Genomic DNA, 72,089 nt, shown 5'->3' on the forward strand with positions numbered 1-72,089 from the left:
TGTATTGTAAACAAATATTTTGGCAGATCATACTGAATGATATGTTTTGTTATAATTCCCTGATTGATTGAATAGATTAACTTGCTTTGGCCTAGGGATGGACATTTGAATTGTAAACAAATATTTGGGAATGGCACTGAATGATATGTTTTGCTTTGCTGTGAATGATATGTTTTAATTTCCTGCTTGATTGGATCACAATGTATAATGCTTCTATTTGTTCCAGGATCTATGGCCATTTAATTTAGATTTTTTGTTACGCCATGGAACCTGAAAAGGGGTGGAATGTATTGGGAATCAAGATGGGCTCTTAGCACTTATTCAACCAAGTGCCCTTGAAGAGTTTGGCCTTTGTTTCCTTGATTAAATTAGGTGTCTTTGATGGCCTCCTTGCCTCAAGGGAAAGCCTAGTTTATATGGGTTTGAATGACATGTTTGTGACTTCAGAGGCTTTTAAACCATGTGGGTTTAAGTCACATTTTTGTGACGACTATATGTCATGTGGGTGAGTTGCATGTGTGACTCACCTTTGACCCTGAACAAGATATATAAACCCAGGAGTTGGCTTTCTTTTTTCTGAGCTCTGAGCTGTAGCAGTAGGGATACATGACTGAGCCAGCCGTTGTTGAGCTCCTGGCTGAACTCAGATGTTGGTAAATATGAATTGTATTTGGTCTGTTTATAAATGTATGTTTGTAATTTGTTTGTGTTTACACTGAAGTTCAGGTGCTGGCTTTTTCCCCTGAACTAAGTGAATGATATTTGTATGCTGGATTAAATTGAGATGGTTAACCCCTCAATGTTGCTTTCCTTAGTAAAACAGATCAAAAGAACCTGGCCTTGCAGTGTTCTGTGAGCTGGTTGTTGTTGGTTTTACACCCCCACAGCAGTTGCTGGACAGATTGTTGAAACACATTGATACATAGAATATGAACACCCTTATGGACAACATGAAATTCACTTGTCCTGAAAGATGAACAGCTCTTATTGAGAGAGAACTTAGCAGGTATTACCTCTAAATAGCAACTCTGAGTGAAACAAGTCTGTCAAATGAAGGCCAACTCAGCAAAGTTGGAGCCAGATACATATTTTTCTGGACTGGCTGCAGTGAAAGGGAGTACTATGAAGCTGGTGCAGGTTTTGTAATAAAAACTAATCTATTCAATAAGTGTGAAAAAGAAGTGAATGACAATGTGATTGTCATTTGTAGGAAAGCACCATGCCATCATCATTAGTGTGTATGCTCTTACCATAATGAACCCGATAAGGTCAAATAAAAATTCTATGAAGACCTAGAGACTTTCATTATCAATGTGCCAAAAGAAAATGAGCTTATAATTCTGGATGACCTTAATAAAAGAGTAGGCATAGACTAACAGATATGTCAGGGATTCCTTGGGAGGAATAGTCAGAAACAATAACAGCGGTGGTAACTTACTACCGAAGACCTGTACATTTCATGACCTTCTCATTACCAACGCTGTCTTCCATTTACCTAAATACAATAAAACTTCATGGATTGTATTATTGCAACAAAAACTGTCATTTAATAGAATATGTCTTTGTAAGGAGAAGAGACAGAAAGGATGTGAGAATGACTAAGGTGATGTGTGGCACAGAGTGCTGGACTGGTCATAGACTTATCCTCTGCAAGTGAAATATTCATATGTGACAAAGAAAGATGATTGCAAGAAGACTTTATGTCAATAAATTAGAGCACTTCTTCCAGTGGAACAGTTTGTTACTAACTTGGAGGGAAAGTTGAGCCAACACATGGTTGGCAATAGTTGAGCAGAAAAGGAGTGGGCAACTTTCAGAGACTTGGTGTATATCATTGCATTTGTTCATCTCAGCCAGAACACTCACAAATATCGAGATTGTTTTGATGAAATTGATGGGAATATTCAGAAGCTGATAAATGAAAAATGAGAATTCCACAGAGTTTAACCAGCAGGATAGTATATCCATCTCTAAGAAGGCAGTGTTTAACTCCATCTAAAGTAAAGTACAAGTGAAGCTTAGACGGATGGCTCAGTAAGAAGGAAGATGAAATTCAGTTTTATGCTGATTATAATAATCAAAGCACTTTTATGATGCCTTGAAGACTATTTGTGGGCCAAAGATCTATGGTACATCTCAACTACTCAGTGCTGATGGAGCCGCATTTATTAGTGCTAAGGATATGATCCTAGAGAGATAGGCTGAATACTTCCATAGTGTTGACCATTCACCTCAGGTTAAAGTACATCCCTCTCTAGCCAAACTTCCAAATGAAGAAGAATTTGAATGCCATTTGAATCCTCTCATGTGGCAAGGCACCTGATACTCATTCTATTCCATCTGAGATCTATAAGAGGGAACTCCATGGCTCATACAAAAGCTGACCAAAGTTTTCTGGGTTATATAGCAAAGAGCAGTTTATCCTTCAGGTGTTCAATGATACCTCTGTTGTCTGTCTTTATAAAGATAAATGAAGTAGATTGTCCTGTGACAATCACAAGGGCATCTCTCTTAGTCATTGCCAGCTAAACTTTTGCCAGAGTCCTCTGTAATAGGCTGATCCTTCATCTGGAAAATGGTTATCTACCTGAGAGCCAGTGTGGCTTCAGAAAGGGCTAAAGAATGGTCAGAATGGTTTTTGATACATGACAAGTCCAGGAGAAATGCCAGAAGTAGAACACAAGTCTATACACAATGTTTATCAATCTGACTAAGGTTTTTGGTGCTGCCAGTTGTGAGGGCTTGTGGAAACTTATGGCAGATTTGGGTACCCAGAGAAATTCATCATTGTTGTATTTCGGTTTGATGATGGCATGCTTGCCTGGGTTCTAGATAATGGACAATGATTTCCCACTTGCCCAGTCACCAATGGAGTGAAGCAAGGTTATGTGTTTTCCCCATGCTTTTCAGCTTGATATTTTCAGTAATGTTGTCAGATGCCTTCAACAAGGACAAAAACAACATCAAGGTCAGTTACAGCACTGAGAGTAAATTATTTAACATGAAAAGATTACAACCCAAGACTTAAAGTGGAGGGAGAATTGCTGCATGATTTTTTGTTCACAGATGATTGTGCACTCAATGCAGCCTCTGAAGCTGAAATGCAACCAAGTATGGATCAATTCTCTGCTGCTTGTACTAAGTTTGGCCTAACAATCAACACCAAGAAAACACAGGTTCTCCACTTCCAGCACCACAGCATTTATATGTGCAACCATCAATTATGGAGAAATTTTGAATGCTGTGGATAAGTTCACTTACCTTGGCATTATACTTTCAGGGATGTTCACCTAGAGTAGATGATGAAGTTGATACACGCATTGCCTGAGCTAGCTCAGTGTTTAGGAGTCTCCAAAAGAAAGTAAAGGGAGTTTGAAAGAAGTGTGGGAGAGAAGAGGTATTAAACTTCTTATCAAACTGAAGGTCTACAGAGCTATTGTGCTGACCACATTATTGTATACCCGGGAAACCTGTGTAGTATACCAGCAATGTGCCAACAAACTGAATTGCTTCCATTTGAACTGTGTGTGGAAGATTCTGAAGATCACCTGGCAAGATAAGGTACTAGAAACTGTGGTCCTTTCCAGAGCTAACCTGCCAGCCATTCAAACTCTACTGCAGAGAGTGCCACTCTGATTGGCTGGCCAATTGTTTTAATGCTAACTGTACATTTGCCTAAAAAGAATACTTTACAGAGAAGTTAACACAAGGCAAGTGCTCACATGGAAGTCAGAAGGGATAGAAAGACACTCTCAAGTGCTCGCTAAAGAGCAATGGAACTGATCGCGTGTCATGGGAGACACTGGCAAAGGACCCCCCAGCACAGATGGCCTGTATCAAAGAAGGTGCTGTGCTATATGAGCAAGGCAGAATTGCAATAAAAGAAATGTGAAATGAGCAAATTTAGAGACATCTTCACTGCAAATGTTCATGTGGACTATCTGTATCTGACCTGTGGTAGAGCCTCCCAAGTTCACATTGGCCTGATCAGCCACAGTTGGACACACTGTACCTTGACTCCAACGTAGTGATGTCATTTTGGTCCTCTTCGAGAACTAAAGACAAGAAACAACTACTCCGTATTAGATCAAAGGACAAGCATGAGACACAGTTCGGGCCCTCAAAGAATTAACCAACAGGAAAAAGGGTAAATGATTGCCCATATTGTTGTATCAACACTTCTCTAGGGAGTACACATAGCACAGGCCCCCAGCCTACGTTTCAGGATGAGAGAAATACACTTTAGTGGCAAGGTATCTTAACTGAAAAAATGACAGCCATAGGCTTCTAAGTGGTGGCAAATTAGTGTTACAAAGGGGAGCAGGCCAGTTATTAGTAAGTGATTTTTATGGGACTGGCAAGTAGAGATATTGCATCTTCTCTACCCCAATATAAGTGATGGAGACAGATCCCTAGTCCACCATGATCATACTGGCTCTGGGGAGTTCACTTACCCAGCCTTCTTTTGGGTCTCTCCTTCCAGCAGCTTCCTTAGTTTGCCTTAACGATAATATAGCCTTCAAAAATTGGAAGAAACCATTGAAATTCTCATCAACTAGTTATTGTTGGGCAAGAAATTCTGAGAATCGGAATTTGTGATAGAGGAAAGCCAGGCATGGTTTGGCATACTCGCCAGCTATTAAGAGAACAGATTTCAAGGGGTTCATTAAAATGAAAGGTAGAATATTGTGGCCAAAAATTCAAAAGAAGACTTCAGCCAAAAGGTAGTAGGAAACTTTCAAGTATGAAATTCTTAAAACTAAAAAAAAAAATCTGAGGAGGAAAAAATCGAGGGCTGCATATTTTAATACAGAAGGAACTCATTGACCAACTCTTATTTACCCACCCAAAAATGTATAGAAGATGATTACAAAGACAGTTAATAGAGACCAAATATGAGGTGTGGTGGAAGAAGAGAAAAAGGAATACAAGAATGGTATTTTTAAAGTCATATTAGGAATAATAGGAAGTTCATAGATAGGGCAGGGATGCTGAGAAGAGAGAGAGAGAGAGAGAGAGAGAGAGAGAGAGAGAGAGAGAGAGAGAGACAGAGAGAGAGAGAGAGCATTTATTAAATGTTCACTGTGCACTAAGTGCTGGGAATACCAAAAATACAAAACAACTTCCTGGCCATCAACAATGCATTGCAATGAGGGATGACAATGCATCAAAGTGGGGGGGGGGTGCAAAATATGCATTCCTTAGTTTCTTTAGCTATTAAAAGAGTACATACATAGTTGTCCCATATATCTCACAGGGTGTTGTAAGGAATGTACTTTATAAATGACTTTCTTATTATGATTATTCAGGGAAAACCCAAAGTGGTGACTAGGGAATCAGTACCCAACTTTATCTCACCTGTAGATTGAAGCTAAATTAAACATCTTGTATTATCTTTAGAAAAGGTAGAATTAATAGCTCAGGACATATCTCAAAACAGATAATTGAGATTTTTTTTAAAACATCTAAAGATGGGTGGGTAGTATCAAGTCTGGTAAATCTTTTTGGGTATGGAATCCTGTTAATTAAGGGTTCTGACATACTGAAAAAAAAATGAAAACTTAACTCATTCTTCGACTTTATCTCAGCCTAGTTTTTTATGAAATCATTAGATTCCAGGAGTAAGGGTAATAAGATTGTATTTATAAATGATGTTGTGGTTTGATTTGCAATTCAATGAGGAAAATTACAGGGATAGCCCTACTTGTCACACACTTTGATTCCGAAACAAACTTGCTCTTTTAATTCTCATCTGAAAGTCCACCACTCTGAGTCTGAACTAATGGACATTAGTCTGTATTCCTACTATATGAATAAGAGGATTTTGTCTAAATGGAAAGGTAAAAGAAAGCTTGCCCTTTCATCAACACTAAGAGTTTGCATATCAGAAGAAAATATTGAGTAACTCTCCTGTCTTTGTCTTCCTCCATTCTCACATATTCCTGATCATTCACTAACTGATTGTATACAGAAATTGATAAATAAATACTTGTTACTGGTCTTTGAAGGTCTTACATGTCAAGTTTGAATTTAATTACTTCAACAAATATTTATTAAACAGCTGCATGAAGAATATTATGCTAAATCCTGGGGATGATACAAGGATTAGACCAGGGGTGGGGAACCTGCAGCCTCAAGAACACACGTGGCCCTCTAGATCCTCAAGTATAGCCCTCTGTCTGAATCCAAACTTAATAAAAGGATTTGTTCTGTAAAACTTGGTCTTAGTCAAAATGCTGCATCCAAGGACCTAGAAGGCCACATGTGGCCTAGAGGCCACAGGTTCAACCCTGCTGGATTAGACAATGCCTGTCTTCTTTTTTTTTTTTTTGAGGGGGGAAGGTAGGGTAATTGAGATTAAGTGACTTGCCCAAGGTCACACAGCTAGTAAGTGTGTCAAGTGTCTGAGGCCAAATTTGAACTCAGGTCCTCTTGACTCCAGGGCCCATGCTCTACTCACTTCGCCACCTAGCTGCCCTAACAATGCTTGTCTTAAATAATTCTAATAGGGAAATTTGACCAACAGAAAATAAAAAATAGATGAAGTTATAAACAGTGCTATAGAGAAACACCTATGTAGCAGGCATGAGGATAGGGAAAGGGATAAGCTTTTATGTAGCAAAGGTAAAGTTACTTAAACCTGGTCATAGTTAGCAGTAGGGACAGTACTTAAATACACCTTTTTCTGACTCCAAATCCAATGCACCTTTTACAGTACTCTCCAGTCCATCCTATTTATTTTATAGAGGAGAGAGCTGAGGCTCAGAGTGGTTCACTAGGGTAGACAAAGACCAAACAGCTAGTCTGTAGTGGAGTTAGGTCTCCGAACAGGTTGTCCTTTGTCTCTAACACGCTGGGGCAAAAAATAATAGTAATAACCCTTTAACTCTTTTCAGTAAGGTAAGTAGGGGGAAATTTATGTTACCTCAACTCTTTATTTTACTGATATAGTCGAGGAAGGCCCAGGATAAAGGGACTTCCTTTTCACGGTTTTGATTCACGTGGGAGCTGAGATAAGAGTCGAAGCAAGATTCTGTGCCAGTATCTCTTTCATGGCTCTCTCTCATCCTTATCAGTGGTTAAAGAGATTCCACGTACAGTTATTGAATGGAGACATTCCTCTGAGGCAGTTAAAAAGTAGCAATCATGGACATTTGATGCAGTTTTATGACTGTTACTTCCTCTTGTTTTTTCCTCAACCAGTTTTACAGTCATGCAGTCAACGGTAAAATTTGTAAGTGCACATAAATGTTTCTTGTATTGTGAAAATTGCAGCAGAAGAAAAGCAATTATGTGGGGTGTGGGGAGGTGTGCTACATTGGGTAATACTGTTTTGCCAGGTTTCTGCATTTGGGTTTTATTCAAAGTGTTGAACTCAATTTCCATATTACTCAGAAGACATTGATCATCACTCGTCTAAGTAAATACTTAGTTTGATCATCTCAGCAGGCAGTCTCAGTGGTCATATTTCAACTGCTGGTGCAGATAGAAGGAAGCCTTTGATAGGTATTTTGGCTGCTGCTTGTTTTTAGAGACAATACTGCTGCAAGTGTAGGGAGAGCAAACAGCCAGAAGTCTCCATGCTTTTTGTGTTGAGCTATTTGCTAGGAACCACAGAGCTAGAAGGGAAAGCAGAGATCATGTAGTTCTAACTTCCGATTTTATAAATGAGGAAACCCAGGAAGTGACCTGGGCAAGGTCATATTTTTAAGAAGTAGAAGAAATGACATTTGAACTATGTAGTTCTACAACCAGTTTCTGTAGTTCTAAAACTGGTACCTTTTACATGACATTGAACTTCCTTACGGTTACTCAGTATACATGGTATGGCTAAGGCTTTGACCTAGGAATTTTAATACCAACTCAAGAGCTTTTTCTAATCTCTCCTCCCCCATTGTTCTGAAAAGAACAAAGGAACATACAAACAAAATCCACTTTAATGGTGTTTCTGTCTTCCAAGAACGTTTCTTTAAATCTAATTTTCACCCTCACCAAATGCCCCGCCTCAGTGGACTCCACCCCACTCTCCTGTAAGACCAGGTCTTAGTGGCCCATTGAGTGATAGGTTCATTAGAAGCAATTAACAACTACCTGTCAGTTTCTCCTGCTACCATGACACTCATATTTTGTTTCCTTAGGCTTCAGAAATCCACACATTTTCACTGCTGAATCCCCTATGCCTAAAATATCCTGCCTAGTTTTCTGCACTTCCTGCTTTCCTTGTATTTCTTCAAGTCCCAGCTAAAATTCCACCTTCTGTAAGAGTTCTTTTTTCCTGATCCCCCTTTAATTCAAGCTCCTTCTATTGATAATCTCCAGTCTTTTTGTTTATATTGAAATTTGTGCATAGTTGTTTTCATGTTCTCTCCCGCATTAGACTATGAGCTCCTTGAGGAGCTTAACAGGGCAGCTAGGTGGCACAGTGGATAGAGCACCCGACTGTAAAGACATAGTTACATGAACATCAAAGTGTAGAAATAAAAAGTAACATAACAACATGGTCTAGCATAGAATAAAATTGAATTATATAATATGTAACGGGTTTCTAGACCAGGGACACCTTCCATCTCCAGTGAAATCTTACTTGTCCCTGGTGCAAATGGTGGGTGCCACATCCACTAGGAAGCCTTCCACCTAATAGCTCAGGGCATTTTCATTTGTTCTTCCTGTGCTTTGAATGCTCTCTCTTATCACCTCTGGCTTCCCAATGTTCCTTGAAACCCCAGTGAATAACTTAACTTCTGTGAGAAGCCTTTCCAGATTTCCTGTTTAATGCTAGGCTTTCCATCTGGTGATTTATTTCCAAATTTCCCTACATATTTCTTTTTTGTACATTTTTTTATTTGTATGTTGACTCCCAATTAGACTGTGAGATCTTTGAATACCCAGTGCTTAGTATAGTACCACCCGTAGGGTAGGCACTTAAATATCTGTTGACTCACTGACCTAGCAGAAATTGATATCTCTCTTTTTTGAATATTACATAATACTTTTAAAATTAAATGCATTTACTACATTCTGCTTTATATTACAGCTTTCTCTGGACATATTTCATTTCTTTATTAGATTTTAAACTCAATGGTGGCTGAGGCCATGCCTTATTCTTCTTTCTATCACCCCCAGTACACAGAACAGGTCATAAAAATAGCAAGTGTTCATTCTTCATCTTGAATCAGGAGGTGGATAGCATCATACATTTTTGGATATTACCAATTTGGGGAATTTTTTTCACCTTGACTATGAACTTTTGTTAAAAGGGCTTTGTTTTTCTTCCCCCTCCCCATGGGAGTGGGATGGGAGGAAGAGAAAATAAATAGCTGCTAATTAGAAGGGGGAAAATACAGTAAAACAAAACAAAAAAAAAACAAATAGGTACCCAAAAAATTGTTTCTGAATGAGTAAATGAACACATGCAATATATGTGGGACCAAACATTTTTTATAAGCTTTGAGATTTGGGGCACATCTCCTTTGTTGCTCTGTAGCCCTGTGACCTTGTGGAGTTGCAGCTACTACTAACATTACATACCTGAAAGGTCCCTTTTAGCTCATGTCCTGGATTTGCCAATCCCCTTCTGGCCATGTGGCCATGTTGACTTCATTTTTGAGGGTTCACACAGCCTTCTATCTCACAGGTCACAGAATCCCCCTCCACACCCTGTGCTTTTTTCAGGTCCTTATTCTAACTTGCCACTGCACTGGAATTCCCATTCCTCTTTTTCATTTCTAGCTCTGCAAATAGTAAGAAAACCAACACTAGCGTTGTGGCCTTTTCAAAGCATATAAATTTGTCCTATGGCTCCACTACATTTCCTTGCGACTGCTCAAATCAAAGCACTTTTCTCTAGTCCCTACCTTCCTGTCTATGTTATTTCCCTTATTAAAGCATTAGTCTCTATGACAGGGACTATCTTTCTTTTGTATTTATATGCCTAGTACTTAACATAGCACCAGTCTTATAGGAAGCATTTAATAAATGTTTTTTTTTTAATTTCATTCATTCCTCAGAACTTTTACATCTGCTCTAATAGCCACAGATAGGGGATGAACTTTCAGAAAAAATCTTGGTAGGTTTTGTGTATGTGACAATCAGATGAAATCTATGCAGCTTAAGGTAACATAGGCATTTTGACATTTATCTCATCATTTCCAAAGTGTGAATGATCAATTCTAACCTGCCTACACATCCATGAACCTTCCAGTCTCTACAGGTTTAAGCCAGTCTTCCTGGAAACAATTTTCAGGGAGCTTAGGAAAAGAAGCACAAAGTTAATTCTGATGTTGACACATAGTGTTAGATGTTATATGTTCCTCCATGAAAACAGTCAATTGTAAAAGAGAACTGATTTGAACAGGACTTTCTTAATCCTCTGTTACCAACAATTCCATGGAATTAAGACCCTTTTATTGTTCAGGCAAGCTAAAGTGAGACTAAAAAATGGATAGAGAGGTAGGAGTTTAAAGGCAATAATTTAGTCCAGCTTAGAATCCCTTCATTCTTCTATGTCTTAGGTATGAGGCAGATAGATGTCGTTGTGAATAGAGATGTGGACCTCTAATGAAGGAGACTTGAGTTCAAATCCAGCTCCAGACATCAGCTTCAGAGAAGCAACATAACCTCTGTTCACCTGTTTCTTCATCTGTAAAATGGGGATGATAATAGAACCTACTTTCCAGGGTTGTTTTGATAATAAAAGATAGAAATTATAAAGCACTTCATAAACCTTAAGGGGATGTAAATGTTGAGTATTACTATTATTGCTACTCTCATATATGGTGAATTCTGAAATTCTCAAACATATCCAGAATCTAATTTATTTTGGAGTTCCTTCCAATAATGCAGATCCATGTCATCCCATCATATGAAACTCTTGTCTGTGTCCTCTCCAAGATTTTCCATTGGAGAACTGCCCAACATAATGGAAACCTTCCTTGCTTTCTCTCAACAGGAGGATATCAGTGGAACATTTGGTCTGTCCACTTGTCCATCCCTCCCTTTTATGATGTACCTAGCTAATCTTGTCACAATTCATGTATGCTTCATTTATCACATCATTCTGTCCTCTTTTTCTGAGTTCTTCATTAGTTTTATGATTCAACCTTTTTATATCCAATATGCAATTTCCCATTGCCTTCATGGACATATGTATCTTTAGCTCTTCAGCAGCAGTGGTGTTCTAGGTCTCTCTTCAATACAGTAACATTAATAAATTATTTGTATCAAAAATAGAGTATTTTGCAATTATGTGAAGATTGCGGACAGTAAAACAGTTTTGAATTTCCCAAAAGTGACACATCAGACTTTAATTTCTGTCTTTCCAAAACTCTTCTCTTGTCTCCTTTACAAGTTGGTGACTTTTCTGTGGTACCTTCTGTATTTCTATGGTTGCAAAGTAGCATTCAATTGTCCTTCTGATGCTTCACTTTGTTACTACATAACCAGCCCATATCTTTTGCCTGTCTTACATGTCGTTGATAATTTCTTCCCATGTTTAAGTTATCATTGGTAACATGCCACACATACTTATATCTGCCATATGTCTTGCATTAGTCTTTGGAAAATTTTAATTTTTCTAAGATCATTATGTTTTAGAAATTTTAATCATACAAGACCACAGAAATATTTGTGTATGTGTGTTTATGTGCATGCGTGTGTGTACTGCTGATTACAACAATATTGGGGAATTCCTGGGATGAAAACTCCCACCACTAATGCAGATAACACTTGTCTGTTACTTGGAATCTTTAAGAGTTGTCAGAGCCAATGATAAATCAAACAACTTGCCCATGGTCACCTAGAGAGTAATGTATCAGAAACAATACCATGTTTTTCTAATAATTAAATCAATTCCTTCTTTATTTTACCAAGTTGCTTTTCCACCAGAATAAATATTGGTATGAAAGAGGTAGCCTTTTATAATTAATATATATTTATAAAGTAACAACTAATGAAAGGCATTATGAAAGGAGTAGCTAGATGGCCCAGTGGAGAGAGTGTTGGGCCCAGAGTCAGGAAGACTCATCTTCCTAAGTTAAAATCTGACCTCAGGTACTTGCTAGCTGTGCGACCCTAAGCAAGTCATTTAACCTTGTTTACCTCAGTTTTTTCACCTGTAAAATGAGCTAAAGAAGGCAATGGCAAACCACTCCAATATCCCTACCAAGAAAATCCCAAAATGGGGTTATGAAAAGTCAGACATAACTGACAAATGAGTGAAAAACAACAAATCAAGACAAATATCTGAATTTCCATGTTTCTTAGCATGGCAGATAACTACAACACAAAGGAAGGAACAGGATAACAAAAGGCTGATTATATTTATTCTTGTTTTAAGGTATTGCCTGGATGAAGGACAAGCTAAGTATATGGATGAAAATACTCTACTTAACCAAAAGCAGTGTTTCAGATAAATCAAACTCAGAAGTAAAAAAAAAAAAAAAAAGATAAGGCGCCTGAGATCTTCTGAAAAAATTGGCACAGTGCCCATGCACTAAAAAAACCGCACTACATCTTTACTCCTTAAATCCTTATTTAGGGATATATTGACTACCATTTGTTCTACAATTATGGACAATTTTGTTTTTCTTTTTTGCCAGATCATGGAAAATTAGATATAACCTGTGTTGTAGAGGGTAGAGATGCACTATTAGACAGATGTGTGACAAGAACAAAAAAAAGTGGTAGTTGAAAGCTTCACAGTGAACCAGGAAAACTATAAATCCCAAGAATGCTCTTAGAGTACAGTACAATCATGGATCCATGACACCATTGATTTAATTAGCCAATTAAGTGTCAAACCTCTATTGTACTCTAAGCTGAAGAGATACTTGGTGATGATATAAACAAAATAGAGAAGCAGTATTCTCAGTTTAAAGCTTCAAATATAAACTTTTTTGGAAAGATTTACGTAAAAGTTACATTTAAAAATAAACTACACACACGCTACACACACTACAAGTGGTCAGGCTCAGCTATCTGAGAAATTCACTGATTTTGAATATCTCATTTGAAAATAATCCTGGATAAGGATATTGTTGCTTGGTGTATGTGTATATATTGTGTTGGACTGAATAGAGGCTGAATCCCTGCCCCCCCCCCCCCCACACAAACTGACTTGTATAAAACCTGAATCCTGACTATGATTCAACATATTTGACTAGATCTATAGATTCATAGGTTTAGGTATCTTTAGATGAAGAAATTCTCTCTACCAATGTAGAGAGGCAAATATTCTTTCATAGAGTCTTAGAGATTTTATTGTGAAATCGAAAGTTAATGACCTGCCTAGGGACACATAGTCAGTATGTGTTATGGAGGGGGCTTAAAACCGGGTCTTTTAGTTTTTAAGGTCAGCTGTATACTACACCACAATGTCTCTCAGATAGAAAAAAGAACATAAATGGAGAGGGGAGGAGAAGGGAAGGAGAGGGTGAGATGGGGAGGAAGAAAGATAGAGAGAGACTAAGAGATGGAGAGAGAGGGGGGGGGAGAAAGAGAGAGAAATAGAGAGAGAGATTTCTGAAAGAATATATACTATATCCCATAAGTAAGGGTTATACACATATAGCTTATTTTATTTCAGAGAGTTAAAAATTTTGGGATATGCCTATATTTGAATCAAGATATTACAAAATATGTATACCCAGGAGATTGGAAATATCTGTTCGTATACATATAAATTTATGTGAATGTAAATGTGTGTAAATAGCATATTTATCTGGCAGTCTGTGTCATTTAAGGTATCTATATATGAACATCTATGTAACTATCATTTCTCCTGCATGTTTTTTTCCCAGATCATTTTATGATTTACACAACAACCCATGTCAGCTGACATAACAGTATTCTCTTGATAATTTTGCTCTGTGAGTTATTAATCCTAATGACCATCCAAACAATTCCACAGAGTATGGCATTTTGGCTAAATTGGTACTAAAGCCGTTTAGCATAAGCTAATTAAAATTTGGATGTCCTTCATGAATACTCCACATGACTGATGAGCTTAAGCTCCATCATCATTACAAAGTACATTACTTTCATGGATGTGGTTTATAAAGCATTCGATGGCCATTTATTATGTGTTTGTGATAGTTTATGCTGACATATTTGTTCTATTTAAGAGGAACTCACAGTTTTTTAATAATATGAGAGAAACTGGAATTTTAGCTCAATTCTCCACTTTCATCCCAATCCCTACAATCATATCTTCTGTTCACTGTCTCCTCAAACATAACCTGCTTTTGCTACAACTTCTGGCTTCTTCCCAGTTAGTGTCAAGAGATGATCAAACATATAAGAACAGAGGTAGATCCATTACATTTTTATGGAATGTTCAGATGGAGGTTGGTGGGATAGAAAGTTACAAGTACAAATGAGATAAACAGCTCTCCCCCTCAGTTCATGGCAGCAGCAACTCTCTCATGAGGGAGTTTAGGCAAGGGACTCACAGAGATGGGTGTCCCTTTGCTGGTATTCTTATTGTGAACATCATGGCAAATATGAATTCCCAAGCCTAAATTTAGAAAAACAAGAAAAGAGAAAATGTTTTTCTCTCTTCCCACTAGTGTCCCTTTGTTCATACATTTCTAGATGAAAAATTATATATTTGGCTAGTTATGTTTTAGTCTTCAGCCCATGTGCAAATTATCAATATTTTAGGGGGGAAAGGCCAGTAAGAATGTAAGCGTGAGAAAGGCACTCAAAGATCTTCAAATTCATTTCCTTTTCTACTTCTTCCACCACAGCCAATTTTAGAACTGAAGAAATGGGGCCTAGGGGAAACTTGGTTGCACAGTGGCTAGAGCACCAGCCCTGGTGGCAGGAGGATGAGTTCAAATCTGACCTCAGACACTTAGTAGCTGTGTGAATCTTGGAACATTGTTTAACCCTGTTTGCCTTCAAAGGAAAGAGGAGGAGGAGGACAGAGGAGGAGGAGGAAGAGGAGAAGAAGAAGAAGAAGAAGAAGAAGAAGAAGAAGAAGAAGAAGAAGAAGAAGAAGAAGAAGAAGAAGAAGAAGAAGAAGAAGGAGAAGGAGAAGGAGAAGGAGAAGAAGGAGAAGAAGGAGAAGAAGGAGAAGAAGGAGAAGAAGGAGAAGAAGAAGAAGAAGAAGAAGAAGAAGAAGAAGAAGAAGAAGAAGAAGAAGAAGAAGAAGAAGAAGAAGAAGAAGAAGAAGAAGAAGAAGAAGAAGAAATGGGGCCCAATAGGGTAAAAGATATGGGGTCAATGATTTCAAATGGGTTGTAAATCAGCCAAGTCCCCAGGCTATTGAAACATGTGAGCTCCATCTCTTGGATAAATTTCTTAACCTTTCATGATCCATAGCCTATTGCAAGGTCGTATTGCAGTATTCCATCTTCATTTAGAAATATTCTTGATTCTGGAAAATTCTACTTCTCGGTATAAACATATGTTTATTAAAATCTATCATTTCTCAACTTCCAGGTACATTAGAAGTATCTCGCCTCCCCAACATTTTAGGGCAATGATTGAAAGGACGTTTTACACTCTGATGAAGATGCTCAGATATTAAAGGTTCATTCGGACTTCTGACATTGGTTTGGTAATATCATTGAATGAGAAAGTATGTTTTATTCATATAAATTACTTCCTCCCTCCCAAATTTCAGGCCTGTAGGTTTTGCATTCTCTTGCCTATTATTTTTTCTTCATACAACAATAAAATACTGCATTCTCTAGTCTTCTTGCTATTATTCCCACTTAAAGACACCTACGACATGCTAGAAAGGCATGAATAACAATCCCACCAGCTGCTATGGCCCTCTAAAATTCTTTGCTTCTTTTATGGGGATTAATTAGACTGTTTGAAGCAATAAATTGTCAGTTCTTGGTATTTTAATTTCTTCATTTTAAAGGACTTTCCTTTCTGCTTTGGTGCAACTCACTCAATGTGGGCTTAAATTATCATAGAAGTGCTTAACTTCTTATCATCAACAGTTGCCCCAGTGTCCTTAACAGTCATTGAAGTGTGCTCTTCAAAAGCTCAAATTTTTGCACATTTTATTAGAAAAATGTACAATCTTAAAAACTGTAGAATTAAAAACACAACAAGCTGGAGAAATGCAGCATGTGTTTATCACACAAAATTCAGTAATCTATTGACGGAAAACTACAGAAGTTTGGGTGGGAGTGGGGGGAACTCAACAAATTTTGCTTAAGTTAAGGTAAGCCTCATATCAATAGGAAAAAAATCCACTCATACAGTTGCAGTTACAAAAGGAAATAGGATGAAAGTTATTGTTTGCCTCATGTCACCTGTACACAACTGTAGACTGCAGAACCTAAGTCTTTTGATTTGCAAATAGGCATTTCTTCTGCTATGTATGTTGTCACATGATCATACAAACGTTTACATAGTTCAGGTATATTACATGATTATGAGATAAAATAGTAATAATAATAGTTATTATTATCATCATTCAGAGATATTATAGGATTATATGTTAAAATAATAACACATTTGTATAGTCTTAGTTATGAAGATAAAATGAAATAATGAGTGTAAAATTATTTAAAACTTTAAATCAATATATAGATCCAAGCTATTACAATTATTAAGAGTGTACCCACCCTCATTTATCTGTCTTTAGCCTTTTTAAAAAAGAATTTGTCTTAGGGAAAATGAAACTATAAAATTTCATAGGTTTGAAGCTTTTGCTGAAGCCAAATGGAATCAAACATTACATTTCGTTTACTGTAAGAATAAGAATAGTGGATTAGATTTGCATTCAAGAGACATGAGTTCAAATGTCAGCCTTAACACTAGTGTGACCACTGGAAAGTCTTTTTACTTCTCTGAGATTTACTTTTCTCAGCTATATAATATAATTAATTATCTATGCACTGATATTCTCAGTGGATTTTTTTGTAGAGAAAGTTCAGCATGAGTATTAAACCATTATTATAAATTGGAGAAGTGGGAAAGATTTGTACCATGAATCCAGCTGGCTTTTTTATGTTGCCACATGGGCTTTTAGTGTGGAGAATGCAGGGACTTTGCACACTTTGACACCTGCTCTGTAATTAAATGATTTTGTACCAAAACCAATCATACCCTTATCTGCATATCCTTCTTTAAATGCAAGCCACCATCCACAGTGAAGACAATGAATGTAATTAAACAGGGTTGTGATATATAGGCAAAGAGCAATATGAAGAATTGAGAGAAGGATGAATATGTATATAAAATGATGCAGAGTAAAGCAAACACCACCAGAAGAACAATATACACAAGTGGGGGTGGGAGTGGGGGAGAACAAAAAAGGAAAATGAACTTTGATTTAATGTAATTAACAATCTCAAACTCAGAAAAATTATGAATAAATCACTCTGGGTATAAAAGAGAGGGGCTATGGATGTGGAACGTGGTATACTTGGTCAGATGTGGTCAATGTAGCAAATGATTTTAATTTTTTTTTCCTTACAATACATGTAACATTGGGAATGCTCTGTTGTCATGATACAAGGGAAGGTCTACCAGAAAAATGGTGTGGTATAAACACAAATAATATCAATATAACTTTTAAACAATCACAAAGAAATCATAGTCTTAAAATACATCGACACGAAACAATGATAATTTAAACTTTTTTTCATGTTTTTTTGTTTCCTTCTTTCTTAACATTCATTTTTCTCTATTAAGAATTTTTGGAGAGTATAATGGACAAGACCTAAATCAAATAAATTTACTGATACTTTAGGTCTGAAATTAGAATAAAATAAGACACTCAAGTGATTCAATAGTTTGCTATTTGTTGTTCGAGATTACTATTTAAGGAAGTTTACTTAGCTATAGCATAGAAAGGACACTTAAGACATTTAAATACAGCACTCAGATCTGATAGAAGCAGACCGTGGTTGTTTTCTATAGAAACTCATGTGGTAAGCAGGGAAGGATGGGGGGATGGGGTGACTCATGATTTTGAGACATCCACCAAGTCTGAAGGACCAGACATCAAGTAGAGATGACTTTTTAAGCTCTCAGAAGAGTAGGAAACTGTCAATACAAACTGAGACCACCATATACTGACATATACAGCTAGATAATTTGAGCCTTATCTTCTCTGGCCAGCCAAGTCTTGGGTACACTTTCCCTAGTGTTTTTGTTTTAGGAAATGAGCTACCCTAAGCTATGACATAATCTGATTTTGTATCATCTTCTAGCTGACCCTATTTAAATCTAATTAAGTTTGTCCCATAACTGCATAAGTCACGGTTCTTTGTTTCTGAATTTAGTTCAGAAATTAAGCTGGTCTGTAATAAATTTAGAAATCCAGGTCTCCAGCTAATCGCTATTCTATTCTTGACTCAAGAAAATCTGGTATCCTTCTGGGATGTGAGTGGACACAAGCGCTTTTAACCAATCATTACTTGTTCCCTGCCTATGACATCCTATTCTTTGTTCTGTACTCCTCAAAACTATAAAAGAGAGCTATTTCCCTGATTCAGTATGTTAGACTTGCTGGGGAAGTTGACCTCCTATTCATTGGGAAATTTGTAATTTGCTAATAAATTGATCATGCTTGGAACTTTGTACTCAGTTTACCTTAATTTTAATTTACACTTAGTTTACACTGACACACCAGTGGGTCTGTGGAGGTATAACAAAAATGCTGCTAGCAGCTGCTGTAGGGGTGTAATACCCAACAAGACCAGCAACAAGAGCTTCCAGTACAGATTCTTTGATCTGCTTTTCTAAGGAAGGCAATTTTAAGGGGTTAACAATCTCACTTTAATCAAACATACATATATCATTCACTTAGTTCAGGGGGAAAAGCCAGCCCCCTGAACTTTGGAGCAAATTCAAACAAATTGCAAGCATAGAAAATATAAGCAGAACAAATAACAAAATTCAACAGACAGGATTTGTCTGATCAAGACATCACATACACAGTTACCAAAAAGAGAAGCACCAACATTTGGGTTTTTCCAAAGCTGAGGGCTCTTTAACAAAGGCTACCCAGAGTCTTGGCTGGTCAAGTCACACAACACCTCTTCAGTGAGAGAGAGCCCCAAACAAAATGCTAAACTCTGAGTTTATATATCCTTCTTAGGGTCAGAAGGCTCCATATCTAATTAACAAAAGGGTGTAGGCCTGGGGCTTCACACCTAGCTAGCAAAAGGGTGTGGGCCTGGGGTTTATCACCTAGCAATACTTATTCAAAGACACTTGATTACTGCAGCATTATAAAAGAGAAAACAGTAAAAAAAAATAAATCCTACCCTGCTTAACATTACAGGAGGGGACCTGACCTATTAGAAAAAAGTTGACTACTTTTAAGAGGATACTGTTTTTTGAGTGACCACTTGCTGACATCACTGCTTAGCTAGAGAATAAGCTCCTTCCTATATATGTATTTCCCAGACTGGTGGCCTTTATGGGATAGCTAAAATTTATGGATTTAAGTGCACAAATTCATTTTATCTTAAACATTGTAGATATGTAACTTTCTGAAATGAATTGTCCACTTCTAAGATGTCTCAAAGAGAGAATAAAACACAAAACCTAATCATTTCCTGAAAACTCAGGGTCATGATCAGGAACACTTTCTATTTTGCAATGTTGTAATTCAGTGATATTCGTATACTTTTATAGTGCTGTCTCTTCCCTCATCTGTCAGCTGTCACTCCCAATTTCAGTGTATTCATGATAATTGAATGTCTTACTTTATATACAACTGTCAAGTGAGAGCTAAAGGGAAGACTCTACACCTGGCCTACAAATTGTGTGAGCTTCATAAAAGTCCCCTTTCTCATTTTTCATGAGCCAGCTCAAGTTAAAAACTCATCTTATGGCATTTTGAATGACACCTGCTTGGTGTTTCTCCTTCCCTTCATGAAATATCAAAGGAGGCATTGCTGTGCAATTAACCAACTGCTCTGTTCCCTTCTCCAAAGTTCTGCATTTAGTATGTTACTTCTATGTCTGCCCCTTAGAAACAAGTGAAATAATCCTTAAAACTAGTTATATCATTGATAATTCTGCCCCTCATAGCAAATGAAGCACATAGAATCTCAGAATTGGGAGCAGTTCTTCTTTCAAACTATATCTAATCCAGAACATTTTGTACAATTTTTTAAAGGTTAGTTTGGCTCTCTCCAAAGAACTCCAGTAAGGAAGAACATGGTTCCTGAGGCAGACCATTTAACCTAGGAACAACTCCAATCTTTGGAAAGTTCCTCCCTGACCACCACCATGCAGAGTTCAAATCTGACTCTGTGGAATCACCAGTAACAGCTAGTTATATCTTCTAAGTACAAGCAGGAAAACATACAATCCTTCTTTTACAGGGTAGCTTTTCAGATAGCATAGAATAACTATCAAATCTTCCCACCCAAGTCTTTTTCACAGCAGACTAATGATCCTCAGGTTTTATTTTGTCTGTTCCCTCCCCTCCTCTTTTCTCCCCTCCTCTGTCTTGCTGTCCCTTCCTTTCCTTTTCCATTTTTTTTCTTTTTTTGTCACAAGGAATGGTTCACTTAGTAGACGAAAGAGGAGGGACATAGCATTAAACAAAAGTGATACAAAAACAAAAGAAATCAATACTTTTGAAACTAGTGTTATTCATGCTTTCATCTGAGCCAATGACAATATGTGGGACAAAATGGACCCATGTACTAATTGATGGGCACTCTACTGGATGTCTTCATTCATGTTGACCAACTCTCTGTGAATCACAATTCCTTGGGTCTTATTGTCCAACAAATGTTTAGTTGTAATCCTAGGTTGTTATTAGGAACTTCTTGCTTGATTCATGTTTTTCCACTATGCTATTGGAGAGCCTTCCCTACAGGCTTGTGTGTCCTTGGTATGGCTGTTAGTACTTGTACAAATCTTAGTACTCTTTTGGGAGAAAAGCACTAGATAAGTTTACCAGTAAACAGATGTGAGTAAAGTATGTGGTGAGGAAATACACGTGGACCACAAAGAAAAGAAACCATTGTGCATAATGATATTCTTTGTAAATATTTCTGTTTAAAAGAAAGGGGCAGGGAAGAAATTACAAATAATGGGTCATGATTTTTTTCAGAAAGATCTGATGTCTACACATTTACTCTCTAATAATGAAATGGCAAGACTTATAAATACCTGAGGAATACTGTTTCTCCGTTTCTTCCAAAATAGTTACTTTAGAGGCATTTGTTTTTCTCTAACTCAGCACAGAAGTCAGTCAACAAGCACTTATTAGGTTTTTATTATAAACCATGCATTGGGCCAATTGCTAGGGATATAAAGACAGGCAGAAATAATCCTTGCTCTTAAAGAGGATACAGTCTAATGGGGGTATGGAGGAAAGCATATAAATAACTAGGAACATAAAAATAATTTTAATGTAAGGGAAGGTAATCAGAATGAGGAAAGGCACCAGCAGCTTGGGAGACAGGCAAAGAATTCTTGCAGAAAGTTAGATTTCAGCTGAACCCTGAAGGAAGCTGGGGATACTTACTTGTATCACTTTGGAGGAGTCATTTTACCTTTGTGGCCTTCAATTCCCTTAAGTATAAAATGAAGTTATTGGACAAGATGACTTCTAAGATGCCTTTCAGATTTGTTTAAATGTTGTACTATATTTTTAAATTTATTTTGTTAAATTCTTCTTCATCTTATTCTGGTTCTAGTAGCACTGAGGAGTTTTGCAGGATGTTTGGTGCAGGCCTCAACACTTCTGCTGTAGATCATAGGTGCAAAAAAGACATACATTTTCAGATACAACTAATTTGCCATTTTTGTTTTCATTTGACAATCTTATAGTTACAAGGAAAGGCAATTAATGGGGGTGAGGTGAGAGAGATAGTACGAGTGAAGCAAAAAATAATGTCAATACAACAAAAATACACAGAAGAGTAGAAAAATTCAGGTGACAAAAGAGCAGGACAATATTGATATATACTTTTAAAACAAAAACAAGCTCTATGTAAATAAAGGTTCCCAGTTTCTTTTAATTTTATATGGAAATATTCTTTTTGTTTGTTTGTTTGTCAAATTCATCATAAAAATTTAACCAGAAAACAAAAGGCCTTTTTTTTTCTTCCTAAGGCCAATCCTTGTATGTGTGCCTTTGAGTCAATCCCCTCCCAACTTCTCCATGAGACTGCTCTCACTGCCATCACTCTCTTTAATCTTTAATTCTTTCCTATCTACTGCTTCCTTGCCTCCTGAATACAAAAACACCCACCTCTCCTTCAACCTTAAAAAAGTCCTAACTAGATCCTACCATTCCTACTACCTGTTAACCTATAACTTACTAATCTTCAGTTAAACAAGAAAAGCCCTCTATATTCAGTGTCCACATTTTCTCTCCTCTCCTGTCTTCTAAATGCTTTGCAATATTGCTTCTAATCTCATAATTCAAATGAAACTGCTGCTTCCTAAATTACTAATGATCCCTTAATTGCTAAGTTGACTACCTTGTACAACTGGACACCATTTCCTCTTTTCATGGCATTGTTCTCTTCTAATTCTACTCTTGTCTTATTGTTCCTTTTTAATGATAATATATATGTACGTATATATATATATATATGTTTGGGGGGGAGAGAGAGAGAGAGAGAGAGAGAGAGAGAGAGAGAGAGAGAGAGAGAATTTTGCAGTTTCCCACAGATACACACACACACATTTGTGTGTGTGTGTGTGTGTATTTCTATATGGGTAGCTAGGTGGCAGAGTGCATAAAGCACTAACCCTGGAGTCAGGAAGAACTGAGCTCATATGTGGGCTCAGACACTAGTTGTATTACCCTGGGCAAGTTACTTGACTCCTTTTGCCTCAGTTCCTCAGCTATAAATGAGCTGGAGAAGGAAATGACAATCACTCCGGTATCTTTGCCAAGAAAACCCCAAATGGGGCAGGAAGAGTCAGATGTGTCTGAACAACAATGAAATATATACATCATATAAAGCAGATACATGTATGTATATTTGTGTATCTGATTATTATATGTCTGATGTTCTGCATCTGCTTTTATATAGATATGCACATATATACATATAAAATCACCTACTGTAAAGGGAACAGGAATAGGAGAACAGTCTGGATTGCATTTTGAAAAATGCAAAGTTTCTGTTACAACCCCTAACTTCTCACTGAAAGAGGCTCTTTTTTTTAATATCCATACTCTTCTGTTAGTGTAGTAGTCTGGTCATTGAACTCTATGGTTCCCAAATAAATGAAATTAAGAGTTACAAAAAAAGGCAATAGTGGTGAACAAGTTGCAATACATACTTAATTCAGAGCTATGAAGGCAAACTAGAATAAATCAAATTAAAGAAATGTATGATTAAAAAAAAAGAAGATGATAGGCTAGTCACATGTAAAGAGTGAGGGATAATCATTGGGATAAATGGGTTTTTTAGTTTGACTTTTTTTAATTAACAAATTTATTAATTCTCTTTTGTTCATATGATGGGCCTGTTGTGTAAGTACAAACTTGATTTGATTTTTCAATACTAACATATTTTATTAGTGACTTGTAGTACTTTTCATATGGATCTTTCTAGTTTGAGTCTTGTTTTTCAAAATGTTTGTAGTAAAGTTGTTTTTTTATAAATTGTTTGAGAACAGGGGGTCAGGACAGATTGCTTATTCACCCTCAAATGTACGGTTTAATAACATCATACTTCTACACTATTAATAGCAAGCATTTCTATGGCACTTTGAAATCTGCAATGTGCTTTGCAATTTCCTTCGTTGATACAACTTCAGGAGATAAGTAGGCGGGTATGTCAGTACTCTGGTGACAGAGGCTGGTGACCAGGGGCAGGGGTTAGGCACCCTTAGAGCTAGTGACAACTAGGAGCTCACTCACTGAAGCCTCCTTTCTTCCTACTGAGGGTAGAGAACTAGGAGCCACAGGAATGGATTCAGAAACCTCCTCCACTCCTTCCACGGCTCAGGTCACCCACAGATTCCCTCAGGGATACAGCCTCAAGCCCGAGGAGGTAGCTGCCTTCCCCAGGAGGTTGGGTGTTTTATATCCTGACAAGCCAGATGGATGTGACCCACTCTTTATCCAGAAGAAAGGGCCTAGAAGCATGGCCTGAAAATGCCTTCCCTTCCACCCCCACCCCACACTCCCAACCCTTCATCAGAGGCGCAACCAGAAGCTGCCTCCCAGGTTTTTAAGTTTATGATCCAAGCATATGATGAGCCCCACTCTCTTACTCTTATTCCTAACCATTTAAGGCCTTCCCGATCTTTCAGAATCTTCCACACAGAGTGGTAAATAGGGTAGAGTAGTTTGCATATTGACTCAGGGTACAAAAATTCTAGGGGAACATGTCCTTCTCATGGTATTCTTAGCAGCACTGAATGCAGGTCAAATGTCACCCTGTCCTCACCACTCTACTCTCTCACCTTGAACTAGACTACTCCAACCACATCCGTTCTCTCCTAGGATCTGTAGCCTCATACCTTGTTCCCCCCTTCTCCCCTATGTGCTGGAACAGTTATGGGTCTGAATAACTAAGATATAGGCCACCTCATCTCCTCCAAACCATGGCTCATTGTGCAAGGCTAAGTGTATTGCTGTCTAGTACCATTTCCATACTGTCATTCTATCACCTTCACTCAATGTTGCGTTGTCTTTTAAAACACAAGATAGCCACTTGTTCAAGTCTCTCTCATATTTTTTTGTAATTATCATCCTAACTTCTGAATTCTTATACAGGCAAATGTATCTTCACACACACATACACACTCACACACACACACACACACACACACACACGCTCGCACACAGAAAATCATTATGCTTCACACACAAGTATTCTAATATCGTCCCATATACTCAATAATGAAGGTTGCCTCAAATTTCCTACTTTCTTCAGAAAGTTTACAACCTAGACAGGGGTGGGGAACCTGCAGCCTTGAGGACACCAGCAGCCTCGAGGACATATGTGCCCTCCAGGCCACAGGTTCCCCACCTCTGATCCTAGAATGAATAACTCAGGCTTCCATGGAAATTTGATGTTTCTAAAGTGTTGGTTTTTTTACAATCTTATGAGATACGTAGTACAATTATGCTTACTCACGTTTTAAGAATGAGGAAATTGAAGATAATAGAACTGAAATGACTCCTTCAGCTTCTCATCCCTAAGCAATGGAAAAATATAGACTTGAACTCTTGACTCCTGACTTAAATGCCCATTTTCTTTGCACTATAGAATGTAGTCTCTATAGGTATTTTTAAATCAAGCAAATAAGCCACTGTTGATTCCATTATGTGTGTGTATGTGTATATATATATATATATATATATATATATATATATATATGTGTGTGTGTGTGTGTGTGTGTATACACACATACACACATATATGTGTGTGTATATATATATATATGTACACATATATGAATGATTGGGCATCCATGTCTCTAGAGATTCATCAGGGAGATAATTGTAATGTATGAGAGTTATAAACCTCTGAAAATAAGACCTTATCATTTGAGTGGTGATTGACACTAAATTATAGTGGTGTGGATGACAGACCTATAATTACATTACAAATATTTATCTCCAAGAAATCCTTATGCTATTACATTGGGATATATTGCTACTTCCTTTTCCTCATGGCTTTGATCAGTCTTATTACATCTGACATCATCTTCCTATTCTCCAAATAACTTATTTGATTATATCCTTGTTAATCAATCATTCTTTCTTTCTGATGATGGATTTTTCTCTAGGCTTTGAAATAACTATTGTCATTGGAAAAAATTGAAGGAGAAAAAAAACATTGGCTACCTCTCTGAATTTCATTAAAAAAAATAGAAATTATAGCTGATTCAAAGGGTAATGTAGAGATAAAAGCAGTGGTAAGAAGTCTTCAGTACTCTTACAACAATAACTTGTAGGAATATGCTTACTATCACATCCAGTGTATTTTATGATTAACCTTCTCTTTCCCTGTCCCTTTCCCCTTAGGGGAAATAAGAAGTCACACTAAAAAGTCACTCAGTACACTCTTCTAGGCACACCAATGGACACTTATGCAAAAATGCATAAATTCCATTAGGATTGGAAAGTGTGACACACATCTTTGAGCCCATGAATGAATAGAAAAGGAGATGAGCAGAGCAAGTAGTGAGAGTGAAGTATAATGGAGGAGGGGGACCCCAATGGTGAAATGTAAGCTATTAGAAAATGAAATAACAGACGAAACATAACCACTATATTGGATATATTCTGTTGAATTCTCTGCAGTATTTGACACCATGCATTACCCTTTCTTCCTGGATGCTCCCTCCTCTCTGATTTTTGTTAAACGGTACAACAATCAAATGTTTTGGCTCCTCCCTTTGCATAGCTCCTTCTCAGTCTGCTGAACATCATATACCTCCTCCTTTCATAGTGTGTATACAGTTGTCCCTTCTACATTGTGACTTTCCACAATGTGGTTTCAATATATTAGGAGGTGGCATAAGAAATTAAATGGGAATTTTTTGGAGTTTTGCTGAAGCTACAAGTGACACATGAAGGCCAGCAGATGACAAAGAAAAAGTTTAGAAACTCAGCAATGCAGAAGTTATATGTATATTATTGCATGTCAACATTTTATCTTTTAAAACCATAAATATACACAATTTATTTTTTTTTTTTTTTTTTTTAGTGAAATACTTTTTTTTTTAAATGCAATTTATTTCTTTAACATATTTGGTTTTCAGCATTGATTTTCACAACAGTTTGAATTACAAATTTTCTCCCCATTTCTGCCCTCCCCCCCACTCCAAGATGGCGTATATTCTGGTTGCCCTGTTCCCCAGTCAGCCCTCCCCTCTATCACCCCCCTCCCCTCTCATCCCCTTTTCCCTTCCTTTCTTGTAGGGCAAGATAAATTTCTACGCCCCATTGCCTGTGTATCTTATTTTTTAGTTGCATACAAAAAGTTTTTTTGTTTTTGAACATCTGATTTTAAAACTTTGAGTTCCAAATTCCCTTCCCTCTTCCCTTCCCACCCACCCTCCCTAAGAAGTTGAGCAATTCAACCTAGGCCACACATGTATTATTATGTATAACCCTTCCACAATACTCATGTTGTGAAAGGCTAACTACATTTTGCTCCTTCCCAACCCATCCCGCTTTATTGAATTTTCTCCCTTGACCCTGTCCCCTTTCCAAAGTGTTTGTTTTGATTACCTCCACCCCCATCTGTCCTCCACTCCATCATCCCCCCACCTTTTATTTTTTTTTTATCTTCCTCCCTCTTCTTTCCTGTGGGGTAAGATACCCAACTGAGTATGTATGGTATTCCCCCTCAGGCCAAATCTGATGAGAGAAAGGTCCACTCATTCCCCCCTCACCTGCCCTCTCCCCTCCTCCCATAGAACTGCTTCCTCTTGCCACCTTTATGCGAGATAATCCACCCCATTATATCTCTCCCTATCTCCCTCTCTCAGTATGTTACTCTCTCATCCCTTAATTTCATTTTATTTCTTTTAGATATCTTCCCTTCATCCTCAACTCACCCTGTGTCTGCTCTCTCTCTTTTACATATATATATATATATATATATATACAAATACATACACATACATACATATACACATAGATACATACATACATACACATTCACTTATATATATACTTAAACATATATATATATGCATATATATATATGCATATTCCCTTCAACTACCCTAATACTGAGGTCTCATGAATCATACTCATCATCTTTCCATGTAGGAATGTAAACAAAACAGTTCAACTTTAGTAAGTCCCTTGCAATTTCCGTTTCTTGATTACCTTTTCATGCTTCTCTTGATTCTTGTGTTTGAAAGTCAAATTTTCTATTCAGTTCTGGTCTTTTCACTGAGAAAGCTTGAAAGTCCTCCATTTTATTGAAAGTCCATATTTTGCCTTGGAACATGATACTGAGTTTTGCTGGGTAGGTGATTCTAGGTTTTAATCCTAGCTCCATTGACCTCCGGAATATCGCATTCCAAGCCCTTCGATCTCTTAATGTAGAAGCTGCCAGATCTTTGGTTATTCTGATTGGGTTTCCACAATATTCAAATTGTTTCTTTCTGGCTGCTTGCAGTATTTTCTCCTTGATCTGGGAGCTCTGGAATTTGGCAACAATATTCCTAGGAGATTTCTTTTTGGGATCTATTTGCGGAGGCGATCGATGGATTCTTTCAATTTCTATTTTGCCCTGTGGCTCTAGAATATCAGGGCAGTTCTCCTTGATAATTTCCTGTAAGATGGTATCTAGGCTCTTTTTTTGATCATGGCTTTCAGGTAGTCCAATAATTTTTAAATTATCTCTCCTGGATCTATTTTCCAGGTCAGTGGTTTTTCCAAGGAGATATTTCACATTGTCTTCCATTTTTTCATTCCTCTGGTTCTGTTTTATAATATCCTGATTTCTCATAAAGTCACTAGCTTCCACTTGCTCCAATCTAATTTTTAAAGTAGTATTTTCTTCAGTGGTCTTTTGGACCTCCTTTTCCATTTGGCTAATTCTGCCTTTCAAGGAATTCTTCTCCTCATTGGCTTTTTGGAGCTCTTTTGCCATTTGAGTTAGTCTATTTTTTAAGGTGTTGTTTTCTTCAGTGTATTTTTCAGTATTTTTTTGGGTCTCCTTTAGCAAGTGATTGACTTGTTTTTCATGGTTTTCTCGCATCCTTCTTATTTCTCTTCCCAATTTTTCCTCTACTTCTCTAACTTGCTTTTCCAAATACTTTTTGAGTTCTTCTATGGTCTGGGGCCAGTTCATGTTTTTCTTGGAGGCTTTGGTTGTAGGCTCTATGACTTTGTTGTCTTCTTTAGGCTGTATGTTTTGGTCTTCTTTGTCACCAAAGAAAGAATCCAAAGTCTGAGACTGAATCTGGGCGCGTTTTCGCGTCCTGGCCATATTCCCAACTAACTAACTTGACCCTTGAGTTTTTCAGTGGGGTATGACTGCTTGTAGATTACAGAGTTCTATGTTCTACGTTTGGGGGGGAGGTGCCAGCTTTGTCAGAGCCACACAATTTATTTTTAAAGTTAAAATAGGTAAAAAGTTAGTTCGCAAAAAGAATGTTAAAGATAGCAGATAACACACAAAAGCTAGAAATGTAGAGATATCTTAAAAAGTTTATTAACTCATAAATTTGTAAAATGTATGTACTCTTATGTGTAATATTACCTCTACTGTATATATTTACTGTTTGATAACATAAATGAATAGCTACCCAATTATTTTCGTTAAAATTGTATTTGTAGTAAAAGAACTGTGGTTTGGGGATGCCAAGCAGATTTACGGCAGTCTCTCATGTGACATCTTACAATGATTTCACGGTGATCTTGACATCTTGAGTTTGTTGTATCTTGTGTCTTTTAGCTTATGATCAAATACTTAACTCAAATATTATAATAAGGTACTATAAACACTGCATTAGAAAAGAAAATGCAGACCTCCTCTGGTACAAAGGGAGAGCCAAAAAATTTTATGTGGATTTTCCAGTTGCGGGGGAGCAGGGCACCACATCCCTAAATCCTTCAATGTGGAAGGGATGACTGTACTGTAGTTTCAGTCCTGTGCTCCCTTTCTTTTTATACTCTTATTCAGTGACCTCATCAGCTCCTGTGGGTTTGATTATCATTTGTATTTAGATAGCTTCCAAATCAATTTATCTAGCTGGAGTTTCTTCACTAATCTCTAGTTTCATGCCACCAAATGTCCCCTGGACATTTTTAACTAGTTGTCCCATAGATATCTCAAACCTACGCCTAAAATAAAACTCATCATCTCCCCCCCCACCACATGCACACACACACACACACACACACACATACACACACACACACACACAGACAAATAAAAACTATTATAGTATACCTTGTAATTTATATCAGGAGAACCACTATTTCTGTAGGCATACCAGCTTGCAACCTGTGAGTTATCCTCGACTCCTCATTCCCCATATGATCACATGCTGAGTCTTGTGAAGTCTGCCTATGTCAAAGTACCTACCAATGTCTCTTCTCACTGATTACATAGACAACGATGCTCTAGATCAGGACATTACTCCCCCTAAAAAATGATCACAATAGCCTCTTCATTGGTCTCAAACCACTCCCCTATTCAATCTATCCTTCACACAGCTGCCAAAGTAATATTCTTAAATCACAGTTCTGACCATATAATTCTTGTGATTAAAAAGCTCCAATAGTTCCTTATTGCTGCTAGGAAAGCATAAAATATCTCTGTTTCACATATAATACTTTTCAAGATCTGCATCCAGACTTTTTCTGTATTACTCCTCTATACACATTGATGGTCCAGGCAAATTAGCCTACTTACTATTCCTTTTAAACAATATCCCATCCCTGTAATATTGTATAGTCTGTCCATCATGTCTGGAATTTACTGATTCATCATGTCTTCTTCCTAGAATCCATAGTTCTTTGCAAAGCTTTCTCCAGCCATCAGCTTCTACTTGAGTCCCTTCCTTGTTGCCTCCCCTAGCTACTACATATGTGTATAGACTATACATATAGTATGCATATATACTATATATAGTATACATATATACTATATATGTATAAATACAGATATATATGTATACACATATGTAGATATACACATGCACATATGCATATACACATATGTACACATACATATACATATATGAACACATATGTATATAATATGTATGTACATGGGCAACTAGTTGGCACAGTGGATAGAGTGCCTGGCTTCCAGTCAGGAAGATTCATCTTCCTGAATTCAAATGTAGCCTCAGACACTTACTAGCTCTGTGACTCTGAGCAAGTTACTTAACCCTGTTTGACATAGTTTCCCCCTTTATAAAATGAGCTAGAGAAAGAAATGACAAATCCTTTAATTATTTTTGCCAAGAAAACCCCATATAGGGTCATGAAGAGTTGGATATGACAGAACCAAGAACAACAACAGATGCACCCCCCCACACATATTTAAATTATATATGTATAATATATATGCATGTATGTGTTCTTTTATCCTAGAGAACACAAGTTTCTTTAGAGATGAAATGACTTGCTTTTGTCTTCATATCCCCAAAGTTAGCACAGCGCCAGATGCAGAGTAGATGCTTTGTTGTTGCTCAGTCATTTTTCAATCGTGTCCGACTCTTTCTGACTTCATTTGGGAGTTTTCTTGGCAATATCAATGCTCACTAGAAGAGAACTTCTAGAGAAATAAAATCATATACCCATCACAGTTTTGACCTGAAGAATTGCCCTAAAAATCAATCAACTAAACTTTATAGATAGCAAAGACTTGAGGGGAAAAACAATAATCACCCAATGATTTCAGAATGACTAAACAAATTGTGGGTCATCAATACAATAAAATGCTATAAGAAATGAATATAAAACTTTTCATAAAAGCACAGGAAGAAATGTTAACCGATGGAGAGTGAAATAAGACAAATTAGAGAAACCACATATAAACATTACAACATTGTGACAAGCAAAGAAGGAAGAAAGGAAAGGAAGAAGGAAAGAAGGGAGGAAAGGAGGGAGGAAGGAAGAATAGAAGAAAGGAAGAAGAAACAGCCTGAAATCCATGAAATTAAAATGGCCAAACAGGTGCCTAGAGAAGAGATGAAAACATGTTTCGTTTTTTGTGAAGAGGTAGTCTTCAATGGATATGTGTATCAGTAAGGCAAGATTCATGACCTCAAAGATAACCATGAGCATGCCTGTATGGTTTGGAATCACGAAGTATGAAAAACTCTCTAGGCAGAAGGCAGAGGAAGTATAATATTTACCTAGACGCCAGAATATCAAATCCCAAGACTCCAATTCAATATAGCAGGAATTATATTCCAAAACCAGTAAGCCCACTTCAATGTAGCAACAAGGAAATTATAACACATTATTATAGCAAGGAACCAAGTCATCCTGTAACTCTGCCCTCCCCCCCTTTAGGGCTTTCCTGTAGACAATCACTCACAAATCCTAACTGTCTGCTTGCCTGCATCCTCTCCCACAGTTCTGAAAGCCCTTGCAGTTCTCAGAGTCTTTGACATCTCCTGGATCCTCTGGATTCTCAGGATTCTCAGTTCTCCAATCTCTCCATGCTGTAGATTCTCAGCTCTTTGATCTCCTCAACTCTCTTAGCTGCACTCTCTGCTCTGCAGTGTCTCTGGACACTGGCTCTCACTCTCATTGTCTGCGGCCTTAATGTCTTCTTGATGTCCCCTTCTCAATTCTTCTTCTCAATTCTGCTGCTCTCAGTTCTGTTTCTCTCACACTCTGGGCTCTCTTTATGTACAGTCCTGCCAGCATCTGATTGGCTAGAACTCAGATCTCTGGTTGGCTGAATTCATGCACATCTGATTGGCTAGAACTCAGTGCACATACAATTGGCTCTGGATTTAGCACCTCTCCTTAGGGCCCTGAGGGTTTCACACCTCTCCTGACCTAACTAGAAAAAGGGTGTGGCCCTGGGGCTTTGTACCTAGTAAGTAAAGGGTATGAGTAAAGGCTCTATTGAATGGGCAGGGAAGATCTTTAAATCACATTAACACTACAGTATGCAACATCAAATACATTTTAAGACTTGATTTATTGGTTAGCTTTATTTTTTCCTCTGAACTTTTTCCATCTTTATTTTTTACTTTGTTATAACTAACGAATCTAGGATCAGGAAACAAATATATTCAGAAATAAAGGTGATGTAACCTCTCCCCCAACCCAATATCAATAAAAATCGTATATATATATTTTTTTTAAATCTACCAACTGGGATGTACTAAGTCTAAAGCTGAAGATAGACAAACTAATGCTAATAATGGAAAAAAATACATGAGTTGTCTTGTACAATATACCCTTTGGATTCATCCCCTGCTTTCACTTACCAGGTTCTGATGCTGATTTCCATGTAACTACATCAACGTAAAAGGCAGTGCTGGAAATTATTTAAAAAAATACCTATCCTCTGTCTCTTAGTTCAGCTGCATGGTCATAGAGAGCATACTATCAGAGAAAGGAAAGCATTGTGATTGAATTATGGGGACAGAGAGACAGGAGAAGTCAGCAACTGTTTCAATTAAGGAATCTGCCTTTCACTCATTGTGAGGCTGCCTGTAGAAAGCAGATATAAGCAGAGAGAAAAGGGACTTCTCTTACTGGTATTCAGAAAGTATTCATCATCACACTGTTAGAAAAAATGTTTCTAGTGGTTCCAAGAGGAAAAGTGAAGGGCCCTTGTCCCAGTAAGGCAATGGGGCAAGTAGGTCTGCAAGGGTCATGTTTGCCTAAGAGTCTTTCCTTTTCTTTGGTCTCTGAATGTTCTCCAGGGAGAACTTGATTACCAGTCCACATTGTTAAGCTTGCTAAGGTCTGGGTCATATAGAGTAGAGAATCTGTGATCATGGAAAATAAAATCCTTGACAAAAACTACAGAGATCTTTCCTTTCCCTTAGGGCATGCATGTTTGTATCTGAGGTCAGAGGGACTTGACAAACAGGAAAATAAAGCCCTCTGAGTTCATTTTGCTTAATTCCCAGGTTAGAGAAGCTTGTCAGATCATCTCCATCAATGAGGTCTTTAGTTTGAAAAGATTAAATTAAACACCGCTATATTGCTGCTGCTGCTGCTACTCCTGCTGCTGCTGAAAATGAGGATGAAGATGGTTTATGAGTATCCGAAATCTCATTAGCATGGTTAGTTGCTCTATTCCTGCAAATTAAAACTCTTCTATAATACAATAACATTTAATTATCATTATGTAACATCATAATGCTTGCTATATTTGTGTAGTGATTTAAAGTTAACAGCATGATTTCACCACAGTAATCATTTGAGTTATGGAGTTCATACATTATTATCCCTAGTTTCACAGATGATAAAATAGATGTGAAGTAACATGACCAGAGTCACAAGGGTTAGTAAATTATCCCCATTTTCACAAATGATAAAATAGATGTGAAGTAACATGACCAGAGTCACAAGGGTTAGTAAATTATCCCCATTTTCACAGATGATAAAGTAGATGTGGAGTAACATGACCAGAGTCACAAGGGTTAGTAAATAGCAAGTATTCAAAGAATATTAGATTTGGAGTCTGGAGACCTGGGTTCAAATCCCGATTCTGCCATATGACTCTCTATAAATACACTACAGCTAAGTTAGTCTATACACTGTCTCTTAAATATATTATGGACGTACAGTACTTCTGTGAAGAAATGTTTCACCCCTCTCTTCAACTTCTTCAACTCCCTCCTGTCCCAGACATGTACATGCATAAACACACACACACACACACACACACACACACACACACACACACACACACACACACCTCCTCCTCCTTTCTAATTATCTAATTATTTTAATTAATTAATTGGAACTCTCCAGGTCCAGTTTCAGTCTTTCCTCCACCAAGCAGGCTATCCTGTGAACCTTCTACAATATTCTCCCCTTTCCCTAAATTCTAATCATACTTATCATCTGTGTTTTGTACTTGGTCTGGAATGGCTAGACACATTTCTGGTTTTAATTTCTTACGTTGTTGTTGGGTCATTGTAATCTTAATTTTTTTGATACTTTTTTCTTTTCCTTACAATAGATTATAAACTGATATAATAAGGGATGATTTTTATATTTCTTTGTGGTCACCTATAATAGAAGTATCAAACATGCAGCCTGCAACACTCCCAAACTAAATCAAAACACAACAAAACATAAATAATGTTAATATATAGTTTTCTTAGTCTATATGTGGCCCTCAGGGTTTCTTATATATTGTTTAGTGGCCCATGTTACTATTTGAATTTGATGACAGTGGTGTAGAATTCCTAACTTAGTGATGATCAAATAATAGACGCTCAAAAAATATTTGTTGAGTGTAAACGTGCAATAGAAACCTGAGCATTTTAATTTCAGAGTCAAATTCTAGATTTGGTACTACCTGTGTATCCCTGGGGGACTCATAGAACATCTCTGTGTCTTCATTTCTTAATATGATGCCAAGTGTTGGGATTATCTGATATCTGATGTCCCTTTTTAGCTATGACATACTAAGAATCTTCTGGAAAGTAAGACCTTAATTAAGTTCATAGGCACTTCAGCAATAGTCTAGTCCCAAGCTTTCCAGAGCTCTGTGGCTAGCCCAAGGTCACAGAGAGAATGAGCACTATATTGGGCATTTAGAAGGCTTTCAACTACATACAGTATTCTTCCTACTATTTACCACGTTTGTACTAACAAGAGTTCTAACCTTAACTTTGCTTATGAATTGTTATATAAACATGGGCAAGTTTTCTTCCCCTTGTAGCTCTTAGATGCCCCATTTGTAAAAAGACGTAGTACTGGATGAGTCATACGGTATCTGAATAATCTACCAGGCTGTTCTCTAGTATTTTAAGGTTTCTTCTGCTGCTACAGTAATTTACATTTGTATTGGACTTGCAAAGTTAATTTCTCAGAACAAGCCTGGGGAAAAAAAGGCAATAGAAGTAATGCATTTCCCATTCTACAGATGGGGAATCTAAAACTTATAAAGAATGAAAGTCTTTCCTAGGTTAACTCATCTATTAAGTGTCAGATCCTGGGTTTAAATTTGGTTTCCTCTTGATTCTACTTAGCCTTTACAACATATCATATTGTCTCTAAAGCAGTCATTTTCTAGAGGTTCTGTGTTTTAAAGTGCTTAGGTTCTTTCTGGCTCTGGCATTTTGTGTTCTCAAATTCTGTTCTGTCTCTTCCTTTCCAAAACATTCTAAGACATAAGGACACTTCTGTTTTGATATTCTATGTTCTGAAGTCACTCCTAGCTCTATAATTTTGTGAATCATTATGTAATATTAATATATTTTTATAGTATCTGAATCAATAAATAAGGTAATGTAAACATTGTTTTTCATAATTGTTTTTCATCCTTCATTTGCAAAGAGGACCAATGACATCACAGGTGATGTCTTGACTCCTGGGTGACTTGGATGTAAATGAGGCCAAGTTGCCCAAAGTCATCGCCCTCATTCTCTCTTCCACAGTCATTGAAGTCCAGTTGCAGGACAAAAGTCAAGCCAACTGGCAATGGCTCAGGATGCAGTAGATGACCTTGGTAGCCTCTATGTCCAGACCAAGCTCTAAGAGGTTTACAGTGCCTGCCTCAGTTTCCTTTGTGGTCGTTGGGGCAGATTCTTTTCATGTGTTCATTCCACCATGAGAAGTCTTCACACGCTTGGGGTAGACATCCCCCTAACTCACTGATAGGTTAAAGGCCTGTTAGCTACCTTCAACCTGTTTTATCCAGGCTGTTGAGATGGTTTTACTGGAATGTGGCCACTGTGCTTGCTACAGCTTCTTGGAGCCACAGGTGAGAGTTAGGAGACAGCTGGGCACCAAAGGCACATGAGCAGCCCTGAAAGGGGCTCTGCAAACCCTCACACCATAGGTGCTAGTCCTCCCTGAACATTCCATATGTTTCTGAGCAATATTAGGCTGTCTGGAGTGCCAAAACTGCCCTTTACTAGGTATGTAACTGTGGGCAAGTACCTGTAATGTCAGTTTCAGTTTCTTCATCTATAAAATTGCAGTAATACTGTCCACATTACCTACTTCATCTGGTGTCATTGAGAAAAGTGCTTTATAACTCTAAGATTCTCAAATCAACCTGGATTAATAATGATCCATTTAATCCTGAGCTCACTGTGTCTACTAGATTGGCTAAATCTGAGCCCCTTTGGTAGGATCAGTTCATGAGGAAAATGTGGACTGATTAAGAGGTAGCGTTGTGTCAGAAGATCGAAAATTAAGTTGGGGAGTCCTAAGAGGAAAGGTTCTGAAAAGAGAACTACATAAAAGGACCAAGTAAACTTAAACATATCCATTAATATTTTGCTTTTAGATTTTTTTTAAAGAATTGTACCTGAATAAACTTAAAATACAAACAAATGACTAGCTCTGCATGACATATTATGACACTGATTATAGCATAGTTAAGTGGCAGGAAAAAGCCATAATAACAAGGCTTAGGTGTTCTGTTATGAAGTAGGTCGGATTATGTTAAGGGAAAATGTCTATACAACCATTTTGCCTGGTTGTTATTCTTTATTATTGCTTTTGAGTAATTGATGCCATCGGTTGCAGATGACAAAAGTAATGCCAGCAGGTGTGATTTGTATTACCATGTGCTGTGAGATCTTACCATTAGATGTGCTTTTAAAAGTTTAGATTTCTTCTCACAGAATATAGCTTTTACATTTCCTTGAAATACTCTAGTGAGAACCAGAACAGAGAAGGAATTGACTGGATACAGCTCCTAACAGCAACTTGTAAGGATTAGGAAGTTGTCAGAGAAATGTCATTAGAGGTTTAGCGATTATTTTCTTAGAGGAAGTCACTTTAAATTAGAAACTAATGTGTTTTTCTCTGTGATGGCTTTTATAGCGATGTGCAGGTGGAAGAATATTGGCCACAAAAGGAATTTGATTTTGCTTGTCATTAATTTTTAATTTGTTTTTGAGTCATCTTTGAGTTCTCTTCATAGCCTTCATAATTCGTCTTTGTGCAGGATGGAGCCTCTCTCCTTGATTAGCACAGACGATCAAAATGATTCTTTATTTCACAACCTGGCCATGTGAAATGGGATGCTTTGTGGAGAGCTACAGTGTGTCTGTGAATAAAGCAAACACAAAAGAAAAGCAAACACCTCATCTATAAAGAAGGTTCATGAAACACCCCATGAGGGATTGTAAAAAATGTGACAATTGAAGGTTAAACTTGTGTGAAATATCTCAATGCTGATTGCATCCACTCTATAAGAGTCCTTGAGGGAGCATCAAAATCAGTTATTTTAATTCTGCCACATCCTTTTTTGTTTTCATTATATGAATATATACCTACTATCTACATACACATTTAAATCCATATATACCTACACATATACCACTGTATCATCTATTTCTGTACCTGTATTTCTGTTGCTCAGACATCTATGTAGAGAAGGCATGAAAGCGGAAGAATTATTTAAAAATGAATATTGTGTATATACAGATGCATATATGTGTATATGCACGCGTGTATGTGTGTGAGTGTGTGTGTGTGCGTTCTGTCTTCAAAGACCATGCAGAACAAATCTATGTGGTCTGGATAGCACTTTTATATGTGGCGTAATGGATCTCTCAGAAGCTGAGTTTAAATAAACTGTACTTTTGATATATAGAGAGTTGGATATATATATATATATATATATATATATGTATACACACATGTGTGTATATATGTATGTATGTATGTATATATATGTGTGTGTGTGTATGTGTGTGTGTGTGTATGTATGTATGTCTGTGTATCCCCAAGTAGAAGTGTTTTCCAAGGGAGTTAAAGTGATTCAGGAAGATAATAGCAGATAAAAATCACTAGCAAGGAGGTAGGAAGCCACCAGTAAGTTGGTTCCTTGAGATTTTACGAGCTCTCTCTCCACCACGGTTCCTAAAACTGCCTCCATATTCTTCTTGTCCAAATGTCCTACAGCTGGACCTTATATCATTCAACCTGGTGGCAAAGTCAGTTCAAACTGCCCCAGTTCTATATCTTAGCTTCCTTTCTCATAACAATAGCTCAATCTTTGAACCAATCCTTGTCTAGCATTCTGTCTAAGTCCCATTGGGGCAGCCAGGTGGAAAGAGGAAATCAATAGAAAATTAATGAGCCTGGAGTCAGGAAGACCTGAGTTCAAATCTAGCCTCAGACACTTACTAGTTGTGTGCAAATCCCTTAACCCTGTTTGCCTCAGTTTCCTCATCTCTAAGGTGAGCTGGAGAAGAAAATAGCAAACAATTCTTGTACCCTTGTCTAGAAAACCCCAAATAGGGTCATGAACAGGCAGTCACAACTAAACAATGGCAGCAACTAAGTCCGTCACCAGTCTGGTCATCATTCTCTTGACATTCTCCATTTTGTCAATGCTCTTCCTAAAATATAGTTCTAGGGAATTAACAGAATACCTATGAATTAACATAGTGTCTCTTCCCTCTCAAAAATTCAGATGCAGAGCAGATTTAGAGAGACCAAGACTGTCAGACGTTGTCTTTGGAACACATCCACGCAGTCCTGCTTGCCTTCAAGGCTGATCATAATCTTACTATCTCATATCACCAACACTCTCGATAATATGATAATCTCGAGACTGTCTAGAGCAGAGCTCTCCAACCTTAGGTTTTAATTGAAACAGTAGACAATGTATTTTGATTTGCCATTTTAGTGAGAGGTTTACAGTAGCTCAGCTTTGTTTACTAAAACATTTATGTAAATTTCTATGCTTGTAGGCAGGTCCCATAAATTGCACTGTGGGCTGCATGCAGCCGTGGGCTGCATTTTGGACAGCCCTGGTCTAGAAGATGATGACCAAGTTAATAAATTGGCTGAAAACCACATCACAAGAGGTTTAATTGATGGAAATAGAGCTGGTTATTATTCAGGAGAAACAATTTAAAGGCTGCATGATTCAGGACTTGGAATATTTGAAAGAGTGTCTGCTGAAAAATTAAAAAATACTCCTTGTGGCACAATGCACATAAGTTTTAACAAGGAAGATTTCAGCTATACATTAAATTAAAAAAAAAACTTTCTGAACACCTAGATAGTTACAGCAGTAGAACAGTGGCACCTTATGAGATAGTAAAATGCCTGTCATAAAATCTATTCAAACAAAAGCTATCAAGTATAAGGTAAACAACACTTTAGAAAGGTGATTAAACTAGATAACATTCCAACTTCTAAATCTGAGAGTGATCTCCAATTTAGGCTGGTCTTCAGTATCCCTAGACTTCCCAACTGGTTTGCATCTCTGTACACTACCTTGCATGGCCCAATACAATTTTCCTTTTTGGTCTCCTTGATCACAATAGAATATAATACCTTGTGGCCTTACAAAATTCTGAGTCATTAAAAAAAGTTAAATCCTCTAGACTCAGAAATATGTTCACCAGTAAAAGATGGAACAAAAGTCTCTTTCTATTTAATGCTGAATTAACCAGGAAAATCAATGAGCACATGTTATTCCTGGAGTATTGTAGTTATGTGTGACATTACTGCATTTCTAAATGAAACAGATGGTATTTACTTATTCAAACACTGTCTCATGCATTTCTCACTTCCTTTTTCCTTGCTCATGGTCATCAATCTAATGTAGGCCCTCATTATTTTTCTCACAGATTATTGTAATAATCTCTAAACTAATAAACCTACCTGTAACCTATTTCTTACCAGTATTTTCTATACAAGGTTACATGATTCATTTTATGAAATCTCAATTCTCATAATATCACTTCCCTGTGCAAACCCTTTCAGTGTTCCCTTCTGGCCTAATGCCCAATTTCCTTTGCTAGTATTCAAGGCCTCTGGAGATTTAGGAGATTATTTAGGAAATTAAGAAGATTATTCCTGGTTCTTAGGTCTGGTGCCCTACAGCTATCACAGTCCCCTTGAGTCATCTTTTCTCCAGGCTAAATTCCACTAGTTCCTTCAATATATCCTCAAATGGTATGGACTCAAGGTCCTTCACCAAGCCTCTGGTCCATTTCGCCCCAGCCACTCAGCTTTTGGACTTCTTTGTACTTCTCCATCACGACTTCCTTTCCCAAGATACTCATCACTGGAAAATCTCATTATCCTGGAAGACTGAATCTGTATGATACTCACATCTCATCAGTACACTCAGCCCTTATGACTGACCACAGGACAATGGTCTCCAGGGCCTCTTTTTAAGACAGGGGCTCATCGCAACCTATTTCCCACAAGCTATGCCACTTTTGTATTTTTTTAGGATTTCTCTCTCAAGCCCTTACACTAGGTCCCTTCCCCCTCCTCCCTTCCTTGCTTCCTTTTGTGTGTTGTCTTCACTCATTAGATTGGAAGCTTCTTGAACGGATGAACTTTCTTTTTTTTCACTCATATTTATATCCCCCCAAAATTAGTATAGTTTCTATTTACTAAGTACATAGTAGGTTCTTTATAAATATTTATTGACTAATTGACTAATTAGACACTCTTCAGCATATCAATTCCCTCTTTAAAATGTGTTTCCTAGAATGAACATATTACTCCATATACAGTCTTATGATAAGAGTATTAGGATTATCACCTTCTTGTTTCAGAAAACTAGACCTCTACTGATGCAGCCCAAGATCAGATTAGTTTTTCTTTTTTCTTTTCTTTCTTTTTTTCCTCTTCCTTCCCCTTTCCTTCCCCCTTTCCCCTTTCCTTTCCCCTTTAGACAGCTAAGTCTGGCCATTTGTAGTGTGCTAGATTCAGAATCAGAAATCCCTGAGTTCAAATTATGCCTCAGATGTTTACTAACCATATGACCCTTGTACAATTCAAAACAACTGTCAGCCTCAGTTTCCTCAACTGTAACATGGAGACCATAATTGTACTTACCCCACAGGGTCGTTGGGCAGATCAAATGAGAATATGTTTAAAGCACTTTGCAAACCTTAAAGTGCTAGATGAATGCTATATATCAATCATTATTAGCTCCTTTATCATCTTGTTCATTTATTGCAAGTTAGCAATCTACTAAAACCCATACTCCTTAGTATACTTTTACAATTATAAATTATTGAAAAAGAAACAAACAAACATGAGTTCTTACTGAATTGGTGAGTTGAATTGGAACAGAATGGTGATACCATAGAGGACAACATGGTATATTGAACAGATCATAGGATTTATATTCAGAAGACCTTGATTTGGGTACTACCTCTGATGCCAACCTTGGGAAAAAATACAACTTCACATCTAAGTCTCGTCTTCTGCAAAATAAAGGCTTTGAACTAGATAATCCCTTTACATTCCCTTCTGTTTCTAAATCTTATGACACAAATCAGCTGAGTTAACAGCTATCCCAGTGCCTTTCTTTCCTGAGGGTTTCTTTGCCATACAGTAAGTCTATTGTGCGCAGCTGTGCTCAGCATATGCCACTTCTAAGCCTAGGGTGAATATTCAAAAGAGCAGAAGGGAGCCTGGAGTCACAGGACAAAGGGAGGGAGCAGGTTGAGAATAGAAAGGGTGGGCACCTTAAGAAAAGAGACAATGACAGCTTGGAAGAAGGGAAGAAAAACAACTCATGGAAGAGTGATGAAAAAGGAGAGAGAAAGTTTAATGTTGAATCATAGACCAGAAAGTAGGAAATAAGAGAATAAAAATCTAAGAGACAGGGTTTCTTGCATAGGGGAGGAAAAAAAACATTATTCATATTGATACTATAAGTTATATGGGTAATGGAAGTAATTTTCTTTGGTGGAACCCCTATGAAATGTAACAGAGTGTTCTGCCACCTTCATAGCAACTGACAGCCCATGCCCAGCTTCTTCATCAGTCCTTGTACAATATTACCTGGAGCTCAGGAAGTGGTTCCTAGACATATCACTGGAGGATGTGAGGCGATTTTCAATGTTCTTTCTTTATACCCCTCTAGATCATTTTGCCCAGTAGTTTGCTAGAAATTGACAATTATTAAGCCAGGGAGGAGCTTGCTATGATAGGTCACCAAAGGTTAGTTTCTCATTTAGCCTGGCTTGGAGGCAGGCAGATAGGGGTGACAGTAGGGAACAAGAGTGGAATGGGACAGAATGGAGGGAATCAATATATTTAAGAACTGAAAGTTAAATGACTTCTTGCAACATGACTTTAGCTACTATGACTGAAAATAATTGTCTTTGTTCAACCTCACTTTATTACATTTCATTTAAAGGAAGAAGCTAAGTAGTGTTTTGTTTTTTTTAAGAGTTCTTACAATCATATTTCTGCTTTTGACATTAGGTCAAATTGAATATTTAACATCATGGGATCTCCCCACCTCACCCTCTAACCAGGAAATAAGGAAATGACATAGAAAAGATTTCTAATGCTGCATCACTAGCAAGTAGAATAGGCAAGCCAAAAGCACAGGGGAATCCACAGGCCGAAATAATTCTCATTCATTCATTCATTTATGCATGTATGTATGTATGGCATCATTCAAAAAAATATTTATTAAGTGCATACTATGTAGGAGGCTCTATGCTAGGTGATCAAAGAGATGGGAATCAATAGGGAAACTTTCCTCTCTGATGGAGCTGCAACCTCATAAGGAAGGTAAGCCATGATCACAACCAAGCAATAAAACAGTGTCATACGTATCATATGGAAGCTTCAATGAAGCTGCTATAGGAAGTCAGTCAAAGCAAGGCAAGACCAATAACTCCAATCCGACACAGCAGTAATTGCATTAGAAAGCCTGTAAGTCCATCTCAATGTAACATCAAGGGAATTATAACACAGTATTACAGCAAGGAACCAAGCCATCCGTGACCTTCTCCCTCCTACCCTCCTCCCCCCGCCCCACTGGGGCCTCCCTGTAAGTACTCAGAATCCCAAATGTCTACTTGACTGTGTTCTCTCCCCCCTCAGTTCTCTGGTCTCTGAGGCTCCCTGGTTTCCACTCTACACCCTATACTCTCTCTACAACTCTGTCCTCTCAGAGTTCTTATTTCTCCTCCTTGGGCTGAATTCTGAATTCTGACCTTACAATGGCTACCTTCTGGGTATGTTTTAGGGCCCGAGGGCTTCATGCCCAATCAGTGGAAGGGTGTAGGCCTGGGGCTTAGCATCTAGTAAGTAAATGGTGTAGGCTTGCCTACAAATAAACCTCTAATCAAACTTCCCTTAACTGACCCCACCTGAGGCCTATTGAATGAGTGGGAAACATCTTTAATCACTGATTGGCATCAAAGGAAGACACAGCAGGGGTAAAAATGGACAAGATGTATGTGTCTAGATTAGATTTTTTGGAGGGTAGTCTTTACAGTTGGCTGGAGACAGAAGGGAATTCTCCATCTAGACTTGGGTAGTGGTGGGGTAGCTCCAAATATGCCACAGCACACAAAACCAGGCCTCTAGTTCCCAGCCCAGGAAGCTTGGGACAGAGCCCCCTGTGCCCCAGAAGCAGAGATCCACTTTAAAAGCCAGGAAAAAGGCAACCACCATGCAGAAACGAAGTAGAAAAGTGAAAAAAAACACAAAATTTTAATATGGAGACATGGAAGATCAAAATACGAATTCAGAATCGACATTAAGAATCGATATTATACACACATCAGAAACTTCAAAAGGGCATATGAACTGGTCTCAAGCCCAAGAAGCATTCATGGAAGAACTCAAGGAGGATTTTAAAAGCCAAATTAGAGAGGTTAAAAAAATGGAAAAAAATTCACTGATGAGTACAAATCTTTAACAAGTAAAATGGATAAGGAGGTACAGAACCTAACAGGAAAAAATTTCTCCTTGAAAGTAAAGTTGGTCAAATGGAAAGAGAGGTACAGAAGCTATCTGAAGAAAACAATTTGTTAAAAATAAGAATTGGGCAAGAAGAAGCTAATGACTCCATAAGGTATCAAGAAACAGTCAAACAGGGGCAGCTAGGTTGTATAGTGAGTAGAGCACAGGCCCTGTAGTCAGGAGGACCTGAGTTCAAATCCGGCCTCAGACACCTGACATACTTACTAGCCATGTGACCTCGGGCAAGTCACTTAACCCCAATTGCCCTGCCTTTTTCCCTGCCCCCCCCAAATGAAACCAAAAAAGAATCAGTCAAACAAAATCTAAAGAATGAAAAAACAGAAGAAAAAGATTGAAGCCTGCTTTTCATAGCCTATTCTGAGCTTATGTGAAGCTATGTTTGCCACAGCTAGGCATAGGACAAAGGTAAGAAAGATGAACAAAGAACAAGAAAGAACAAAGGTAAGAAAATTTGTTAGTGATTTCAACTAAAAAATATTATCTCTCCTAAGCCAGTTTCCAGATTCTAAAGCACGAGATCTTAAACACTTTTCTGTCCTGGATCTCTTTGACAGTCTGGTGAATCCTGTGGATGCGTCCTCAGAATAATATTTCTAAATGTATAAGATTACAAAGGAAATCAAAAGTTAGCGAAAATAAAAATGCGTTTGTTTTCTTATTCAAGTTCTCAAAAAGCAAAAAAAAGAAACCAACCCCAAATTAAGAACCCATGGGTGAGATGATCTCTAAGGCCCTACCCCCTACGGGATGACAGGGCAAGAATTTTATAGTTTAATGGGACCTTAAATGCTATTGACTTCTAAGATTTAGCACTGGAAGACATCTTTGTCCCTTCCTAAAGAAGTCCCTCATTCAAGTGAGGACACTGAAGAACAGCCAGTTTGAGCAACTTATCTGAGGTAGCAGGTATCATAGTTCACTGTTTCCACCTTCATTATACAGATACAGTGCCCTTTCTCCTACTTATCCCCTCTTCCCAACCTCTATCTTTTCACAGGTACCTTAGAGATTACCTAATCATCTTTTTATTTTATAAACGAGGAAAATGAGGCTCACTGACTTCCTCAAAGTCATACAGTGACACAGAGTGGGGACCAGCGTTGTTTTTGCCTCTCTGGACTTCCACTAGAGAATGCTGCTTTTCTGAACCCTTGAAACAGAGACCTGAGTGGTAAGGGGCTGCAATACTTCCATCTGCCAAGTTCCTGGGAGGTCTGTCCTGCCATTCTGTTTATTAAAGCAGTAACCTGCTGAAGGTTGCCTAGTTTAAGGGACATTAAATCTCCCCTTTCCCCAAAGTCACTAAATCAGACTCTTAATAGCATCACATTAATTGCATAAAATAAGGATTTGAACTGTGCCAGATAGTTTTCTTTTTTTCTTTTTTTGCATTTTAATTAAATTTACATTGATTTGTGAAAAAAAAGATTTATCGAGACCTTAACAGCTGTATGCCACGTATAGCCAAGTTGTTAAGTCTCAATAAATGTTTTTTGGGGGAATCAATTGACATTTGATTAATGTCAAATATCTCTTTGAATAAATCTCAATGAAGTGAGTAGTTGAGTGCATTGTGGACATTTTAATTAAACTAGGCTTACCAATTTTCCCACCTGAGTGGCCTCTACTTTGCTTAAATGATCTGAGTTGAGTGCCACGGCACTAAGCAGAGGCTCCTGGGCTTAACTAGTTTGATACATTTAATATGAGGCAGAAATTGAAGTGAACTATGAATAGCTGGATAGATAGTATGGTAAGTGAAAATTGCTGAAGGCTTGGAGTCAGAGGTCCTAGATTTACATCTTGGCTCTACTGCTTATCAGCTATGAGGCCTGGGTTAAGTCATTTAACTTGAGTTTATAGACCTAAAACCAAAAGTGATCTTTCAATTTATCTAGTCCAACTCTCTCCTAAAAATGAAGAAACCAAGTACTAGATGGTGTTTGGTGGTAGTCGTTGTCCTTTATTCTTGAAGAGGACCAATATGACATCACTAAGCTAGAGTCAAGTTTCAATGTGTCCGACTGTGGCTGATCAGACCAATACAAGCTTAGAATGCTCAACCACAGGTTGGGCACAGATAGTCCATGTGAACATTTGGGGTGGATACTCTAAATCTGTGTATCCCGCATTTCCTTTGAGTTGCTTCAGTTCTATTTTACTCATAGAGCACAGCATCTTCTCTGATGTGGGCACACCATGCTGAGCCATCCTGAGCCAATGTTTCCCATGTCACACAATCAATTCCAAAGTTCTTAAGAGACTTTGAGAGTGTCCTTATATCTCTTCTTCTGACCACCATGTGAACGTTTACCCTGTGTGAGTTGTCCATAAAAAGTCTTTTTGGCGAGCCTATGTTTTGCATTCAAACAACGTGGCCAGACTGTTGGAGTTGCGCTCTCTGAAGCAGAGTTTGAATGCTTGGCAATTTAGTTCAAGTAAGGACCTCAGTGTCCAGTACATTATCCTACCAGGTGATCTTCAGAATCTTCCTAAGACAATTCAAATGGAAGTGATTCAGTTTCCTGTCATGACTCTGGTATACTGTCCAGGTTTCACAGGCATACAACAATAAAGTCAGCACCTTGGCTCTATAGACCTTCAGTTTGGTAGCCAGTCTAATAACTCTTCTCTCCCACCTTTCTCCTTCAAAGCCTCCCAAACACTGAGCATCCATATGAGGAACCATCAGTTACAACAAATGGAGAAGTTTTGAATACTGTGGATAATTTCACTTATCTTGGTAGTATACTTTCCAAGGATGTACACATTGCTAATGAGGTCGATGCATACATTGCCAAGTACTCGAAAAGTTAACTGAATCGATTGCACAGGGTGGTACAGACTGTAAGTGGCAAGTATTAGATCACCTTTGTGCTGAAATTCCTAGTTCGTTCTTCTTTACATTGTATTACTTTTCTCTATTTGTGAAATTAGGAATTTAGGTATCATAGGATCATAGATCTAGTTCTGGAAGGTACCAAAGAGATCATTTAGTCCAAATCCCTTATTTTACAGAAAAGGAAACTGATATTCATCCAGAAATTTCTATCCAACTCTGTATTTGAGATAGAATGATTAAAAGATCTACCACATTTTTTTAGGTACAGCTTGAGGATATGTAACAAAAGTTGTCAAATTTACCTACTGTCAAATAGCCAGCCAAAATGCTTTGCTCATCAGCCACTACAGGCGTATGTAATCCACACCCTCCTGTGCTCAGCACAGTTCCTGAAACATAGTAAGCACTTAATAAATGTGTATTGCTTGAACACTGACTGACCTTCCCCTTCAGGCAGATGAACACGATCACTGGCAAATCTCTTCCAAACTTTGCTCATTTCTATTTCCATGCCACACACCTGAAATATTCTCTTTTCTCCCTTACATTATTTTAAGTCATTCCTCAAGTCTAGTTTCCTTCATGAAATTTCGATTTTCATTGATTTCTTCATTCACTGAACTGCTGTATCATTAACAGAGTCAGTATCATAGTTTTACACTTAATTGTTCTTTTATTTCCCCCTATATCTATACCATCTCTTGACTTCATTATTTCCATTAAATTCACATGCCTTCTTTAACTTTACCTGAGAGTCATGACTAGCACTCAATAACTAAAAGCTGTCCTAGGTACTGACAAATGGAAGGAGGTTTGCTTCCTCTGGTTGTCTCCTTTCCTAGCCCTTGGTCACCTATGCTAGGAGCCCATTGCTAAAGTATCTCTCTCCCAGGGGCCACCTCCTTCAACCAAGATACCCTTTGATGTCTCTGCCCCACCTGTGCCTGGGAGTTGGTGGTTCAGTAAGATGGGAAAAGTCTGGGCACAACCAAGACTGCCTAGGGCTACCCCTTCTCTAAGCATAACGGCACCTGGGATAGATTGTATTCCGCTTCCCCAGCTTACTCCCACTGCCACGCTTCAATCTTCATTCAGACTCCATAATTCTTTCTCTGGATGTGGCTAGCGTTTTCTGTCATGAGTCCTTTTGAATTATCTTGGATCATTGTATTGCTGAGAAAAGCTAAATCAATAATAGTTAATCAACAAACAATGTTGCTGTTACTGTGTACAGTGTTCTCCTGGTTCTGCTCACTTCACTCAGCATCAGTTCATGTAAGTCTTTCCAAGTTTTTTTCTGAAATCCACCTGCTTATCATTTCTTATAGCATGCTAGGATTTCATTATATTCATATACCACAACTTGTTCACCCATTCCCTAATTGAGGGGCATTCCCTCAATTTCTAATTCTTTGCCACCACAAAAAGAGCTGCTACAAATATTTTTCATATATGTGGATCCTTTCTACTTTTTTATGATCTTTTTGGGATACAGACCTACTAGTGGTATTGTTGGATGCAGTTTGACTGCCCTTTGAGCATAGTTCCAAATTGCCCTCCAGAATGGTTGGATCAATTCACAGTGCAGTATACTTATTTACACACACACACACACACACACACATGTGGGTGTGTGTATGTATGTGTATATTAGAATTAATTCCTTTCAGTTTACTAGCCTTCATTTTTTTCTCTATCCCTTTTGCATCCATCACTTTTTCCCCATTCCAACTGCTACCATCCTAGAAAAGACAAGCAGTTTTTCATTAGTCTTGGACTATTTCAATAGCTTCCTAACAGGTCTTCCAAATCACTTTATCATTTCCCTCTAAACCATCCTTCAAAGTAGTGTCAGAGCAATCTTTAGTCGTAGATTTCCTGATGTCTCTCCTGTGCCTCAAACCTAAAGGAGAACCCTTTTGCCTTGAATTCAAGGCATTTTCCCTGAAGGCAAAGCCTTCTGTGATCTGACAGCACCCTATCTTTCCAATCTCATCTCAGTTCATTCCTCTTCCTACACTGGATATTCCCCTTAAACTCAACTACTCCCTAGTCCCCAAATCTTCACTATATCGCTGTCTCTAGTCATGTAGCTCTCTGTGCTTTGAATACCCAGTTACTCTGTCCTCATCTCTTAGATTTCTATCCATCTTTTAAAAGTCTGCTTATAGGGATAAAGATTTAGAAAGGCTAGTCTAGGAGTAGTTAACATTCCTTGCATCATGGACCCCTTTTACAATCTAATGAAACCCATGACATCCTCAGTATAAGGCTTTAAAATGCATTAAATACAACATAAAGGATTACAAAGAAATTCAGTTATATTGGAATGCAGTTATCAATATGTCATTTTTAAAGATTTACAGACCCCAGGTTTAGAACCTCTGGTCTTGTCTAACCTCCTATTGTTATATTTGAGGAAACTGAGGCCTAGAGAAGGTTAGTGACCTGCCAAAATTCACACACGGTGACTAGTAGAGTCAAAATCCAAATCTTGGTCTTCTCATAGTGAATCTAGAGCTTTTTACATTGACCATTTTTTTTCCTTTTCTACTGTTTAAGTGCTGCTTTTTTTCTTTAACCTTTTGACTTCACTAAATACCTATGTATGTCTCTGAGGAAATCATTATACCATAATTATTTTGCATTACACTTACTACATCTCCATGTGGGGTATGCCTCTATTTGACTGTAAGGTTTATGAGAAACAGGACTCTACTTTAATCTAAATTATGTATCTACAATAGCACCTAGCAAAGTCTTTTGCACAGAGTAAGTCAATGAATGAATGAATGAATGAACAAATGCCTGGTAATGAATATATGTTCAAAAGTTAAAAGTTGTTAAGAAAATCACATCTGTTTGTACCTGAATGACTGGTTGCTGTATCTGTCCCAAGGAGAACTTAATTCAGGACATAACTATGACATCACTTACAAAACTTCACTTGACTTCTCCCGTTATAATGTGGAGGTGTCCTATCATAGCCCCTCAAATTCTTCACAAAAAAGTATTTGGAGTGCGAATGCAGACTTGCATTTTCCTGGAGTTTGATCTATATCCTTTTGTGTGATATTGATAAACTGTTGACACCTTGCTTCATTGGACACCTAAGAATAAATTGAGCCCAGTGCACCATAAATTACGACCTCAGAGTCATTTGTACAATGTCAACACTCAGCAATGTGCTGTAACAATATCTGTCTTTTTTTTTTAGTTAAAATGGAGCTACGGCTATCGTATCTGCAAATCTGATTTAGGATAGAGCATGCAGGTAACTGGAATCAATTTTAATTTTGTACCTGAGCAAATGAAATTTAAATAGCCATTCATTCATTTACTTATTCATTCCACCATGAAAGAATTAATTGACTACTATGTGCAGAACCCAGAGCTAGGAGATGGTAGGTGGTAGATACACAAATTTTAGATAAAATGCACTTCTTACCTTACAGAAGCTTATAGTTTGCTGGAAATATGACAAATACCTAGATGGGAGAGACTATTAACTCGTTTTATTCAAGAATGGTAGTACTAAGTTATAGGGAACAACAATTCATAGTGCTCCAGGAGGCATACATGACTGGGGCGAGGGGCACATAAGATTTAAGCCCATTATTTCCCAAACTATATCTTCTAGAACACACATGTACTGTGTGATATGAGTGGGGTTTCTGTGAGAAAATTTTTCTACTTTCTACTCTGAGGTTCTTATGTCCCAGTCTGACCATCTGAGTTGGTGAAGAGGGCTAGAAATTACTGAACTGAAGTCAATGGGCTTTGAGGAGATTAAGTCAAAGAATTTAAGGTTTGGAGGGGATCTCAGAGGCTACGTAGTCCAACTCCAAGTAGTAAGAATTTTATGGAATAAGAATGGCTTCAGAGATAGAAGACATGTCAAAGTCCTTGCTTTGCCCCTAATTTTCTGTGTGACGTTTGGCAAACCTCTATCCTTGAGTTTACTAATCTATAAAAGGGGTATGGGGGTGGTGAACTAGATTATGTCTATGTCTTCCACATAGAAATCTAAGGCTTCTGTATCTATGATCCTATGAACCTATATCCAAGGATCACTTCTAAAACATACACATATATACATATATATATGAACCTTACACATGCTCATTAATAATTCATTTGAAGACATCACCCCCAGAGAGGAGGGAGAGTCCATTACTCTTAAAAGTAACACATTTTACTTGAAAACAACTCTAATTGTTAGGAAGATGTTCTATCATAATATAAAGTTTCCATTCATATATATACAATGTATGCACACATGTATGCATATGTATATATGTATACATGCATGTATTATATGTGTGTATAATATGTGTATACACACATACATGCACATATCATATGCCAGATCTTGGGGTATATGCTACGGCAAAATAAGGAAGAATAAGACTTTATCTTTCCTTTCATTGAGTTCAATCTAGCCGGCGAGATCAGATTTAAACATGACAGAAGTTAAATATGAATTTAAATAGCTCAAAAGAAGAAAAGAAGGTATCTCTAGGTTATGCATGACTAATTGTTAAATCAATGGAATAGACATTAAGAGCTCTAAGAGTTCACAGAATCATAAATTTGGAGAATCTACAAGCTGAAAGAAACCTCAGGTGTCACCTAGTCCAACTGTACTTGACCTGGAATAACCTCTTCAGCTTCCTGGGGAAATGTTCATTTGCTCTTTGTTTGAATGCACCAGTTTCAAGGGTTGCCCCTTCCTTCAGTGGCAATCCATTTTACTTTTAAAAAGCTCTAATTTTAGGAAGCTTTTCCCTTCCCTTGAGATAAAATGTGTCTCTTTGCAGCTCTCACCTGTTGTTGCTAGTTCTGTCTTCTGGGGCGAAGCAGAAGAAATCAAATTCCTACTTTACATGACAGCCTTTCAAATGCTTGAAGACAGATATGTTCACTTTTCCCCTAAAGGTTTTTCTTCTCCAAGGTAAACATCTGCAGTTTTTTGTGCATATTTGTATTTATTCAGTTTATCCATATGTGTGTGTGTTTTAGTCACCCCCATAGTAATGTAAGATCCTTGAAGTTGCGATTGTTTCAGTTTTTGCATTTGTATCCCTAAAGCCCGGGGTATATGAGGTGTTCAGGAGGATGAGTATGTCTGCTGTGAGGGCTTGCTGAGCCCTTTCTAGGGTTGCTCATCCACCTTTGATGTCCAACCAGTGGTCCAACTCTCACCTGTGGTACTAAGAAGCTATAAAATGTGCAGCTGCCTCATCAGCAGACGGGCTGAACCAGGTTGAGGGTAACCAACACTCCTCAAAACCACTGGTGAGTTAAGGGAATGTCTATCTGAAGCATAGTGATGACTTCCTTCCAGTGAAATGGACTAAAGAGAATAATTTGTTCTGATGTCCATGAAGGTGGCTGAAGCAGGTGTTGTAGAATGCTTACAGCTTGGTCAGATGTCAAGGTCATCCACTGCACTTGCCAGTTGTCTTGAATTTCGTCCTGTCAGTTGAAAGAGTCAGGAAGAGAAAGTGAAGTTGACAACTTTCTACAACTATGCCTCACTTAAATCCAATTCATATGCAAGTCAAAACATCACCCATGATGTCATTGGTCCTCTTCAAAATGGAGGACAAACAACAGTTCCCAGTGCCTAGCAAAATACTTGCCTGCCACATTGTCAGTGTTTAATAAATATATGTTGATTAAGTGGGCTCCTTCAATTAATGCTCACATAGAATAATTCCAAAGATCCTCACCATCTAGATCAGTTTTTAGAGTCATAACACATTGTTAATGTATTCAGTAGAATATGACATACATAATTAAACAATACTTAAGATATGGTTTGACCAAGACAGGTTAGTTTTACTATCTAATCTGTTCTTTATATTTCTCTTAACATTATAATTCTCTTAACACAACCAAAGACTATATTAGCTTTTTTTGTTCTTTTTTGGGGAGGTGGGGGTTCCATGTTACACTATGGCATTGCATTTAGCTTGCAATCTAATCTTTCTCATCCTTATATTTTTCATATCAGATGATCACTTACTGCCTTACTGGGCTTCTCCCTATCTTCTCTGAGTATGGAGAATAGCAGCAGTAGTGCTACTGAATTTTTGTGAAAAATTTAAGACTTTACTTGTACTTATATCAGGGAAAGATGAAAGTGGGAGACAAGAGGAGCAGACTAGATACACTAAAAATTTTGTGAGGCTTAAGTCAAAGAGCTACAGGAGCTATATGCTCAGAGTCATCACAGGACAACATTGTAATTTGCCTAACATATCTGGGAGTCATCTTCTTTTAAAGCCTTCATCACCCATGATGGGCCTATGCTGGCACTAACAAAAAAAATTCATATGAAATTATTTATGCATCAATAAACTTATTATATGTCTCATTTTTCATTATGAAAATAGGCTTAATTACCTTTATTCTGCTCTAAGATTTTTCATAATCTCTTTTACCCAAGGGATATTTTATTCTCCAGATCAGTGTTTGTGGATTACATTCACATATTTTGACAAACATTTATTTACAAATATTATGTGTCTGACCTAGGGGTAGGTGTTGGGACTATCAATACAAAGTGAAAGTCTCTATCTTCCAGGCTTATTTTCATCACTCATGCTGTGCCAAGCCCAGGTAAAATTGACAAATGTTGGTCTAAAATAGTTTAAACAATGGAAAATGGAAATGTCCAAATAGTTTAATGTCAGAGAAGAGGGAAGAGTTGGGGCTTAAAAGTCAAAAAGTCAAAAAGGCCACATGTGAGCCATACTGAACTTCTGTCAAGGAAAGGTTGTGTGCTCAACAGAGTTTTGTCCACTTAGGCGGCCTTGGGCCCAAGGTGTTTTTCATGAAGTGAAGTAGGTGAGACATTCTGCTTCCCTAGAAAGGCAGACATATAAAGGTGACTCTTCAAGTAATAACTTTAATGCCAATAGAAGCATGAGCAAATGATTATTCTTGAAAACAAACAAAAAAATAAAAATAAAAACATCCAGTATCCAGCCCAAGGTCTTTGTGCATATAAGCTCATTAGTCGGTTAAAGTTTCTTCCTGAAAGAATTTTTTTCCTCTCCTTTTTTCAGTATCTCCATCATCTCTGATTGACGTTCCTGCGGACAATTGTGGAAATGTCTCCTTTCAATTTGCTAGCACAATCTACTGCCAAGCTGATATATGTCTCTGCTCAATGTGTGGCACAAATGTTTGGTTAAAGATAATGACCCAGACTGAAAATGACTGTGATAAAAATGTCATGTAATTTTACAGGGTGACTTTGAAGTGTGGCTTACCATATAAATGTGTAGGATTTCTAGCTTAAACCATTATTTTCCTCCTTGATGAGCACTAAATTAGTGTCTTCTTAAATTCAACCAGACAAAGATTCATTCCCCCCCCTTCTCTGCATGGCATGGCACACTTAAACTTCATCTACTATGATATACTGAAAAGAACACTGGATTTGCCCTTAGAAAACTTGGCTTCAAGTTATGTCACATAATAGCTATGTGGCTTGGGGAAAGTGTCTGTCTCTGTGTATCTGTTTCTGTCTCTTTCTCTCCATCTCTCTGTCTCTCTTTTTCTCTTATTTGCAAAATACTTTATAAATGTGAGCCATTATTATTCCAGAGGGTGGATACTAGTTGGATAGTAGTTAGAGGTAGGAGGGGGAATTTCTTAGGGTCCTACTGTACTGGTCAGTTCACATCTGAAATATTGTCATTTAACTGTGGATATCATAATTTGATAAATGCGTGTTCAAGCTGAGGTGAACAATCATGACCAGAGTAACCTAGCTTGGCATGCACACATCTACATCCAAGATCATGAGGATGACTTCTGATGATTTTCCAGATTTAAGGTTATATTATTTTATGGAATATATTTGAATAATTAAGATAATTTTAATCCTTGTTCATCCAATAAATTAATACTTTAGTACTTCATAATGAGGTGTGGCTAACCCTACATTCTTGGAAGGGCAAGCCACTTGGAGATTAAAAAAAAACATAGCAGCAAACTGCCTCTTATTTAAGAACCAATAAACAAATAATCACTCTTTTATTAAGTACATACTTTGTGGCAGAAACTCTTCTAGTCTCTGGTGAAATGAAAAGAAATATATAGCTCTTACCCTCAAATAGATTACCTTCCCCTGGCTAAGATTATACAGTCTCATCCCCGTTTGGCCACAGGGTGACAAATTTTTCATCAAAATCAATTAATTTTTTAAGTCCTTACATTATAGCATTAGCTGTTAACTAAGGTCCAAGTTCATCTATTTGATGAGAGGCAGCATGATTAAACTGAAGAGTGATGGTTTAAGCACATCGGTTCAAATTCAAGCTTTCCTGTGTACTGTGGATCTGACTTTGGGCAGGTCATTTAATCTCTCTGGGGGACTCAGTTTCTTCAACTATAAAATGAGTTAATGATTCTATGATACTCCTTGAAGGAAGAAAGACAAAAAAAATCCAGTTTAATAATTATCTTTTTGGGGGGGAAACAGTGAATGTGGTTAGACTTTAGGATACATAAGATTAGAAAGCCATTTTCAATATTATTTTCCTTTGTATACCAGTACTAATTTGACAGTGGTCCAAAACACGGTGTTGAAAGTGGGAGACAAGAGGAGCAGACGGGATACACTAAAAATTTTGTGAGGCTTAAGTCAAAGAGCTACAGGAGCTATATGCTCAGAGTCATCATAGGACAACATTGTAGTTTGCCTAACATATCTGGGAGTCATCTTCTTTTAAAGCCTTCATCACCCACGATGGGCCTATGCTGGCACTAACAAAAAATTCATATGAAATTATTTATGCATCAATAAACTTATTATATGCCTCATTTTTCATTATGAAACTTAGAACTTACAAGTCACTTTCATGTATAGTTCTTATGATCATCACAATAGTTATAAATGGTAGAAAGGATAGCTATTACAATATCCACTTAGCATGTGAGAAAATTAAGGCTTCAAGACATTAGGCAACTTGATTAAATTCCTTGAACTAGAAAATGGAGGATTTATGCATTCATTCATTCATTCATTTGTTCGTTTCTGTATTTACTTATTTATGCATATATCTATTTTTATTTATAAATAAAATTCTATTCTTTTTATTACAACCCAATTAGTGGAATTGAAAGAACATTTGCTATTACCACTCTACCCCTACTGATCCCATTTTCATAAATTGAGTATAGCAATAGTATATATGGAGGAGATGAACTATTGGTAAAGTAACCACTCAAATCCTCCTGTAACTACTGACTAGTTCTGATCTAGGACCAAGAAGAACATATCTAATCATTATTAAACTTGGCAGTCTTTCAAGTGCTTGACTATTGTTTCCATAGTCTTTTCTTTTTTGGGTTAACATCCTAAGATCCTTCATCAATTCTGATGAGGACTGGTTTCTAGATCTACATAAAGTCTACCACAAAATGTGTCCCCAAAAATTAAACACAATGCTACAGTTGGGGACTGACAAGTGAGATCCCTTTTAAACAGAACATAAATATGAAAACAACCCAAAGGCACACTACATATAATGAATCAAGTATCTTTTAGATGACTGGAAGATCCAGGATGTTTCCCCCACACACATGCACATCAACAGATGTCTAGTTCTATCTACCTCATCTATTACCTCTACGGTTGATTTTTTGTAACCCAAGTGTAGGATTTTCATTCCCTATTTTGGGTTTTCTTGGCAAAGATACTGTGTGGTTTGCCACTTCCTTTTCCAGTTCATTTTGCAGGTGAGGAACTGAGGCAAACAGGGTTAAGTGACTTGCCCAAGGTCACACAGCTAGTACTTGCCTAAGGCCAGATTTCACTCAGGAAGATAGATCTTCCTGACTCTGGGCCCAGTGGACTCTACCCACTGTGCCACCTACCTACCCTAAAGAAAACAAATGAACCAACTATTATCAATCGACACTCCTGTGGTAATAGTTTTTGTTGTTTAGTCATTTCAATCAGGTCAGGCTCTTCATGATGCCGTATTGGGGAGTCTTCTTGGCAAAAATACAGAAGTAGTTTGCCTTCTCCAGCTTCTCCAGCTCCAGTTCCTTTTACAGATGACAGAACTAAGGCCAGCAGGGTTAAATGGTTTGCCCAGGGTCACACAGCTAGTAAGTGTCCAAGGCTGGATTTGAACTCAGGTCTTCCATACTCCAGGACCACATTCTATTCAGTGTTCATTTATTTATTCATCTATTCATTCATTCACTCATTTATCTATTTATTCAGGGTTCACAGCATCACTCCAGCCTGTAATAATCTTATTGAATTCTGATTCTGTCATTCATTGTAACAGCTTTCCCTGTCAGTTATTAAATCAGCAAATTTGATAAGTGTATGCTCATTTCCACCTGCTCATTGGGGCAAAATAAGTGGCAATGGGTGAAGATGAACAAAATTGGCAGAAGGAAATTCAAAAGGTAACTCACAAAATTTGGACAGTACCAGAAATATCGTGTTGAATTAGAAATACACTTTTAAAAACCTATGCATAATGGAGATTCATAATTTCATATTCAGTACCCTTTCTCTGTTCTTCTTAGTATATGGAAGAGTTCAAATTTGCACATTTCATTATAAATATATATATATATATATTTTTCTTTCTTTTTTTAAAAATTGTCTTTTGCTTTATTTGATTTTTTAAAACCTTTATTTAAATTTATGGAATAAAAAGCATTTCCATAATATAGTACAATAAATAAGATAATTGAACCTGAAACTGCAAATCTGCTATACACAATTTGCTATTCCTTTCAAATATATAGCAATATTATCATGTAAATTTTTTTCTTCCCTCCTCCAGCCCTAGCGATGGCTACCTACACACACACACACACACACACCCACCCACACACACACACACACACAGACACACATATATGTGTGTATTCATATATACTTTCTTTCTCCTCTGCACATATTCTTCAATTCTTCATTCTTCTTAGGTCCATATTAGTCCTACTGTTAGTTAAACTGCCCTAGCACAGTATTTGAGGAAGCCACTGACACTCGTTTCTAAGACAGAAGTTCTCAGGAAACAACATTCCTTCCTTCCTTCCTTCTTTCCTTCCTTCCTTCTCTTTCTTTCCTCCCTCCCTACTTTCTTATTGAATATAATTTAAATATAAATTCAATCTCTAAGTCCCATCATATGTCTTATTTCTGGCTGCCTTTTTCCAAGACCAAGGGTTTCAATTGGAGCTAACTATGCATTCCCAATCCAAAACAGTATGAATATCTAAACAGGTGAACACCAATCCGGATATTGTAGGTTTGAATGTGGAGGATGAAACACAAAGGAGTCAGAGAAAGCAGATAATTGTCCAAGCTTCACTGACCTTCTCATAGCTGGAAGTCATCTAATCCAAGGGCATTTAAAGTTTGGACCCTTTTGGCAGTCTGCTAAAGACTATGAACTCCCCACAATAATAGTTTTCAAGGAATAAAATAAAATACAAAGATTATAAATAGAACAGTTATATTGAAATACAGTATTCAAATGTATATATGTATTCATGTGTGTTTATGTGTTTGTATGTGTTGTGTATTTAATTTGTGGAATCCAAGTTAAGAATGTCTAATCTAGTCAAAAATCCTAATTTGTTAAGTAGGGAAACTAAGCCCAGAGAAGAGAGAAAATTTACTTATAGGCTCTGAGGATTCAGAGCTGAAAGAAACTTAATATATTCATTAAGATAGGCACCTTCATTTTACAGACTAGAAAACCGAAGCCTAAAGAGATTAATTGACTTACTCAAAGTCATATGGGTGACAAGTGAGACTCAGTCTAGGTAGGGAAAGAACTGTGGCTAGAAACCCTATTTTCCAATTCCTAGGCCAGTGTTCTTTCCATTACCCAAGCAGTGCCTGGTGATTCATGACACCAACCCTCCTGATTTTCCTTATTATCCATGCTGGGCAAGGGAGGGGAAAACAGAACTTCACATGATAAAAGATGCTCAGGTCACATTCCTCACATGGGCAATTTTGCTTTTCCTCTAAGGATTCAAAGTACAGTAGCAAATAAAAATGGGAGATGATTACTAGAGACAGGGACATTCTTCTCTTAGAAGGTTAAAACTTCTGTCTACTGACTCAGTCTAATTAGGTTAAGCTTCAGGTGCTAATGTGAGGGTTGTCAGCAGAAAGCGCATTTATTTTTCAAACCCAGGAGTCTTTGAAAGAGTCAATTAACATAATGAAAAGAAGTGTCTCTAGGTAACTGGAAATTGAATCAAAAGGGATTCCTCACCCCTGACAGAGTTAAGAGAGGTTGACTGCCTGACTTCCTTTTCAAAAGCCAGTGACCCATGCACTGCCACTGATTGAAAAGGCACTATCCTATGTACCAGAACATGGTAAGGAAATTAGGGAGGATCTGAACCAGAAGTGTTGGATTATAGACAATAACATGGAACTTTAGAAGCCATTTGACTATTTTTGTGATCCCTTGGTGGTTTCCTAAAATAGTGCTAGATCTGATTCAAAGGCAAAAGCATTCACATTGCTTTTCTGATTCAGAAGCCAGACTATAAAATCACAGACTCTCAGAACCGATAAGGACTTCTGAAGTCACCAAGTTCAAACCGGCTTATTTTTTCAGTCTGCCCTTCCTTCTATCAACCCCACCCTTTTATCCCCTTCTCCTTTACTTTCCTGTAGGGTGAGATACCCAACTGAGCATGTATGTTATTCCCTCTTTAAGCCAAATCTGATGAGTAAGATCTACTCATTCCCTTTCACCTCCCCCATCTTCCCTTCTGTTATAACAGCTTTTTCTCGCCTCTTTTATGTGAAATAATTTATCCCATTCAATCTCTCCCATTCTCCTTCTCCCAATATATTCCTCTCTCACCCCTTAATTTTAATTTTTAAATAACATCCCTTCGTATTCAAATCATCCTGTGCCCTCTGTCTAGATATATATATGTATATTCCCTTCAACTACCCTAATACTGAGAAAGATCTCATGAGTTACAAATATTATCTTTCCATATAGGAATGTAAACAGTTCAACTTCAATAAGTACCTCATGATTTCTCTTTCTTGTTTATCTTTTTATGCTTCTCTTGATTTTTGTATTTGAAAGTGAAATTTTCTATTCATCTCTGGTCTTTTCATCAAGAATGCTTAAAAGTCCTCTATTTCATTGAATAGCCATTTTCACCCCTGAAGTATTATACTCAATTTTGCTGAGTAGGTGATTCTTCATTTTAATCCTAGCTCCAGAACATCATGTTCCAAGCCCTTCGATCCCTTAATGTAGAAGCTGCTAGATACTGTGTTATCCTGATTGTGTTTCCACAATACTCAAATTGTTTCTTACTGGCAGCTTGCAGTATTTTCCCCTTAATCTGGGAGCTCTGGAATTTGGCAACAATATTTCTAGGAGTTTTCCTATTGGGATCTTTTCCTTTTTTTCTTTATTTTTTAATTTAATTAATATATTTAGTTTTCAGAATTGATTTTCACAAAAGTTTGAATTACAGATTTTTTCCCATTTCTACCCTCCCCCCACTCCAAGATGGCATATATTCTGGTTGCCCTGTCCCCGAGTCAGCCCTCCGAACTGTCACCCCACTCCCCTCCCATCCCCCTTTCCCTTCTTCTCTTGTAGGGCAAGATAAATTTCTATGCCCCATTGCTTGTGCATCCTATTTCCTAGTTGTTTGCAAAACTTTTTTGTTGTTGTTTTTGAACATCTGTTTTTAAAACTTTGAGGTCCAAATTCTGTCCCTTCTTCCATCTCCACCCACCCTCCCTAACAAGGCAAGCAATTCAGCATAGGCCACATGCATATCATTATGTAAAACCCTTCCACAATAATCATGTTGTGAAAGATTAACGATGTTTTGCTCCTTCCTAACCTATCCCCCTTTATTGAAATTTCTCCCTTGACCCTGTCCCTTTTCGAAAGTGTTTGTTTTTGATTACCTCCTCCCCCCATCTGCCCTCCCTTCTATCATCCCCCCTTTTTTCATCTACTTCCTCCTTTCCTGTGGGGTAAGATACACAATTGAGTGTGTATGGTATTCCCTCCTCAGGACAAATCCAATGAGAGCAAGATTTACTCATTCCCCCTCACCTGCCCCCTCTTCCCTTGCTACAGAACCACTTTTTCTTGCCACTTTTATGCAAGATAATTTACCCCATTCTATCTCTCCCTTTCTCCCTCTCTCAATATATTCCTCTCTTATCCCTTAAATTGATTTTATTTTTTTAGATATCATCCCTTCATATTCAACTCACCCTGTGCCTTTTGTGTGTGTGTGTGTGTATATATATATATATATATATATATATATATATATATATATATATATAGCTACATATATACATACATATGTGTGTGTGTGTGTATATATATATATATATATATATATATATATATATATATATATGCTTATTCCTTTCAGCTATTATGATATTGAGGTCTCCTGAATCATACATATCATCTTTCTATGTAGGAATGTAAACAAAACAGTTCACCTTTAGTAAGTCCCTTGTGATTTCTCTTTCTTGTTTACCTTCTCATGCTTCTCTTGATTCTTGTGTTTGAAAGTCAAATTTTCTATTCAGCTCTGGTCTTTTCACTGAGAAAGCTTGAAAGTCCTCTATTTTATTGAAAATCCATATTTTGCCTTGGAACATGATATTCAGTTTTGCTGGGTAGGTGATTCTTAGTTTTAATCCTAGCTCCATTGACCTCTGGAATATCATATTCCAAGCCCTTCAGTCCCTTAATGTGGAAGCTGCCAGATCCTGTGTTATCCTGATTGTTTTTCCACAATATTCAAATTGTTTCTTTCTGGCTGCTTGCAGTATTTTCTCCTTGACCTGGGAGCTCTGGAGTTTGGCAACAATGTTCTTAGGAGTTTTCTTTTTGGGATCTATTTGAGGAGGAGATCGGTGGATTCTTTCAATTTCTATTTCACCCTCTGGCTCTAGAATATCAGGGCAATTCTACTTGATAATTTCTTGAAAGATGATATCTAGGCTCTTTTTTAGATTATGGTTTTCAGGTAGTCCAATAATTTTGGGACTCAGAATTTTGGACTCAGAATTTTTCTGAGGCCAGATTTGAACTCAGGTTCTCCTGACTCTAGGGCTGGTGCTTTACCCACTGTGCCATCTAGCTGCCCCCAGTGCTTTTTCTAATAAGATATTTCACATTGTCTTGTATTTTTTCATTCTTTTGATTCTGTTTTATAATTTCTTGATTTCTCATAAAGTCATTAGCTTCCATTTGCTCCATTCTAATTTTTAAGCAATTATTTTCTTCAAGGAGCTTTTGGACCTTCTTTTTCCACTTAGCCAATTCTGCTTTTTAAGGCATCCTTCTCCTCATTGGCTTTTTCGACCTCTTTTGCCATTTGGGTTAGTGTATTTTTTAAGGTGTTATTTTCTTCAGTAATTTTTGGGGTCTCCATTAGCAAGCTATTGACTCATTTTTCATAGTTTTCTTGCATCTCTCATTTCTTTTCCCAATTTTTCCTTGTGGTGTTAATGTGATTAAAGATCTTCCCGCCCATTCAATAGGGCCTTTACTTATACTCTTTACTTACAAGGTGTGAGGCCCTAGATCCACACCCTTTTGCTAATTAGGTCACAAGAGGTGTGAAGTCCTCAGGGACCTAAGGAGAGGTGCTAAGACCAGAGCCAATTGTATCTGCACTGAGTTCTAGCCAATCAGATGTGCATGCATTCAGCCAATCAGAGACCTGAGTTCTAGCCAATCAGATGCTGGCTAGAATTGTATATAAGGAGAGCCCAGAGTATGACAGAAGCTGAATTTAAGAGCAGACATCAAGAAGACATTGAGGCAGCAGACATCAAGAGGCCACTGAAGAGCAGACACTGGACATTGAGTGAGCAGACATTGAGAGAGCCAGCATCGAGAGAGACTGCAGAGCTGAGAATGGGGATCAGAATGCTGTGGAGATCAACGAGCTGAGAATCTACAGCATGGAGACATTGGAGAACTGAGAATCCATAGAATCCAGAAGATTGCAAGCACTCTGAGACCTGCAAGGGCTTTCAGAACTGTGTGAGAAGATGCAGGCAAGCAGACAGGTTTCATGAGTGATTGTTTACAGGAAGGCTCTAGCAAGAAGGAAGGTTAGAGTATGACTTGTTTCCTCGCCATAATATTGTGTTATGATTTCCTTGTTGCCACATTGAGGTGGGCATTGGAATATAATTTTGGAATATAATTACTTCTATATTGAATTGGGGCTATTGGTCTTTGGATTGGATCCACTGGTGTCTAAATAAATGTTATCCTTCCTCTGCCTTCTACCTAGAAAGTTTTAAATACTTTGCGATTGTGAACCATACAAGCATGTTCATGGTCATTCTTGAGGTCATGAATCTTGCCTGAGTGATATATTCCTCTACTTCTCTTATTTGATTTTCAAAATCCTTTTTGAGCTCTTCCATGGCTTGTGACCAATTCATATTTTTCTTGGAGGCTTTTGGTGTAGGATCTTTGACTTTGTTGTCTTCTGGTTGTATGTTTTGATCTTCTTTGTCATCGAAGTAAGATTTTATGGTCTGAGATTTTTTTATACTGTCTGCTTATTTTCCCAGCCAATTACTTGACTTTTGAGCTCTTTGTCAAGGTATGACTCTGCTTCCAGAGTGGAAAATGTTCTGCCCAAGCTTCAGGTTTTTTGCACAGCTATTTTCAGAGATACTTCTAGGTACCTGTAAATTTTCAGTTCTTCTGAAGTGGTATGATCCATGGAGAGGTGTTTATTCCTCTCCTGCCCTGTGCTCTGGTCTGTGAGTGACCTCAAGGACTCTTTTATGCCTTGGAGGCATATGTGAGGAGGACTCCCTCTCCACAGCCACCACAAACTCTTCCACACCAGCTATCCTCCTCACCCCAGAATTGCCATCCAGGACTGAGACCCAGATCCACGCATGGCAAAGCAAGAGATTCCTGCCTCAGCACAAACAAAGAGATTCCTGAATTCTTGCTCTGATCAGCCACTTGATTCCCACACTCTTTGTGGGCCTGGATCTCTGGAAGAAGCCACCACCGCTGCTGCTGCTGCTGCAGCTACCTCTGCCACCCCAGGGCTGGGGCCAGACCATGCTCTTCTCTCACCCAGGTCCAATGATGATAATCATGATATCTCTCAAGTCAGTCAATTTGACTTCTGATAGCTCTAACCTTTAGCAAAGTTATTTTTTCCTCTTTACTTAAGGACATACAGTGAAAAAATCTGGCATGTTAGCAATTCTAGTAATTTTACAATCTAATATTGAATATTGAATCTAATATTGAAATGATCTTCATGGTCCTCTTATAAAGACACTGAGAAGATATTGTTGATTCAGAGAGGTAGAATGATATAGAGGCAAAAGCACCAGTCTAAGAGTCAAGCATTTTTGAATGTCATTCTTCCTTTGGTAATAACTAGCCAAGTGACTTTAGGAATATTAAGTTTTAGTGGGTGGCTCACTGGTCTTAGAAACAAGAACTGAGTTCCAAACCTATGTCTTCCACTTATCAACCACTTTGATCTCGGGCAAGTTATTTCTTCATTCTGGGGTTTATGTGGTATTCAGGGAATACTAGCACTTTTGGTGTGAGAGTTTTCTGGGCCCTTTTCAGGGCTGCTTATCCACCTTTGGTGTCCACCTGTCCACAAACTCTTACCTCTTGCTCCAAGAAGTTGTTGCATGCCCAGTGGCCACAACCTAGTAAACTATCTCAGTAGATGGACTACACTAGCTTGAGGGTAACTGATAAACCTCATCCCCATTGGTGAGTTAAGGGGATATCTACGCCAAGCATGTGAAGACTTCCCCTGGCAGAATGGGCAGATGAGAATAATATTTCAGTGGCCAACGACTCAGAAATAAAGAGTGAGGCTGATTACTTTGTGAAACTGCCTCATGTAAATCTAATCCTTGCACAAGTCAAGACACCATCCTCTGATGTCATTAGTCCTCTTGGAAAATGAAGGATGAACAACAATTTCTTCATTCTAGATAACTTGCTCACAGGTCAAATAAATTGGACTAGATTCCAGAGGTCCCTTTTAGCTCTAATTTTCTAGAATTTCATTATTTAATTCAATTTGATTCTGTCAGCATTGAACAAGTGACTATTATATACAAGATACATGTCATTCATTATCACACCCAATTTTACTTGAATTAAAAAACAAATAGAAAAACAAACAATAAAAAAGACCAAAAGCCTATTCCAGAACTCAAATCCAAGGTATTTTGAAACACTGGAAATAGAAATAGAACAGTAGCAACTGGGCTGTAGATCAAGATTTCACATGTACAATCCACATCACCATATCTGTCACTACCCTGAGCTTTGATAGTTTGCCCCATAAAATTCTCTAACCAGAACACTGCTAGTATACAAAGACCAGAATTCCAACCTTTTATTCAGCAAATGCATCTTGGGGATCCTTCCATTGTGAACAATGCACTCATTCATTCAAGAGGCATATTTTGGTCTGTTTTATCTATTCTGTGGTTTGGTGACTCTGGCCTTCTTGCTATACTTCACACCTGAAATTGTGTCCCATTTCAGTGTTCTTCTGATTCTCCTCAAGTCTGGTTTCAATTTCCTCTTCACCTCAGCATCTTCCAATCTCTGTTTTCCTAGAACACTCAGTTCAAGAGCTACCTTCTAGATGAAGCCTTTCTGGATCCTCCTGGATACTAGTGTATTCTTCCTCAAAATTACTGTGTATTTATTTTCATTATACTTTTATATGTACATATTGTCTTCCCTGTGAGAGTCCAAGTTCCTCACTGGTCAGGATTATTTCATTTTTGACTTTGTATTTCCAAGGCTCAGCATAGTGTCTGACAAATTGAACATTCATAATGTTGATTTACGTATTGATTCATTGATGGAACCCTAGACATTGAGTCAAAAGACATGACTCCATTTCTTCACTCAGACGCTATCTATGTGGGCAAGGTGACATCATTTAAGTTCCCTGATGTGTCATTTCACTTCTGTACCATGGGAATAACAGTAAGTCCTGAAACTTTCATAGAGTTGTAAGAGAACTACTTTCTAAACAATGATATAAAATGTGATATTGTTATTCTTTCAACAAACATTCAATCCAGACTCTGTGTAAGGTCCCAGACAAAAAGTTGTATGTGATACACTCCTTACCCTAAAAGGATTTGTAATCTAGTAGTAGTAGTAGTAGTAGTAATAGTAATAACAGCCATAGTAACAACTGCCATAGTAGGCATAAAACTTTAACCTTTGCAAAGTGCTTTGCTAATAGCTTATTTCATCCTGGTCTTCAGAATTATCTTGTTCGTATACAGGACTTTGCAAAATTTAAATGTCACTGATCATCACTCCCAAAACAGTACTTAGGTAGATAATTATTATCCCAGTTTTACAGATGTTGAAACTGAGTTTCAGTGTTTAAACACTCTTGAACAGGTCCATGTAGTTTTTTGTTGGTTCATTTAGGGGGATGAGTCAAGTTCCAGTATTCCTAGCTTTGTGTCTAGTGCTCTGTTCACTCTGTCCTTGCTCTTGTAACAGGAAGGAGATCTGTATAATAAAAAAAGAAGTGACCATAGCACAAGGTAGAATTATTCCATAAGCATTTATTAAACACCAAATACCAGGAACTGTGCTGGGTACTGAGGATTCATAGGTTAAAACTGAATAGTCTTGGCCCTTGCAGAGTTTACATTCTATCATATGGATACTCCTATAAGAATCACTGCTAAAACAGTGTGACAATTCAAAGGAGAGATTTTCCAGCTGGGGACATCAGGAAAGGCTTCAAGAAAGAGATGGTATTTTACTTAAGCCTTGAAGAAATGTCAAAATGACAATAATTGCATTCAGAAGAGGATGTTTGAGGTAGACTTGTAGATAATTTAGGTTTATAATTCTCAAATTGTAGCTCTCAGATGAAACTTGGTCTCAGATTCATCATTTTTGAAGTAGTGGCAAGACTTTTAAAAATTGTTTTAATGATCCAGTAGAAAAAATATTGAACTAGAAATTGGAATACTTGTGTTATAGCTCTAACATTTCTAATAACATGAAATGAGAGCAACTTAAAGGTGTGAATCATTTCTTGTTTGGTTTTTCTATACCCAAGTTTCAGAGTTGTTGTTTGTCCTTCATTTTCAAAGAGGACCAATGATGTTATGAAGTGATGTCTTAACCTGTATGTGAATTTGATTTAAATGAGGCAGAGATGTACAAAGTCATCAGCCCCACTCTTTCTTTCAGAGTCATTGAAGTCCGATGGCAAAACAAAAGTCACTGGCAATGGCCTGGGAGGCAGTAGATGATCTTCCATCTTTGATGTCTGATGAAGCTCTAACTGCTCCATATTTCCTGCTTCAGCCACCTTCATGGCCATTGAAACAAATTGTTTCCAGCTGCCCATTCTTCACATGTCTGGGTTAGACACACTCTTAACTCACTGACAGGTTTGAGGCCTATCGGTTACCCTCATCCTGGTTTAATCCATCTGCCAAGATGGTTTTAGGCTACAGATTAGGCACTTAATGAATCTTGATTTATTGATTATTATCATTATTATCATATCTGGTCCTCTGTTTGTTCATCTGAAACATGAAGATTAGGACTCTTAGACCTCTTCAAGCTCTACTGGTCTATGGCTTAAATGTACTCATCTGGCTCTTTCTACCACTAGCCTCCATGCAAACCAACTTAGAAGAAACCAATGTACACAGTCTCTTCACAATTGCCAACTTGCCCCACATACCTATAATCATGCATAACTGCAGCGTTTTACTCTAGGTGCCCACAAATTAGGTGACACACCTGTTATAGCTTCACAAAAGCCCAAACCCCTATGTTTTTGTTGATGTTGATAGGGTCAAAGTTGGGTTTTATTTGTACTCAGGAAAGAGTGGCAAATAAAATGTCAACAGCTCAGTTTAGCTTACTTACTTTGAAAAGTGAGGGGCAGAAGGTCAGGGAACTTGAGTGTGAATCTTGTCTTGGACAATAAGTTGTTGTATTACTTTAGGAAAGCCTTAAAACTCTCAGACCCACATTTTCCCTCTATCTAAAATGCAGACACTAGAAAAAAATGTACTGAAATGGAAAGAACACGGGACTTGGAGTCATGGCCCCAGGTTATAATCCTAATACTATAATTTACTAGCTGTACCAAATATTCTAATCTATTTTTACAAATGATAAACTCAGTCTGAGAGTGTTTAAACTTATTTTACCATGTCCACACCAATTTTTCTGGTGTAGGAGGTGACTCAAAACCCCCAGTTTCCTAACACCAAGTCCAATGGTGTATCCACTCAGATGTTTCTCCTGTAAGAGAAATGAGATCTACATATAAATGAAAATGATGACAGGAACTGGAAAATAAACCCAGGGACTATAGGAAAATAGTTATAAAGCACTTTTCACACAAATAAAGCCAGACCTAAACATTGAAGAAAAAATAATTGCTTATGGTTGGGCTAAGCCAATGTAATAAAAAATAATAATTGTACCAAAGTTAATTTATTTGTTCAGTGCCATAGCAATCAAACATCCACAGAAATATGTTATAGAATTAGAAAAAAATAAGAGCAAAATTCATTTGCAGGGACAAAAGTTCAAAAATATCAAAGGAATCAATGAAAAAATGTAAAAGAAACTGGCCTAACAGTACCAGATTTCAAACTACATGTACCAGCAATGCTACTTGCTGCTACTGTGGCTATGTAAGGCCAATAACACCAGCACACAGGAGGGCTGCTAACAATGGTTCTTTGATCTATTTTTCTAAGGAAAACAACTTTAAGGGGTTTACACTCTCACTTTAATTAAACATACATATATCATTCACTTAGTTCAAGGGAAAAAGTCAGCACCCCGAACTTCAGAGAAAATACAAACAGAAATTATAAGCAGACATATAAACAGAGCAAATAACACAAATCAGCATACAGACCTTATAACTGTCTGTCTATAGAAAGACATCCATAGTTACCAGAGAGAGAAGCACCAACATCTGGGTTTTTTAAAACCAGGAGGACTCCTCAACAGCTACCCAGAGTCTTGTCTGGTCAAATCACATGACACTCTTCCAGTGAGTGAGCCCCAAGCAAAATGATAACCTCTGAGTATATATGTATGTATGTATGTGTGTATATATATGTATGTATGTATATATATATATGTATGTATGTATGTATATATATGTATATATACACATATGTGTGTGTATATGTATGTATGTATGTGTGTGTATGTATATATATATGCTTCTTCAGTATCAGAGGGCATCACAACCATGCAACTCAAACCCATGTGATCTAAGCCTTCCTGTGAGTTAAGCAGGTCATCAAAGGCTCCTGATTCAATTAAAGAGTCTTGATTGAAACAAAGGCAAGACTCAAAGGCACCTGATTGCCTTAGTGCCTCAAAGCACTCCAAAAAAAAGACAACAAAAAGTCCCAATTTACTTGCCATTGCACTATATTACAAAATGGCAATAAACAAAACAATTTGCTACTGGATAAGAAATAGAATATTGGATCAGTGGAACAGATTGGGTACACAATATACAGTAGTAAATGATCATAGTAATCTACTGTTTGAGAAACCCAAAGATTTAAGCTTTGGGGTAAGAACTCACCATTTGACAAAAGTTGCTAGGAAAACTGGAAAGCAATTCAGAAGAAATTAGTCATAGACTAATGCTTCATACAATATATCAAGATAAATTCAAAATGGATAATTTAGACATCAAGGATGGTATCATAAATGTTTAGGGTAGCATGCAAAAATATACCTATCAAATTTATAGAAAAAGGATGAGTTTATGACCCAACAAAAGAAAAAAATGATTATGAGAAGTAAAATGGATAACTTTGATTATGTGAAATTAAAAATTATTTGCACAAACAAAACTAATGCAACCACTACTAGAAAGAAAAGAGGAAACTGGGAAAACATTTACAGCAAGTTTTTTCTGAAAAATGCCTCATTTCTCAAATTTATTTTTAAGAAAAGAGCCTTTCCCCAATTTATACATTTATACATACAATATAAACAGGTAGTTTTCAGAAGGAGAAAAAAGGCTCTAACTCATTATTTGTATTTCTAGCAAAAAGACCTGAACTCAATGGAAAATTCCACATGAGATCCAGACAAAATATAAGGAAAACATTAAAAACTACTTATAAGGCACTCATACAATACTGAATATATATATAATATACACACACACACACACACACACACACACATGTGTGTGTTATCAGTTTTCTTAAATTGTCAACATTACTAAGGTAATTTGAAAGAAAGTTTGGGGCTGAATGTGTATGATGGGGGGATTCTAAAAAAATAAAATTGGTTAGGAAAAGCTAAAAGGGAGCAATTATATTATAAAAATGGGGCATGAAAGGAAGAACTGAAACAGAGAAAGCAGATGTAGGTGGAGGGCTAGTAATATCGGAACCTTATTCTTATCTGGGTTGAAGAGGAAACAATATTAAGAACTAGAAGTGTATAGGAGTCTGCTGAACATGTAGAGAAGTGAGAAAACTGGGGGAAAGGGTGGGGTCTGTAGACTGGGATTTGAGAGGGTGGAAGGAGAAGGTGGAAGACTTTTGGAGGGATGGGCGGGATGGGGAATTGAGGGGAGAAGATAAGATAACAGAAATGGGTAAAAAGAGAGGCTAAGAAAGAAAACAGTGAGTAGAAATAGGATTGAGGGAAATTGATAAACAGAAATTATAACTTTGAATGTGAATGGGATGTTTATAACAGATCTCTTTGTGGTTGCAAAGAACTGGAAATTGCAGCTATCCCTATCAATTGCGGAATGGCTTTTCAGGTTGTGGTATATGGTTGTGATGAAATACTACTGTGCTATTAGAAATGATGAGCTCAATAATTTTATAAAGGCATAGAAAGACTTGCGTGAAATGGTGAAAAGCAACAGGGGCAGAACCAAGGGAATATTTTCTACAGTAACAGCAATTCTATTTTAAGAACAACTTTGAGAGACTAAGTCAATATGACTATTAGAAATACATGAATTAAAAATAAAAGACATATGAAGAAAGATGCTATGTGCATCCGGAGAAAGAACTGATAAATAGAAACATGTATAGATTAATTTTATACACACATGTAGGAATGTGTGCATATGTATGCATGTATATATGTATACATGGGTATATGTATATGTGTGCATGTATGTATGTATGTATGTATGTATGTGTGTGTGTGTATATATACACATACATATATGCCTGTGTATATCTGTGTATGTATACACACACATATATACATATAGGTATATGTGTATATATATATATATACACATACACACACACATACATACCTATTCATGGTTAATGGTAGCCATTTCTAAGTTGGGGTGGGGGGAGTGATGAAAAAAATTTAAAAAATACGTGATAGCTTTGTTATACATTTTAAAAGAATAGCAAGTTGTACATAACAGATAATGTAGTTTCATGTGCAATTATCATTTTTAAAAATTTATATTGTCGTGGAAAAGCTGATTTTATTCCATAAATTAAAAACAAAATCAATTTTAGAAAAAAAAAACAATTAGCTTATACATAATTAAGGCTGGCAGTTTAAAAAAGAAGAGATATACAATGTCAACGGGAGGTAATTTCAATCAAAATGTATGGGATGGGGGGGAGGGGGCTGTTCAGCAGGAAGGAAAGTCCTCTTCTAAAAGGTAGAAGACGAGCTGGCTTTTGAAAGAAGCCATGAAAACTCATAGGATGAGGTGAGGGGGGAAAGCATTCCAGATATGAAGGACAATAATTGAAAAGAGAATTGGTATATACAGGTGAGTAAAGTGTATAATGAATGGAAATGTAGGAAGAGAGCAGTTTGTGAAATGCTTTAAAATGTAACAAAATTTTGGCATTTGGAGTTATTTGGGTTTTCTGTTTGT

Source organism: Trichosurus vulpecula, chromosome 3 (genome assembly GCF_011100635.1).
Source record: "Trichosurus vulpecula isolate mTriVul1 chromosome 3, mTriVul1.pri, whole genome shotgun sequence".
Taxonomy (NCBI): domain Eukaryota; kingdom Metazoa; phylum Chordata; class Mammalia; order Diprotodontia; family Phalangeridae; genus Trichosurus; species Trichosurus vulpecula.